The sequence below is a fragment of the Adelges cooleyi genome, unplaced genomic scaffold (genome assembly GCF_023614345.1).
Source record: "Adelges cooleyi isolate 19-005CV unplaced genomic scaffold, UGA_ACOO_1.1 ACOO_flye_CR_arks_rails_tigmint_CR_PRNA_2, whole genome shotgun sequence".
NCBI classification, from domain to species: Eukaryota; Metazoa; Arthropoda; class Insecta; order Hemiptera; family Adelgidae; genus Adelges; species Adelges cooleyi.
In genome coordinates this window covers 1,515,014-1,587,102 of record NW_026095860.1, presented here as the reverse complement: position 1 = coordinate 1,587,102, position 72,089 = coordinate 1,515,014, and the positions used below count along the sequence as shown (strand labels likewise).

General features: G+C 32.3%; 6 protein-coding genes across 10 annotated transcripts; 2 read left to right on the top strand and 4 right to left on the bottom strand.

Annotated features, from left to right (window-relative positions):
• The first annotated feature begins 5,051 nt into the window (after window positions 1–5,051).
• On the top strand, window positions 5,052–9,538 carry LOC126833903 (kelch-like protein 2). Its single transcript, XM_050565484.1, has 11 exons — window positions 5,052–5,345; window positions 5,720–5,852; window positions 6,930–7,161; window positions 7,237–7,412; window positions 7,496–7,604; window positions 7,693–7,846; window positions 7,991–8,085; window positions 8,186–8,503; window positions 8,569–8,718; window positions 8,883–9,120; window positions 9,185–9,538. Exons 2-11 carry the CDS (start codon window positions 5,803–5,805, stop codon window positions 9,367–9,369), a joined length of 1,707 nt encoding a protein of 568 aa, XP_050421441.1. The 5' UTR covers window positions 5,052–5,345; window positions 5,720–5,802; the 3' UTR covers window positions 9,370–9,538.
• Window positions 9,539–13,018: 3,480 nt separating this feature from the next.
• Window positions 13,019–20,676, top strand: LOC126833309 (uncharacterized). Its single transcript, XM_050564566.1, has 4 exons — window positions 13,019–13,249; window positions 15,232–15,770; window positions 17,917–18,050; window positions 19,831–20,676. The coding sequence occupies exons 1-4, from the start codon at window positions 13,144–13,146 to the stop codon at window positions 20,264–20,266; spliced, it is 1,215 nt and encodes a 404-aa protein (XP_050420523.1). The 5' UTR covers window positions 13,019–13,143; the 3' UTR covers window positions 20,267–20,676.
• LOC126833310 (aldo-keto reductase family 1 member B1-like) lies at window positions 19,741–23,990 on the bottom strand. 4 transcript variants are annotated; one of them, XR_007684932.1, is made up of 8 exons: window positions 23,674–23,960; window positions 23,423–23,611; window positions 23,062–23,178; window positions 22,550–22,723; window positions 22,196–22,402; window positions 21,981–22,129; window positions 21,701–21,837; window positions 19,741–20,759 (listed from the first exon to the last, which is right to left on the bottom strand). XR_007684932.1 is itself a non-coding variant. In XM_050564568.1 (8 exons), the coding sequence occupies exons 2-8, from the start codon at window positions 23,752–23,754 to the stop codon at window positions 21,795–21,797; spliced, it is 960 nt and encodes a 319-aa protein (XP_050420525.1). In that variant the 5' UTR covers window positions 23,755–23,765; window positions 23,870–23,990; the 3' UTR covers window positions 21,562–21,794. The 4 variants fall into 4 exon arrangements, 3 of the variants coding, with proteins under 3 accessions (XP_050420525.1, XP_050420526.1, XP_050420524.1); XM_050564568.1 differs by lacking the exon at window positions 19,741–20,759 and having other exon boundaries at window positions 21,562–21,837; window positions 23,674–23,765; window positions 23,870–23,990; XM_050564569.1 differs by lacking the exon at window positions 19,741–20,759 and having other exon boundaries at window positions 21,562–21,837; window positions 23,674–23,765; window positions 23,866–23,968.
• Window positions 23,991–25,413: 1,423 nt separating this feature from the next.
• LOC126833603 (aldo-keto reductase family 1 member B10-like) lies at window positions 25,414–28,225 on the bottom strand. Its single transcript, XM_050565031.1, has 6 exons — window positions 27,883–28,225; window positions 26,864–27,031; window positions 26,599–26,715; window positions 26,316–26,519; window positions 25,850–26,205; window positions 25,414–25,730 (listed from the first exon to the last, which is right to left on the bottom strand). Exons 1-6 carry the CDS (start codon window positions 27,955–27,957, stop codon window positions 25,688–25,690), a joined length of 963 nt encoding a protein of 320 aa, XP_050420988.1. The 5' UTR covers window positions 27,958–28,225; the 3' UTR covers window positions 25,414–25,687.
• Window positions 28,226–30,476: 2,251 nt separating this feature from the next.
• Window positions 30,477–34,664, bottom strand: LOC126833324 (aldo-keto reductase family 1 member B10-like). Its single transcript, XM_050564587.1, has 6 exons — window positions 34,566–34,664; window positions 33,210–33,377; window positions 33,016–33,132; window positions 32,510–32,713; window positions 31,464–31,819; window positions 30,477–30,620 (listed from the first exon to the last, which is right to left on the bottom strand). The coding sequence occupies exons 1-6, from the start codon at window positions 34,638–34,640 to the stop codon at window positions 30,578–30,580; spliced, it is 963 nt and encodes a 320-aa protein (XP_050420544.1). The 5' UTR covers window positions 34,641–34,664; the 3' UTR covers window positions 30,477–30,577.
• Window positions 34,665–36,055: 1,391 nt separating this feature from the next.
• LOC126833824 (proclotting enzyme-like) lies at window positions 36,056–71,562 on the bottom strand. 2 transcript variants are annotated; one of them, XM_050565381.1, is made up of 9 exons: window positions 71,364–71,562; window positions 57,163–57,252; window positions 44,652–45,035; window positions 43,313–43,604; window positions 40,368–40,573; window positions 39,069–39,261; window positions 38,131–38,408; window positions 37,833–37,972; window positions 36,056–36,422 (listed from the first exon to the last, which is right to left on the bottom strand). In XM_050565381.1, the coding sequence occupies exons 1-9, from the start codon at window positions 71,404–71,406 to the stop codon at window positions 36,267–36,269; spliced, it is 1,782 nt and encodes a 593-aa protein (XP_050421338.1). In that variant the 5' UTR covers window positions 71,407–71,562; the 3' UTR covers window positions 36,056–36,266. The 2 variants fall into 2 exon arrangements, with proteins under 2 accessions (XP_050421338.1, XP_050421339.1); XM_050565382.1 differs by having other exon boundaries at window positions 43,313–43,596; window positions 44,656–45,035.
• Window positions 71,563–72,089: the final 527 nt, after the last annotated feature.

Sequence of the window (72,089 nt, the reverse complement as noted above, 5' to 3'; positions counted from 1 at the left end):
AATACTTCATATTCAACGCTCCATGACGGTTTTTTAGATACGAGCACACTTGAGTCAATAATGTGTACATAAGTTTCCAATAACATGTTTTTTGGGGTCACAAAAAATCCACTTTACACTTACAGGTGGAGTCAATAATTTTTCTTGCAACTAAACGGCGTAACGCCATTTTAAGATGTACAGAGTGATCAAATCAACGTAGAACACTCAAAATTTTGTTAGGAAAATTACGATTTTGTAGTCTTCTCTTTTCAAAAAAAAGATGTTGTTTGTGTAATTTTACAACACTACGGAATTACTAAATATTTAATATTTATGGGATTATCCCAAGGTCTATCTACTTTTGACACTTGAACCCTAATGAGAATCAACTATGTCACCAGAAAGATTAAATAGTTTAGCCATATTAATATTAGTATAGAGTAATCCATAACCAAAACAATTGTTAATTACGATTATTTTTTGTATCTGGCCACACATACGTCCACAGGGTGGCCGCCGAGTGGCCGGCATGTGCCTAAAACCAACATATGGCATGCGACACATAATTTTATGTAAAATATTTTTAACGACTCTAAATTGAGAATAAAATTCTAACTGATAATTATATGTCCCTTACCATATTATGTTGGTTTCGGTCACATGCCGGCCACCAAGTGGCCACTCGGTGGACGAAAAAATGGCCAGATACCAAAATATCATGTTACATATCAATTCAGCAAGATTTTTTTCTCCCATTTTTAAATCTGGCATTATTTTTTTCGAAAGACAGTTTTTTAATGAGATACCAGTTCTATTTTATATAATTTTAAAATTAAAAAAAAAATGATTACCATTTATTGTACCCATAGAGCATCCTGAATGTTTTTTTAAAATGTTCATTTTTTTATTTTTAATGAACTTCTCCAAAAAACTGCTGTAAACCGCTTTTCCGAATTAAATACTAGCTACGCCTGTTACATTTTATAAAATGTCTTCATCAAACCCTTTAGGCCTATCAGTTACTATTTAAGAAAACTAAAATAATGCTTCTTTAATCAACCACTTAATATACTGTGCTGGTTACTGAAATAACTAAAAAATATTATTTTTATCGGCCAAATTTGAAATTAAATGTTTACTGCTTGTAAGCAAGCGATAGAAACATCTCCATTTCCATCGGCGGCCCATTAAAAACTTAACTAAATCTAATTAACTAAAAAACTAAAACTAAACAGATTTTTTTTAAATTAATACATTTTTTATTTTTGATAAAATATTTACAATAAGTAAATTAGTTAGCTATTTAGAGAGAAAATAGAATGCAAAACAGTCAGTGAATAACACGAATAAGGAATCTCAAAGTTGAGACACCAAATTATAAGATTTGGTTTTGCTGGTCACCAGATAATAACACCATAAGTTCATATTGGGTTCAAAAGGGTAGTGTTAAAAGGGAGCTTGTTTTTTATTGGTATTTTTTACTGTAGAAGAGGTCGAAGCTTATCTAGTCGACAGTTGAGTGCTTTAAATGTGGTGGCCAGGTTAGGAGCTTGTTCAAAATTAAGCCTAAATATTTGATTTGAGAGCATCAAATGGGTATGGGAGTTTCATTTAAAGACACAGTGTGACGCGAGCTGATATTGTTTCGTTTAATTGTATTTTACAATTTTTTAACCAGGTTTCTAGTGAGTCCAGGTATGTATGTATATTAATTGTATATGTAGTGAGAGAGCGAGAGTTGTGGAAAAACATATTCTGGCTGGCCACAACCACATTGGTATTGGGTTGGCTTAAATAAGATTTATGTAAGAACAATTCAAGAGTGCGAAAATTAATCCTACACATTATTTCACTTTGAATAGTACTTTGATTTCATATTATTCTTCAACAAGCGCTATCGTGTGCAGGGCCGGTGCTAAGAAATATGCAAGGGGGGTGTCAAAATGAAGATGCCGACTTTAAAATTTTAATTGCCGACTAAAATATTTGGGTACTTTCGTAAATATTTTATGACATTTTACAACACAAGTCACAATTTTTTGCTATAATTAATGGGAATTAATAATTGTTGAAAATTATTTTTTTTTTTAACTTTGAATTATTATTTTTTTAAGTATTAATAATACAAACAAATTTAGATAGTAAAAAAACCATCAAAAGTTAAACTTAAATATGGCGTTTTTTTGATGCGGACTATTTCCTTGTTATTTCTTCCAAATCAATTATATCGAGAATATCTCTGATGGAGTTTAAAATCGTGAGGGTCATTTTTTATTATTTTTAAAAGAATAAGAAGAAGAAAAATGATAATGATGTGATATTTTTATAAATTGTGACTAGATTTTTTGATTTTTAAAATGTTTTTCGGAGCATAGAAATATTTTAGGCAGCCAACAAATGTATTTATTACTAAATGTTCAGATCTCAGTCACCAATACTAAAACAATTTGAGCGCTACATTAAAAGTATTATTTTAAAAATGTTTGAATTCATTTAACATAATTATAACGTATTGCAGTTGAAACTGCAATTCAACCGAGATATAATCCAAATAGCCATATTTTAAATAATTTTATAAAACATAATAACATTGTTTTCAAAATTATTATTAACATCTTTGAAATAAAAACAAAAATTTATTTTTTTATGAGTTATTATCTAAATACAATTTTATTTTTATTTTAGTTAGGTACACTATTAAAAATAATGCTCATGTCTGCTCCCTGCTCGCTATATATATAGTATAGTAGGATATTATAGTAGGTAATATCCCACCGCAACGATAGTAATAAAGAAGAAACAAGACATAGTGAAGTAGTACCAAGGAGCTCTCATAGGCCTTAAAAATACGTATCCATCTCATTTGTTCAAAATTTACTCGGGCAGGCTCAAAAGGATTGTTAGCAGCTCCTTGGTGTTACATATTCATTCTCTAACCATATATATATATATATATATACATATTAGATTACACACATTTATAACCAATACTTATTATTTTACACGCGCACACGGGTCAAGCAAAAATAAACCCGCTAACTCTTTGCCTGCAGACTTAATACTATGGGTTATGTGATATGTCTAAAACAGAAGAGTAGGTTTTTTTTTATAGTAGGGAATCTTTTAGAGTTTTAAAACTAAAATAAAATAATATACTTATACAGGGATAGAATGTTTGTTTACAATAGACCAATAGGTCCCATGACTGAACATCGTTTGATATAATATACACCACAGTTATTATAAACAAATAATAATACTTCTGCAAAATCGGGAATAATCGAAAGTACATTATTTTTTTTTTACTAAAAACTAAAATTATATTTTCGTATGGTCGTCCGTATGCCGACTATTCACTATTCAGTCGCCAGATTCCAATAAAAATTATGTACCTACCTACTTTTATAAAATAAAAATAACAAACATGTTATTTGTATAATTTTATGGGGGTTATAATATTTACCGACTTTTTGTTCCGAATGTGTCGACTAGGTATACTTGAGTTTTCCGAGTGGGGGGGTGTCAAACCCCCCCACGCCCCCTCTAAGTCCGGCCCTGATCGTGTGCTAGTTTGCAAGTTTGTAAAATTGTTTTTGTGGTTGTGTATTGATTTAGAAATGTGTTTTTGTGTGAGCTATTATTCATATGTTATTCACTTCGGTACGAAACCGAGAAAAATAAAACGCCAAAAACAAATAATTGTGTTTTTACACCCAATATTTCAATTGGAAACCTAAATTTGGGCCTCTGCGGTGAAGGGTTCTGCACACGTTGGAAAAAAATCGTTGTAGACAGAATTCAAAAAAATATTATAGGTATATTCTATTTAGTGCAAACGGTGTATGACTATCATGTAACTGTTTGAACAAGCCTACAAAACATCACAACAAAATAATATGTTTTCTTCTTATTTCAATGAATAACACTTATACTGTGTTTTCGTGTAAGAAACTAAATATACACTTATAACTTAAAAAATAATTATTCAATACTACTTGTCGACCGGTCAACATGTTTAGTAAATTTTTCCCAATTTAAAATGTTAAGGAATTAATGTATACGTTACCATTCAATTTTCAAAAAAGTCGATAGTACTCTACCAAAACGATGCGAATTTCAATATTGTTCAATTTTGTATAATAACATCAACTATTAATACAATATTGTAGTTATTTTTAAAGAAAACCAGTGTCATGCGTTAAATGAATCACCCTGCACTAAAATATTATTTATTTGATTAATTTTAATGATAATACTCTTAAGTCTGAAGTCATAAGATATTTACTTAAATTTTTTTGTTTTTGATTGTCACAATCATTTTATAGACAGACTATCGTCTATCAACCCTAATCGTATCCATCCTAACACTAAAATGTAATTTATAAGCACATAATTGTCATTAGTTACCAGGCTTTTATCGGTATTTATATTTTTATATGTGAACATTGGACCTCCCATATTTTTTTACTTACTACTAAGTTTTATTATTATATTCGTTGAAATTTATAAATTTTTAATAATATCCGATGATTTATTTGAACATTTTTTTTTCTGTATACCTACCTAATTTTAAAATTAGGATATTTTTAGTAATTTTTAATAAGTTATTAAATAATAGTGCATTGAGTTATCAACAATTTTAAAAATCTTTAGCACAGAAAAAATTGCTGGTATCAACTATGAAAGTTTGATTATTTTACAACAATTCTGAGACACTTGGGTTTTGATTCGCGCGAAATTTGTTTGATGTGAACAAAATTAAATTTTTCTATAAAAACGACCATTGTATTCTGTAAAAAAAATACAGAATCCTCATCGTTGTACCTATTAATATAGTTATACACTATAGTTTGAACACATTGCGAACAATTTCCTACCTGAGTTGGAAATTTCATCTGATTGCCTCCAAAAAAGGCGCGACAGTTTACTTCCACCTGTGGCAACCACTCGTTATCACACAAACACACACACTATCACAAATCTGTTATCTGTCTAAAACATTTTAGCGTTGTCGTGCAATTTGCATTAAAATCAAAATTATTATTAAATACCATTTGTGTTGTTGGTAATACCTAGTTGTGATTTATTTATGCACTCTCTTCAATCTGTAAATTATAAATAGTTCAAGTTCAATTAGATATTCAGGGCCATAGGAACAATTTGTTTTAATTATTGTACCTACGGGTCCGATTCGTAAAAATCAGATTTTAATCATAATAACTTGGCCGAATTCTGTGATAAATACCTAACGTATTGCGTCGTGTTTAGTTATTGAGTTACAATTGAGTATTGTCTTGTCTGTAACTTATTTACTATACATTTTAAGTAGCAGCCCTGGACAGCGGTTTACGGCTCTACGTTGTGTGAGTACCTACCGTTTTGTATTTCTAATTTATTTACACTATTGCCGTGTTTTCTGTCTTTCATTGACTTGGAATACTGCTTGGGAATAAACAGAATCATAATCTATATGTATTTGTTTATTACTTATTATTTACTCGGAGTTAAGTCGAGTAGTACAAGATCAACGCTACTTTAAATTAATCTGGTCGGCAAAATGGTCTATTGTCTAGCTTTAATCTTTATCGTGTTAGCTTCTAACCTACAAGTCATACTTGTAGTTTTGTGTTATTCATCTACTTTAAATAAATTAAATGTGTTTGATTATAAACTTTTTATTTTCCCTTGTCTTTTTAATAAAAAATAAATTGTATTTCGCATCTTATGTGTGTTTTAGATAAGCTAATTTTGCAATTAGTTAACAATCAAACACAGAAAAGCTACATTTATAATCTATAGTGTAATACACCCAAAACAATTATGGAAGTTATTATGCAAGAGCACTTCGAAAAAATTTACCAATTCTATGAGTAAGTATGAGTGTAATTGTACAAGTAGGTATTATTTATTACCGAATAATGTTTGTATTTTTATTTTGCCCTTTCAAATAATATAGCGATTCCTGGGGTGTAGGTATGCAACTTTTACTTCAATATATACAAATGACCATTTTATCGTGATCCACTCAATATCAAAATTTTTTGCAAAAACCATAAACTGATATCACAAACCGATACCCGATAAAACCAATATTACATGTTACTGGCCATTGATTATTATGGTCCAAACATCGGTTTCCAAAAAAAACCGATATCACTTGTATTGTCAGATATCAAGTATTGATTCCAGTTCAATTTTTTACAATTTTTTTTGTATGTATCTCTACCAAATTAGTTTTTTTGATACCTATTTTTGAAATGCAAATAGTATCGCATTAATTTCGTTAACTTTTTAAAATAAGAATAATGTAATTAAGATTTTGACTGGTTGATAACCAATTTTGGATAACTATTTTTGAAGTTATCAGAGTTTCAAGACAACAAAATATTGTTTTTGAAAAATTGCTATCACATTTTATAAAAACATAATAAAACAAATTTCTTATGAATTTAATAAATCTTAAGTATATATATATATATAATACCTTAATTAATATTATATTAGATGAAACAATAATTGAAAATGTACTTTTTTTTGTAAATAAAAAACAAATTATGCTAATTGAATCGTTTAATTCAAATCATTCATTTAAAAATGTTGTATCATTTTATTACATAATCTAAATATCAGAACCGATACTTTGGCTATTTCAAAAGCTTTGTCTAATTTAATTTTTTTGGTTTACACTATAAAAAAGCGAGAAAAAAAGGGGTTTTTAAACATTATTATCAATATTTATTTAATTCTTATAATTATAAGTAAAATATTTTTTTTTAAAAACAGTATTTTAAGATACTAAGAAAACAAAGGTTTTCATTCCACATTTATGTATACTTATTGTATATTTTAGTATTGCTTTTCAGAAATTTTTTTTAAAAATATGAATCTTATAGTCATTTATAACTACTAATGCAAGTAAATAAATTAATACGAATACTTTTTTTTAGGGAAAAAGAATTTTGTGATGTAACCTTGGTTACCGATGAAGGCTTAAAAATAGAAGCTCACAGAAATATATTGGCTTCTGCGAGTCATGTATTTTATACGATGTTCAGCGGGCAGTTTAAAGAAAGAAACGAAAATGAGATTTTTATAAAAGAAATAGATTCTGAAATTTTAGAATTGGTGGTGAAATTTGCATACACTTGTAAACTGGATATTAAAGAAAATAATTGTGAAGTAGGAAATATGCAATAGGATATACAATTTATAAAATATTACTCCATTTTAATTACTTGTTATTAATTTTTTTAGAAACTGTTGATGGCTGCTAATATGTATGGTCTAAATCATATAAAAGAGTTATGTTTTAAACATATTAAAGAAAACATAAATCCTACAATTTGTGTGAGTTTTATGAAAACTTCCAAATTAATATCAAACGAAAAGATTTACAATTTTTGTTGGTCATATTTTTTAAACCATTTCACGTGAGTAATCAGGTGCGACAAATGTGTTCGCAACAATTTTTTAAATATTCAACTATTCAATAAAACAAAGATTTTTTTTTTAGTACAATTGTGAATTCGGATCAAGCATTAGAAACACTTTATGGCTATGAGTTTGATGATGTTGTCGAGTTTATTGCACGTGATGATTTAGTAATCGACTCTGAGGAAAAGGTAAAATTATTGTGACTTAAGAAAAGATAAAAAATTACTTGATTTTAATTTTGGTTCTATTACAGTTATTTATTAATTTTTATTTTAGATATTTGATTTTATCATTGGTTGGATACACTATAACACAGATGAACGTAATGACTTGCTACCGGTTCTTATGAAATATTTACGTTTGGCTTTAATTTCAAAAGAAGGACTACAAAGGATTTATAATGAACCATTAGTGAGAAATAATAATGATGGTAAGTATATATTATTGAAATTCCAATCGGGGCTGCATTTGATCTAACATGTTGCCCCTTATTTGTACATAAAATAGTGTCTATAGGTGGAATATATTATTGATGTGTCTTTAAATAAATATTATTATTGTTATGCTTTATTAGTTATGACAGGCATAGTAGAATATATGATAAATACTTACAACAATTCAAAACCATCATATACTTTAGGAAGATGTACTCAAATTGAATCGCCAAATGTATGTAGACATTTTTAAACTAGACTGTTATAGGTACACATCAATTTTACTAGTTATGTGATTGTATCACCTGACATTTGTATATAATATGTGTATTCAGATTGTTTTTGCAATTACTGGTCAATCAAACAATGTCAGTTCCTGTGTGAAGTATATGGATATTAGAAATGACAATGACTTAAGATGGAAATCGAGCGATCATTCATTTTTTTTGCCTTCCCGTAAAGGCTCAAAGATGGTAGTCTCTGAAAATGGGATAATACTTTCCATTGGTGGTTTAAATGAGACTGGTCGACGGGCAACTCTTGTAGACGAGCTTGATCTTAAGTCAGAATCAAAACAATGGGTCTCTACAAGGCCATTAAATCGACCTCGAATAGGCTTTGCTGTTTGTACATACAAGCAGTACATATATGTCGTATGTATTAATTTCATTGTAGTTAACATAACACATTATTAAAAAGGAAATTTTTTTTTATTCAGGTTGGAGGCTGTGATAGTTTATGTATTGGTTTTTTGAATTCTGTAGAATACTATAATACAAATTCAAAAGTATGGACGGAAATCACTGAACCAATGCCCACTGCACGATCCGGCTGCGGTGCTGTAGTATTTAATAATAAATTATATGTTGTAAGTAAACACAACTTAACCATAAATACCATGCCTTACTACTAAGCAAGTTTCTGCGTATACTTTATTAATTTGTATTACAAAAAAATAAAAAAATATATTAATGTAGTAACAAGCTATTATGGTTTGTAAGCATTTTAATCAAGTTTTATTGTTTTGTGTAGTTTGGTGGAAGAAATGATAATTATCTTGCAACCGTAGAGTACTATGATTTTGAAAAAAAACACTGGAGACAACTCGATCCTATGCCGATTTGTATTGTAAACATGGATGTGTCAAGAATAGAGAACGTCGTTTATCTCATTGGTGGTTTTCATACACCTCGTCGAGTTTTTAAATTCGATTTACATCATTTCAAATGGGACGAAGTGCCTGAAATGAACGGGGATTGTGATGGCTCAAGTCTGTACATATTCAATCAAGTATATAATACATTTTTTTTACTCATAAATGTTAACAAATGCAGGTGTTGGTATCATGAGAAACGACTTATTCGTGATTGGGAATAATAGTGGACAACTTCATTGTGAAAGATATGACAGAGGAAAAAATCAATGGCAATTGGTTGACAGAGTAAATGTATCAACCCACACTAGTCGTATCATTACTTTTAATGATATTACTCTTAAATCCTATGGTATTCAATTGTGATACTTTTTTTTTTTTTTTTTTAATAATACCTTTTTGTGAATTCAATTTAGTCTTAAAATTATTTACACATTTTGTTGTTGATTTTTATTTGTATTTCTTAATACCTTAGAAGAACTTGAAACGTTTTGTTATAATACTGTTTTAGTATAATGGCATTCACTTATAATATTACTTTTTAATAATTAAATCCAATTTGTTATTATATCTTAAATACATTCATTAGAACTATATATTTATATAAATGATAAAAGTAACGTTTTTTTTTGTGTGTTTATTGTCTAATTGGTGTTAATCTGTGATGGCAGAAATAATTCTAGAATAAAATACTATGAGACAAAATTATAAATAAATGTATAATTTATATTTGAGGACTTATCGTGATAGATCTATATGGAAAGCTGAAAATGTGGCTTTTTGGAGGGTCGGTTCGCTCAAGTAGTAGTTTTATCATTAAAATTTGTATTTATGTATATTGATTTAATAACTGTAAGGTACACGCCCTGTTATTGATTTTTACCTTATTATTTTACCATCTACCATATCAAAACAGTCTGTACACGTTTGTAGACTGTTAAACTGACGGTAAAACGTTTTTTTTTTCACAATATCTTAAAGGTATGTAAATGTGTAACAGTACATAAATATAATGACTAAAAATATATAAAGTTAATCAAACAGTATCAGTATCAACTGTTGCGTTACACATTTAGGTATACCTTCAAAAATAATTATAAAATTTATATATACTAGGGTGTCCCTTAGTTTGGACTTTTCGAATAGTTATTCTCCCAAGATCTCGAGCTGTTCTAATGGGTGAAAAAAAGGCCCTAAAAGTTTCACTGATCCAACTCAATATTTACCCGTATCCTTATGACCCTTTGGGCTTAAGTCTCAAGTAAAACCTACAATCGTTGAAAATTATAGTAATATATATTTATAGTTTGCCAACTATACATAGAAAAAAGCTTATGATGAGTTTGTAAACACTTACTACTATAACATAATACCAATAATAATGGCGTTAATAATAATTTAAATAGATTATAAATATGTATAGAATGACAAAAAAAAAAAAAGGCAGTACTGTGGAACAAGCATAATGTTATACTTAATGTTGAGCAATTATTTGTAGAATTCACGTTGGGTTCAAAAAAAAATCCATAATTGGTGCTGTATATATTCCTCCTAACTCCGCCTCTTGTACTTTTGATGCCCACGCTGAATCTGTTGAGTATGTTATTCGGAATTATCCTAGTCATACTTTTATTTGTTGTGGAGATTATAATTTGCCTGAAATAACCTGGAGTAATGAGATTTTCAGTGCTTTCAGCCAAAAATCTCAGGTAGATGTATTATATACTGATTTTAAAAAGGCCTTCGACTTAGTAAATCATGGTATACTAATTAAAGTACTTAGAAAATCTGGATTCGGTGAACCACTCTTAACCTGGTTCACTATTCTTATCTCAGCAATAGACATAATATATGGGTCAAACTATTTGGAGTTGAGTCAAATTTATCCTTGACTTCGTCTGGGATTCCTCAAGGTGGATATTTATCTCCCATTTTGTTCTCTTTACTTGTCAACGGTATTATTCATAATTTAGCTAACTGTAAATTACTATGTTATGCTGACGATATGAAGCTATATTTATACGCATCGGTTCCCCGAATGACTGTGTTAAGTTACAAAGTGATTTTGATCGCTTTATTTACTTGGTTTCAATCCTTAGGAATGACCCTTAATCTTGATAAGTGCCATGTAATGACCTATAGCAGATCTTAAACTCCGATTATGTATACTTGCAAATAATAAATATACACTAGGTACATATTTTCGTTTGGTCTTAAATTTTAGACGCTTATAACTTCAATAATAATTATTCAATACCACTTGTCGACCGGTCAACATGTTTAGTAAATTTTTCTCAATTTAAAATGTTAATAAATTAATGCGTATACGTTACCATTCAATTTTTTAAAAGTCGATAGTACTCTATCAAAACGATACGAATTTCAATATTGTTGTTATTTTTAAAGAAAACCAGTGTCATGCGTTGAATGGATCACCCTGCACTATGAAATAATTGAAAGTGTATAATTTCATGGCTATCATTTTAAATTATATAAATTATTTGTACATTTTTAGCTTCGATACGGAGCTGAGAAGGTATTGTTTTTACAATGATGTGTTTTAATTTTTTTTTTTTTTTGTGTCTGGACCCACGATATCCCGTGAACCGCTGAACCGATTTCTTAGTGTAGCAACTCTATGGATCAGAAATCATACCTGAAATATACTACATCAGGCCAAAAATTAAAAAAAGTCAACCCTTCCCTATCAAAATCGAGAAAAACTCCTAAAAAATTTACAAACTTTTCAATTTAAAATTACGATGCACTATAACTTTTTAAAAAATAGTAAAAAATGTTCAAAATTTATATGAATTGTTCTTCAAACATAGTACTATCGATAAACATTAACAAGCCAAAAAAATATCATAAACCCATTTCCCTTAGAAGGGATAGAAATTTTTTCTTTATTTCACCTTTTCAAGCAAAGTTTTATAGATTTAGATCTGAAAATTAGACCAAAGGTAGATCTAAAACGGATCTATAACATATACAATTTTCTCAAAAATGTGTAATCAAATTTTTTTTTTATTAAGGAAAAAACCCCAAAAATAGGGTAAATTTGGCCGTAGTCAGTTTCTAGGTTGCTATGTGTGTGTGAATCAACAAGCAATGAAAATATTTTCATTATATTGTTTATTACGATACACGGATAACTATGACAGTACATTTTTATAGACAGACGATCAACCCTTATCGTGTCCACCCTGCACAAGACTAAATATTACATTTTAAGTACATTATTGCTGGTCCCACGATGTCTTCTAAACCACTATAACTATGAATGTGTTGAAACTTTCGCGGATTGAAATATCACATAACAATAACTAGTTTGAACATACTATCCACAGATTCGCATCGAAGCGTTTATTGAAAAGTGATTTTATCACTTTCAGTTGTAATAAAATCTGTAGACTTGTGACCTCTCCGTCCCCACTATGCCCCGACCCCACTGTACTGGCTTTTTTTGAATTTTGAGTTGTAAAAATATTTTTTTTACAATGCCACGGTAGTATGTAGGACGTACCTAGGTAATTCAACCTAATAACAATAAGCCTAGACGTACTTGTATTCCGAGTGGATGATAAAAAAAAGTTTTACAAATAAAAAAGTGTCTGCATTTAACCGATTTTAGGTGTTGAAATATACTTTTTTTTTTTTTTCATTTTGGATTGTTACAAATACTTTTTTTTTTTTTACAGCACAAAGAAAACATGTAGCAGTTAAGTAATTATAATCCAACAACAATAAGTCTAGAAGATACGTATGATCCACGTGGTCGATAAAAGAATTTCAATCGTTTCACAACATATCGAGTGTCTCCATATTAGAACCGATTTGCTGACTGCTGGCATAACTGTTTTATTTCCTACTCAATGGCACATGCATAATAATATCTACGTCATTTTTTTTTTGTTCATTGTAGTGGTTTGTAATCATTAAATCGTTATAAGTACCACTTGGTTGTTAAGTCGGAGATTAGATGTAGTTCAGGTGTGTAACAACGACCTCTTAATATATAACCGTTAAATTTGTTTCTTATTAAGAGACCGAACAACTGATGTACAAAACAGTTATACGTTACATATACCTAGTGCTCAACGCAGGTCTCACACTATAGCTGTATACCCTCCAAACGAAATGTTTGATTTTTACAATAAAATGTCCATTCGTTTAATTTCATTACTGTGTTTGATATTTAGTTTTACCGAAGCAGCTGTCCAGGACAACAGAGACAAAATAAAAGGTTAGTGGTGGTTATACTTACTCCAATATTTTAATGTACACGGTTTGTGCACAGTTAAGTAAGTTTGTGATGTGATGTTTTCTAGAAAACGGTTAAAAAACAAATTAAATAGTTATTTATAAAGAAAAAAAAGAAGTGTAATTTTCATGTTTTTTACACAAACGTTTACAACATAACATTGTGTACATTTAAACAAGTCAAACCGTTTAATTGTTTCACTGGGTATTTCTATTTACTAGCATCGTTGGACGTTGTAAATAATTATTTTTTTAAACATTTTTTGAATTAAATGAATGCAAATAAAAAACATGATACTAAATATTTAGGTATATTTACAAAAAAAAAAAGACAATATTAAGTAGTGTATGTACACTTACAGGCAGACAGTTTAATCCCACGTAGGATATCGAAATAACGGTTATTAAATTTCTCACGGTTGTTTCATACACCAGCTAATGCCCGGACACTGAACCATTCTTTCCCCCTTCTTTAAAAATATATAATAAAACTGTATTACATATTATTATATCCACAGGCGACACGTTTTCTCTCTCTATATATATATATGGCAGTTTACTTCTGGTTTCAACAATTTTGCAAGCCGACTATGGCTGAATAAATTTGGCATATTATTATTATTTCAATAAAATTCAAAATATTTAGTAAAATCTTTTCAAAAATCCGTTTTTTTTTAATATTCCAGCAACCGGTTTGAAGTAGACTAACTCTAATAACGTTAAAAGAAATTATTCAAAATCGTTTGACATATTTTATTCCATAAACAGAACATAAGCACGGGATAAACCAAAATAAATAAATTCTGTGATGTAATCGTATCAATTGTAATGATATTTTTTGCAAAACTGGTAGTATTATTAGAGATAGCCTTCTATCCATGTAGTTTTTTTTTTTATTAAGATTTGTACTTAAAAAAAAAAAAATCAAGTGTTCCCAATAAGTAGTTTATGTGTTGGTAGTTTTATTTTAATATTGTTTACACCAGCTTACAGCAAACTGTACCTTCGGGTGTTCCTTAAAAAATTAAAAACAAATGATGCATTTATTATTTTTAAACTGAAAAATTACTATTTACGGTTTACTTTGGGCAGGTGCCTATACATTATTAATACAACTTGTAATTTACAGGTAATGTAGGTAATATTGTACCTATGTTTCTATCAAAGTCATAAAATAATCAAATTTTCTTGTATTGTTAGGTGTACAATAGTCAATAAGGACAACTGCAACTTGAATGTCTTGAATGATATTTTATTAGAAGATTTGTGGTGGCTGAGAGTTGAGACGTTTTAAGTTACATAAAGTCGTTGAGTTGTATTATTATTTTTATTGCGTATACTTATTTTAAAAATGTATGTATTTCTGGGATTATAGGGGACTAGGTCCAAATAACAAATCCGGCCCTGAACCAACAAAACATCATATTATAATGGTTATGTATTATTGTTATTAATGAGTAATGACTTTCGACAAATAATCTTATACATTTTATTTATATCGCCTTTATTAAGATTTAATAAAGGCGATTTATACTTTTGACTCGGAGAATTTAACTTCATTCTATTACATATAAATAAATAGTAAATACATATTTAAATATATTTTATTAATAACAATGTCGTGAAAAATAAATGTGAGAATCAACAGTACTATAAATTTAAAACAATTAGATGTTTGTCACTCTAATTAAATCATAAATGTACATCTTTGATTAAGCTGAATAATTGATAATATTTAAAATAATAATAACGAAGTATAAATAAGTACCTATTTATTCAATTTTTCATGGACTTTACACTATATTATTAGGACATAACTGTTGTTGGACGTAGGACAAATCATACATACTATGTAGGATACAAGGTAGGGTTGCCAACCGTCCTGCCCAATGAAGAAGGACGGTTGGCAACCCTGCGTCTTGTAGGTTGGTTTTGTATTATTCTTTTTTTACCTTTCGTGCGCAGATTGTTCACTGTCGGTACCGGACAAAGATGTCAAGCTCATGCCTATCGCGTTTGTGCCGAATGGCCGAAAATACCACATCATTTACCCGGACGACAAGGGTGCGCTGAACGTTCGGTACGGCCACAATTTCAAGTTGGCGTGCGTGGGCAACAATACGTTCGCCGCGGTTGCGCCGACCTACACGGAAATCTTGGTGACTTGCGCCGGAGGCAATAATGTGACTTACCGAGGTCAAAGGTACAGGTACGGCCAGTTCAAATGCCAGCAGACCCCCAAGTCCGTGTTGAAGCTGACCGGCGACAAGTGCCAGACCAACCATTCGCTGGTCACGGTGGGCTTCCAGACCAAGTGGAGACATTTGACCATGCTGAAGATATGCTTCGACACGACCGCCAAGAACAGTTTGTACACTTGGTACGCGGCCAGGTCGCCGTACCACGACTATCATCAGTACATGAAATCCAAGCCTTCGTTCGTCAACTCCAGGGAACTCTACGGCACCATGAACGTGAACAAATTTTACACATTAAAAGAACAAGTACGTGATCAGCGGAGTATATTATTATTATTACTAACGTTGCGCAGGGTAATATTTGTCTTAAAGCGATCCACTCAATATATCTCATAGAGGGTTTAATTGGTAATTCAGTTTTAACGTGTATACGTTATTGGGCTGGATACAATAATTTCAAAATGTCGCCATTTTCTCGTTACAATATTCAAACATATTTTAAAAATATTTAGAGATAAGAGATTAGAATATGTGATAAGAGATAAGAGACAAATGATAAGTGATAAGAGATAACATATCCATGATTCAATGTTTTCCCGTGGAACGGAGAAAATGGCTAGATTTTTTTCTCTCAACTTTTCACAGACTTTTATATTTTTAACCCTCTCCCGAATTAATTATTTTTATGTATTTCACTAACTTTTTTAATTAAAAATAATTTACTAACAATTTTGACCTATAACCAGTTCTGGATAATTGTTTTTGAACGTATTGAAGCTTATTGAATTGTGAGATTTGCGGTTGAGTAATGACCGCGGATAAAAATAATACTGCACTCCAACATTAAGAGTTTTGAAGAAAAAATGAGATTACTTGTATTAACTACTAGAACTACTTAAATACTTGAAAAAATTAAATTACTAATTAAACCCTAAAAATCACTCTGTATAAAACTAGCTGAAGTTATAAATGTATTTTTATGTCAAATGTGTTGAGTGTATTATATTGAGTGAGAATACCGGATTTACCTAAGTCTCGGCTCTAAAAAATATCGTTGGGAGTGTGATATTTTTATCTATCCATCGGTATTACTATACATCAGTTTTACAATTAGGTACAAAAATTATAACCATAGAACACAAAATGTCGTTTTTATAATATATTTGTTGTTCAATGAACTTTATATACATTCTATTTATTTCAGTTCCGACGTTGAGCTGAGAAGGTATGTGTATAGTTAATATTATTAGTTTGTCTGTTTCTTTTATAATGATGATCAAATATTCGGATTTTTTTTTTTTTGGGTTGCCGTATACTGAAAACATGAACTCAATATTTTGGCTAAAATAAATGTTGAATTTGAAATTATTGATCTATATGTAAACAGAAAAATTATTTTTTTTACATTTCTAAATTAATAATATACAAACCATTAGTTTGTGCAATTTTTTTCTCTTTCATAAATAGTTTCCTTTAGGGGGTTTCCTTAAAAAACTCTTAATTTTAGAATCGGTTTATATTATAGTAATTAAATAAGTACAAAAAAAAAACATACTAAAAGTGAATAACACATACTTAACTTGAAATAGTACTAATGCAATAGTATAATAATTGTGATGAAGAAAACAAACCTTGTTTAAATATAATATTTTATACTTATATTATTTAATCAGACAAATACAATCCAATAAATATGGTTTATTTGATTAGGAACAAGTAGAACAGAACAATGTACGAAATAAATAAATACTCAATTTTGGGAAGGTAAATATATTCTAAATACACATATAACAATCCATATTTCAGAAATCATTGATAAAAAGTGCATTAACAGGGTGTTTACAATTTTACATTGCAATAATTTGTATGAAATAATTGTTATAGCTAAATATTTTTTTATTATATTGATATTTATGATCAAAATGATTTATTATTGTTCAATTTTGAAACACTAATTAAAAAAAAAAAAATTTAAAAACTAAATACCTAGCAACATTTATATATATATATATATTAATTTTTTTTTACCTACTAAAAGCGAAATTATTTAATCAGTGTTTGGTCGATAACAGTTTTCAATAAATACTTATCGAGATAAAATATAAATCCTTATTGAGTTTAAGTAGGCTAAGTGTGTGCACTATAGTAGGAATTATTATTATTATCTCCACGTACTTCAATCTTCGCCTATAACTTTCAACACTTATGTCTCAACAGGTATAAGTGTATTATCAAATGCAATTTTTATAATTACACTAGTTTGGCTATTATGGCGTCTTCAGGTTAGAGTATTAATAAAATGTTATAAATAAAACTCATGTACAAAATATTAGTTTTTTTTTTTTAACAGGCGTTTAATTTATACAAGTAATTTAATTTATGTATGTAATCCGTAGATGCCTGATGGCGAATTTTTTTATTAAACACTTTTTTTTTTATACATTTTCTATAGAAAAAAACCGTTGCCAAAATTTTGGGATCAGAAGAACAGATGGAGAAATATTATACCGATAGCGAACACTCATTGTCACGAGGTCATTTCGCAGCCAGGGCTGATTTCGCTTTGTACGTCGAACAATATGCCACGTGAGTACTTTATACAACGTGTAGACTATTATTTAAAATTAATACTTTACTCGGACATTTGATATTTGCTTAAAGAACAATCTTAAACTGGGGTACACACACCGTCTTTTCTAGCTTCTTCAATTCCAGTCAAGTTTTCTGGGCTTACCTACTCTTCTTTAACATATTTCATTTTTGGGTGAACATTAAAGTGTACCAAAAAAATGTTTTTGTTCTTCTCTTAACATTATGTTCCTTGGGGGTAAAATAATATTTCCCTATTTCTTCAGATTTTTAAAATTATTTTTAGAGGTTGCGAGCATCAGTTTTCCAAAAAAATTTTTTTTTTAGTTTTTAATTTTTTTAAGGTACAAATATCAATTTTAAACAAATGTAGCTTGTATACAAAATCATCATTAGAAAAAGAGGAATGAACCAGTAATTTTTTTTTTTTTACAAAAAAAACTACTATCCAATTAATTTAGGCACTGGAATGTAAAATTTGCGAAAACATTGATATATATAACCTTAATAGTACCTTAAAATTTTATTTTTAGGAAAATAAAATATCTTTAACTTATTCCTCATTTAGTTGCGAAGAATTCCGAAAAATAATAAATTAAAAAAAAAAAAACAAGTTTTGAATATTATATAATTTTTTTTATTATTATTATTATTACCCTCGGCAGCAAAGGTCATTATAAATATAATATATATTATCACATTATATTATAATATTTAATAGCTGACCGCTATGCAATCATAATGCCAAAATAGTGTATTATGAAATCTTATTTTTTTTCCTGATCTATTGTTAGAATAATGTGTTATGTTTTGTGCATACAGTTTATGTATTTCTATATAAAGATTTTTTTTTATTTTATAAAATAATATTGTTTTTTTGTTAATTACTTGTAAAAACTATGAACTAAAAAAAAAAATAATTGTTAAGTAACAGTATTCAAAACTTGTTGTTTGTTTTTTAGCTTCGATGCAAAGCGAAAAGGTATTTTTAAATTTATTTTTTCTGATCTATTGTTAGAATAATGTGTTATGTAAGTATATCGGAATTCTTCGCAACTAAATGAGGAATAAGTAAAAAATATTTTGTACCCCTAAAAATAATATTTTAGGGTACTATTAAGGGTATATATATCAATGTTTTCGCAAATTTTACATTCTAAGGCCTAAATTATTTGGATAGTAGTTTTTTTTGTAAAAAAAAAAAATACTGGTTTTTTTCCTCTTTTACTAATGATGATTTTGTAAACAAGCAACATTTGTTTAAAATTGATATTTATACCTTAAAAAAATTATAAACTAAAAAAAAAATGTTTTTTGGAAAACTGATGCTCGCAACCTCTAAAAATAATTTTAAAAATCTGAAAAAATAGGGAAATATTATTTTACTCCAAGGAACATAATGTCAAGAGAAGAACAAAAAAAACAAAAAAATTGTTAGTTTGGTACACCCTAGGAACATGTTTAGATGAAAAAAAAAGTATGGAAAGTGATCTCCTAGAAAATGTCCTGGGACCCAAAAAAACTGATCTGTTTTGTCAGGGATAAAAAACATCCCCATCCCTTTACAACAGCTTGCGCACGCGTCCGCAACCACGGGAGACATTTTATCTCTTATCTCTTATCACTCTAATCTCTTATCTTATCATATAAATAATCAGAAATGTTCGTTGGGTAAAAAACCGTCGACTTTTCCTTGTTGTGTGCCAAAGTAAAGACACGAAAATGTCACGAAACCTTATGGCCAATCATTTGTGACGTATTACGGACGATTTTGCAGTTATTACTACGCGAACGTGGCCCCACAATGGCAGGTATTCAACGGCAAACTGTGGTCCCAGCTGGAGAACCATACCAGACTGAAGTTGTCCAACGACAGTTCCCGGTACGTGATTGTCACGGGCACTTATGGCGTTTGCACGCTGGAAGACGTCGACGGCGAGCAGCAGCCCATTCACCTGGATCCACCCTACAGGTTACCAGTGCCTCTGTACTACTGGAAGCTGGTCTACAACGTGGACGACGACGATGGCACAGTGTACTTGGGGCTGAACAACCCTTTCATGAACATCACTGACGACGTGTACATTTGCCCCAACACGTGTCCCGATGGCTACGAGGGCAACGACGCTAACGACGGGCTGGTGTATTGTTGCAGCAAAGAAGAATTTGAAAAAGTGTACGGAGAATTGGATAAGACGTTGTTCGAAAAGTAGTTTTGATTTTAACAACTACGTGATTTGAAACCACCACCGCCACTGTCAATTGAGTGCCATCGTATGTAGTGCACAGTATAACACATAATATAGTAATCACTAAATCACTTGCGACCCGATGCATTGTTTGAATGTCGATAAAAAATATGGCATTAAGCTCAAATATCCCTCGGGTATCAAAAGAAACACATTGTAAGTTTTGTGGTACTAACCGCTATATAAAAAAAAAAGTCCCTATTCACACCACTCTAATTTTTCTAGCGAATCAAATTACCAAACCTTTTACAATATAATTCCTCTTGTTGCAAGTACCATTATTTTACCTTTGTATATTTAATATAATTTATGTATATTTATAAATGTTTAAGTACCGTAGGCTAATAAAGGCTGTGTGCTTTTAAAAATAGAAATCTCGAGTTCTTTTTTGACAAATCCTTTTTTTCCGAGTCCAAATGGGCATTTTTGGCAGCAACGTTACAAGTTTCTTTAAACACTGCGAACATAATAGGATAGCTTATAATAATAATCTAATATAAACATGTAAAATGTCTTAAATATGCGATAAAATAATCATATTATAATAAACTCATTTTTTTTTCTGCTGGTCAAAATTCTATAAAATAAGTAAATTGGTAATCCTGAAAAAAGAAATGTAAGGATTGCTAATTTTGCGTATCTTATCAAAATGGTTTGCACTAATATAAATAGTATAATATATTTGTTATAGCAAACCGAGAAATAAGAAAGCATTTAATAATCTAAATTACTTTGGGTTTATTCGCTGTGAATCGAGGAACTGTCGAGTTAAAAAATGGAGTTAATAATATTATTACCTATAATTAACCAATTAGTAAATTGTGGCTAATAAGTGTAATAACTTTCTAAGAAAATGTTTTTCTAATTTATTTAGAACGTATTGTGTATAAGTCTTTCTAAATCTCAATTTGTACATCTCTCAAGTCTTTAGCAGTTACAGCAGTAACAAATTTGTTAACCAAATTTTTTGAAAAAGAAAAAAAAATAGAATTATTCTTTTGATACACATACTATTGATAATAATTACTAAAATGTAACACTAATAAGCCACCGATGACACAATATGTATTAAATTGTAAAATAGGAAACTACTGGAATTGAAATAGTAATATTTAAATTTGCATTAATATAAAATAAACTAGTCGGTACCTCAATACAAGACGTCAATTTTGGTCGGCTTGTTTAAACTACGGTAATTTTTTTTACTGCGGTAGTCTTTTGATATTTTATGTTAAACTACGATGATTAGGTATTAACTATTATTTGTGGTTTTTTTTTTTTTACCCATTTAATTTAATAATTAATTCAAAAACTTTTTCTTATATCTATATACCTTGTGTTTATACTAATTTTAGCAAATTATGCCGAACATTAAAAAATCAGCTAACAAAACTTTACTTTTTTTAAAATTGTATAAATTCAACATTGATATTAAAATAAACATTTTTTTTTTTATTATGTCAACTTGTTTGATAAATCGTCGTTTAACACATTAAGCCTCTTCGTGGAACGGATACTCTTTTAAATCTTTCGCCCTGAAAGAAAAAAAAGAAAAGTAATCAAATTACAACTCATTGTACCTTCTTTGTGTGTTTAATGTCCATACCGGTGCCCAATCTCGGGGTATAGCGTTAGGTTGGAATTGGGCAAATACATATAAAATACAAAAATAACTCACGAGATGAAAGGAAAATAACGAATATTCTTGTCCAAAAATTCTAGTTCTTTGATTTCGTCTTCACTCAACTCGAAATCCCATACGTCCATGTTAAGTTTCTGCCTTTCCGGATTTGCCGACTTTGGAATGACTAAAAGGCCTCTTTGAAGCTGTAATGTGGGTACAATTTACACATTAAACAATGGTTCAAAAATATTACCACCATCATTGCTCACTTGGAATTTAATTAATATCTGAGCCGCCGTTTTCTTGTGGTTTTCTGCGATTTTTTTCACAACAGGTTCTTCGAGCACAGCCAGTTCGTCCTGATCTGCCCAAGACCTTTTAGGCGATCCCAACGGCCCGTAAGCGGTCAGGCGTATGTCGTTCTTGTCACAAAATTCTTTGAGTTTTTTTTGCGTTAAATAAGGGTGGCTTTCAACCTAGCGTCAACGTGTTGTATCTTGTTAAATAATTGTCGAAAATACACAAATTACGTCTTCAATACATATTTCGATATCTATGTTCGACTAGATTCGTCTTCTCTCGTCAAACAGAGTATACAGGATTGTGTGTAAAAGTATATTTACCTGGTTCACCACAGGCTTGATGGTCGCTACTTCTAAAATTGCTTTTACTTGTCTAATATTGAAGTTTGACAATCCAATGGATTTTGTAAGTCCAGCTTTAACACACCCTTCCATTGCTTTCCACGTTTCCGTAATGGGAATATCAATTCCTACAAGATTATCATCACTGTCTTTCTGTAACACGGAAATAAAAAAATTACAATAGTTACTACCTGATGTTTCTTTAAACACCTTACACTAGTAATCTTTTAAAACCATTGTAATTTTGTGTATTGTTATTTTTGAAAACATTTTTGTCTATGCTATATTACAATACAATATGTTTTCTAGAGCTCTATCAACATATATTATATTTAATTGAATTTTTAAATTAAAAACAATATACTGAAAAAGTTGACTGGTCGATAACGAGTTTTGAATAATCGGTTTGCAAGTTATTAATGTTTAAAATTTAGAACGGGATAGGAGAATAAGAATCACTCTAATGGTTATACATAAATGTACATACTTACAATTTGGGAAAATGGCCAATGAATAAGATACAAATCGACGTGGTCTAAGCCCAAATCTTTTAAAGTATCTTTCAAAGTAGTTTGAACTAATTCGGGTTCGTGTTTGTCGTTCCACAGCTAAACATACAAGGTAAGAAATATTACTATTAAAAAGATTATACATTTTAAACAATCCAAGTTATGGTGAAAAAACTTATCAAGACGGATTAAGACAAGTTTCAGTGTAATAGAATAAAACTGGTGCAGTGTTTTTGTAAATACAATTGATTACGACAATATTAGATAGTGTTTTAGTGTTGCGGCAAATATTTTAATTCAGATAATATATATATATATATATTATTTCAAATTCTTGACCAACCTTACTAGTTATATACATATCGTCTCTCGTAATGGCTCCTTCTTTGATTTTATCTTTAATAGCTCTTCCGACTGCCTTTTCATTGTTGTAGATATAAGCACCGTCGATGTGACGATACCCTATGTCTATTGCACTTTTAACAGCTTCGTAAACCGCTTGTTGGCCCGACTCGTCAACAGTGGCAGTGGCCTAAACGACACGGCAGAGTTAATAAATAACACACTCTCTCTCGAAGATGCTAAGCGCAATACCTGCCACGTTCCCAGGCCCAACGAAGGGTACACATGACCGTTATTGAATTTCACCATTTTTACCAATTTAGACACAGACATGGTGGACGCGGCTGCGGTGAATGAAAAAAAACGTGCAATATAAATAATACGGACGGTTACAGAGCACAACCGATACTGAAAATACAGACAAATATAATATTTGGATAATACCTACGATGGGTTATGTAATAACATATTCTTAAATAACAACAAAAACTCCAGAATTTAATCGCACTATTAAAATAATAACACTTGATGCCGGGTTATCTAATGCGTTGACAGTCAAGTGTCAACTGATAACACATAACTGATAAGCGTAGACCTTATAAAAGGTATAGCGGGTATAAGGTAATGCCGAAAGGGCTGATAAGTGATAACGAATTCGTGCAGGTAAATTATTATATGTTTTGGAATCTTTAGACAATAGTACTTTGGTAATAATGGAAATATGAAGGATTAAATAAAATAATATGTTATACTGTTCTTGGTACTTCTTGTACAAGTCCTACAAAAAAAAAAAATCACTAATGTTTAATTCATTCAAATCGAATAGACCAACCGTTAAAGTAAAATATAATTGTCAAATTCACACTTGTTTTTCGATACTTTATTGTACTTTTGTTGTTAATTTCAGACGAATTAAAAAAACGGTAAATATATCTATACTCTAATTCCTCGTGGCATTGAAAATCGAATGAAATTTGTTTAAAAAGGATTTCCGAGTTGCAATTTATTGTCATAGGCGTTCTGTGAATATATTTGTTTTAATGTGTCTACAGTCACACAGTTCGACAACATCAGTGGTATTTATCATTAGTAAGAAATAACTAAAAGTGTAATTGGATCAATTTTATACATAACGATAATAAATAAGTTATCCGTATAACACCATAATAATACTCGTTATAATAATTATTCTTGAAATAATAATAGAAATATCTGGTATGTCGATAAGTTAAAACATTTGCTTCCAACATTTAAAACTTAAAACATTTTAAAATTTAACTTTTATTCATTTTTATATTTTTTCCACCACTTAATAAGTAAAAAAAGTAATCTTTTATTTTTATTTATATCTCCTATTAGAGGTGCCCGTTATAGTAAGCTATTTAATTCAACTGAATATTTAAAATGTTATTAAAAGGATAAAAAATCTACCATTTTCTCAAGACTTGCGGCTGCCTTAACGTTCATAGTGAGAATACACATCCAAATATTGTTGTCATTGTGTTCAGTAGTCAGTCGATGAAGCAGTTTTATTTTAGCAGCAACTTTACATATTTTGAATCGACCAGAAACCAACAAAATTGAGACTAATCGAAATTTGTCCAATTATTTTTGCTTTATTATTTCAAGAGGTTTATTATAAGAGGTTCAGTTAGTTGTCGTTATAATATTATCATTGGGCTGAAGAGAATAAATAACATCGATAAAGATAATAAGCTCGTAGTGAATCATTTTAAAATGACACACATGCCAAAACTATTATTTCTAATTGAATTTTGTAATTATAAATTAAATACTTAGTGATGGATCATTAAACATTATTTTCAATAACAACACATCACGTTTTTCTTTGAACAATAATTATTTGCGTCATAACCCCGTTATTATCTAACGAGGCTCATGCGGATTACACCTAGTCATATTATCATGATACGTTCATCGCGATTGGCAAAGTTTAACGTCGGACAAAAAATAAAAATAAAATCAATAAAATTGACACGACGATAGTATTAGTTTATTAATACTCAAACATTTTTTTTTAGATTACCTAATCATAATCGTACGAATAGGTCACCACACAAAAGGGTCATTATTTCTGATACGTGTAATCAAATAGTAGATAAAAAAATATTTTATAAATTAAATGATGTATTTAAAAAATAACTATTAATTAGATTACAATATAAACTTTGTAAAGCACCTTAAAATTAATGAATGTGAATTGATTGACACTGGTATGCGTTTGTTGCTTGCGTGGAGAAGTTTCTTAAAATTCATCGTTAAACGGATAATCCTTAAAATGTTTGTTCCTAAAAAAAAAAAAAAAAATCATCATTGCTCAATACTTTTAAATGTGTTATCAAGGTGGTCCCAATGCATCTAAGCTAAAATAAAATCGAATGACAGTTTTTTTTAAAAATATTCATACCAGTTCAGATGACAAACACGACCGTTGCAATCAAACGAATCAATCAAGTCTATGTCGGCTTGGGCCAATTCAAAATCCCAAATGTCAAAGTTGGATTCAATACGACTCTTGGTCACAGATTTTGGAATGACGATAATGCCTCTTTGTATTTGATATTTGATCAAAACTTGAGCGGGAGTCTTCTTATATTTGTCGGCGATGGCTGCGATTTTGGGGTCTTCCAGTAATAAAGGATCGTCGGGTTTTGCCCAAGGTCTGTCTGGCGATCCAAGAGGACTATATGCAGTCAGAACAATGCCGTGTTGTTCACAAAATTCCTTTAATTTCTTTTGATTCAAATACGGATGACATTCGACCTACGAATAAAATAAAACGGTATTATCGTTTTGTAATCATTTCAACCGAGTTTTTTCCCACACAATTAAAGCTATATCATATTTATTAAAAAGGTATAACGTAATATTACTTGATTTGTCACTGGCTTTATTTTGGCCACTTTCAATATGTCTTCTATTTGCTTTTTATTGAAATTTGATACACCAATAGACTTGACCAGACCTTTCTCTACAAGCTTTTCCAATCCTTTCCATGTTTCAACGTAAGAACCTTCTCCTTCGATCGTCACATCTTTTTCATCTTTGGGAAACAGATCTCCTTGTAATGTTCCTTCCTTAACAATAAAACGGACACAAATTTAATGAAAACCTACAAAACAAATCACTTTAGAAACATATATTTATAAAACATACTTTAAATGCCATCGGCCAATGGATTAAATACAAGTCCAAATAACTGATTTGCAAGTCGGAAAGGGTTTGTTTCAAAACTGCTTCGACATAGTCTGGTTGATGAAAAGTATTCCATAACTAAACAAATGAAAAGTTTAATTAAGGTCAGGTTATAAATTCATAGAACAGAGCCAGAGTATTGCGGCGACGTGGCATGGTCGAGAAGGAGAGATATAGAAGTATTTAGGTATTATTACACATAAAAATAGTGAGGTTATATGTTTACTTTGCTAGTGATGTAAAGATCTTCACGTTTCACAACTCCTTCGGCGAATTTCTGCTGTAAGGCATTTCCAATTTCTTTTTCATTGCCATATACTAAAGCACAATCGATATGCCTGTATCCTGCGTCTATTGCGGCCATGACACCATTTTCAACTTCGCCCGGTTTGGACTAAATAAAACATTAATACAACAGAATTTAAAAGTATATTCTCTATATTATACACATTTTTTAAAATAATTTAAATATTAGTCTTAATAAACATTTAATAATCGAAAACGCCAAAGTATATTTGTATAATGTACATATTAAGTAGTTATCAGTAAAATCTATACATGTATATGTGTTTCTTTTTTTTTTGACGACAAATAGAATTTGTTTTATATGAAATTATTTTTCGTGAGAATTCAATTCTTTAAAATATATTACACTACGTCAAACCGTAGCCAATATATTTTGTCCAACTAATTATTTCAATTGCCTATAAAACCGAAATAGCTAAAATGTAAAAAAAAAAAAACAACCCAAACCAATAAGATTACATAACATTATAACCATAAAACCTAAACCCAATTCGAGTTCAAAGCGCCTATTGTTAAATTAACATCATTTGCAAACTGTCTTCATAAATTATAGTTACCATCTCAATTATAGCTATGGGGAGGTGGCGTAAACCCAAACCTCGGATAATCCGAACGGGCTTGAGAATTATCGCATCGCTATGTTTAGACATATTTTTCCGTAGACCCGCACAATAATTTGACAGAGCTTTTGATCAGCATAATATAGGGAGAAAAAAAAACTCAATATTTCAAATGAATATGTGTGTTGTCATAGGTAATGCGAACAAATCGGTAATCCAATCACCCCCGTTCGGATTAACGAGACCCTTCTGAATGTACATTTTGTATGAGAGAAAAATAATCAATTAACATGAAAAAATACAGTTTACTTTAATCAAACGGACACGTCATACTTTTTATTTCACAGGTAGTTGTATTGAAATAATGTGCAATAATTACCTTCCACGTTCCGTACCCCAAGATTGGGTATTTAACGCCATTGTTTAACGTGACGAATTGATTTTTCGATGCCATTTCTACTAGCAGTTTGATTGATTTTAGTTTTGATCAAAGACAGATCCAGCAAGTGAAGTTTATTAAGCAGCAGCAGAAAACCAGCTTTGTGAACTGCACAAACGCAATACTGTGAACGAGGTGAAGACCGGGTAAATAATATTATAATTGTTCACTAGATTATTCGTTTTGTGTAGAGAAAACCATGAAAATATTCAGATAAAAATATAATATGATATTTAATCGCATACACGCCGGCCGGTCGGTAATTTTTTTAGAAAAATATAATAATATAATATATGATAGGCGTTACCTAACATAACCGTATGTGGTGGGAAACCAAGGTCCTTTGGGTTATTATCAATACATCTTGGTGGGGAACAAGACAAGCATATTATACTATATTAATATTTAGGTTATAAGTTGTTACTTGTTTCTTATAATTTGTTACAACAGCTGCCGTAAAACACTATATACGAAACACCTATACATATAATATTATTCGTAAACAACCAAAAAAATATTCCTTATCAAAAGACGGCTGCGGTTTTTTTTTGGTAAGATTATTAAAAATATAGACTAAAGTATTTGTATGATATTATTGTATTATTTGTTGTATCTCTATACGATGTATTGTTATCGTTTATGTTGTATAAAAAAACAATAACTGTACTTAAAAACCCGAGTCCAGGTTAATTAGATAAATCATATTGACCTTGAACTCTACCGAGCGTTTAGTAGACTAACAGCGAATGGATGTAAACCATTTTTTTTTTTTTTAAAACCGACTTGAAAAAAAAACACAAAGAGTACCATAAAAGTAAAATAAAAAGCGAAAAATAACTGTGTTAACAATTTAATATTAATTGTTTTATAATTTATTTTGAAATCGGTACCAAGTAAAACATAAAGAGTCGGTTAAAAAAACGATATACCTTGCTATGTGTAAGGTTTATCTGTGTTAATTTTTTTCCAAATTAGTTCATAACAAAAAAAAAAGTGTTCTAATTTGTTATTATAGTAAGGTATATAATTTTTATGTTTTACTTGGCGCGCCGACTTCAAAATTATAAAACAATTAATAATTACATAATAACCAATCATTTCTTAGTATTACATTAAGCGGAATAACAAGTACCTAAGTATTAAATCGTTGTATAAATCATTTATTTTTTGCTTTTTATTTTACTCGTGTTACTTATGTGTTTTTTTTAGCAGGTTTTTGTTAAAAAAAGGCAACATAATACTAACTGTTAATGTGAGTCACTTTCAATGTAAACAAAAAAGTGACGACTATTTTGTAAAAACTATTTAGTATTATGAAGGGTACAGGGAAAAACCAGGAAAGCCCCCTTTTTTTGCAAATCTAAAAAAAACATGTTAAAGTGATGCTAAAAAATGTTAATAAAATATTAAAAACTTTTTTAAAGAAGTGTTTAATTTTTGTTTATAATCGTGCTTAAAAATAAAGAACAGATTCATTTTGTATCAAAACGAATTTAATAACAACACAATTGTCATTTTTAAAAAGTGACTTTCCCGGTTTTTTTACTGTGTGATAACTGATAAGTGTCTTCCCCGTGTTAATTTTTATCAGTGTCCGGTCCGTCCTGATTGTACTTAATCCGCAAAACAAAATGCCGGACACTTATCAGTTCCAGCCTAGGTTTCCCTTCTGGTTATTCTGTGGTCATTACTTGGTTCGGTTATCAGTCTTATCACTTATCAACATTTTGCTGGCAGGGCTCGTTTTGTAGTTAACTTCATATTCATGAATATTATAATTTTGGTCTACGGGTAATTGGTAGACTTGTTTGACTTTGTTACATAACAAATGTCACATACTTAAATTGTGACACACACTTTAAGTTAAAAATAGCTCAGGGTATTTGTCTGTAAAACCTCGGGAACTAGCAAGGTCTGGTGTTCACATAAACATAATATTTCAGTTGACATTTGCAAATGCATATATTTGTACAAACGTTAAACAATTTATTTAATACTTTGTAAAAAATGGATGATTATTTGAAATATTGACGACAACTATGAATATTTAAATCAACCAATACAACAAGACGAAGCGCAAAAAGCATAGGTATAAGAAGGAATAGAATAGATCATATTATCAGTTTTCATTAAGATGATGCGTTTTGTAGAAAGTTAGATTTACCAAATTTTAATTTTTTTAATGCTCATAGTATTTATAAGAAAAAGAGTTTCGACCCCAAACAGAGATAACAGTAATAAATAATATTAGAAAATTATAGTCATAGGTGGTACTTATAAAAGCCATAAAAGGGGCTAAACATAATAAAAACAATTATTTTCTTATTTATACATTTGTTTAATTGTTAGAATAAAAACTATTGTACTACAAAAATTAAAAATTAAAGAGCTATAAGGAGCTTGAAAATATCCAGGCCATTTTGTATACATCTCAGATTTAGTTAAATTTAAATACATTATTTGTTTTAACTTAAATCAATAAACTACAATAAAAATAAAGTAGGTTAGGTTGAACTAATAGGTAAGTGATATGTTATAAAGATACACATATTATGTACTTTTTTCTATATAGTAACGATATAAGTATTTCCATTGTTACATTGTGTAGTGATTGATATTTGAATGGCTATGTTAATTAATACTCGTCAATGAAGGGGTAATCCTTGAAATGTTCAATCCTGTAATAAATAAAATAGCATTGTATAAAAAAAACCCTACGAATAGACATGAACATAAATTATTAGCAGGAAAAAAACTAGTGGGGGGAGGCGAAGGATTAATTGCAACTCCAATAAATTTGTTAGATGTCCTTCATGACCAGTGTGAAAATGTTAAAACCGTGTTAATTGATCATTATTTTTAATTCAAATGTCCATTGATTATTTCTAATGAAATGAGTAATGTTCTACCGCTGGCTAATTTATTTTGTCGATTCATTTGTACAGCTCCTGTGACTGTCTCTGGAAATGAAAGGTCTTTCAGCAAATTAGAACTTTTAAAAAAATTACTTAACGAGCAACTCAATGGGATTCAAGATTGAATAATTTAATGCTGAAAAGGATCTAGTAGATGAAATTAATTTAGAAGATTTTAACAAAACACTGGGCTATTTTGGACCCACGATATCTGTTATGAGAAGATAAGAAGCAAGGCAGTGATAGTTGTTATGAAGATGAACATATAGGGTAAGACAGGAAGAGGAAAACCGAAGAAAAGATGGATAACCGGAATGGAGAGTGATGCTAGGATAGCTGGGGTGATTGAACGATCAGATGTAGAAGATCTAGAGGCTCTATGGAGGCGTAGGACTTGGGTGGCCGACCCAATGTAGTTGGGAGTGTAAGGCGAAGAAGAACAGACCCACGATATCTTCCAAATCACTGACCCGATTTCTTCGTGTAGCAACTCTACAGGTCAGAAATCGTCCTTGAAATGTACTTTATTGAGTCGAAAGTTTAAAAAGTTCACCACTTCACCTTCAAAATCTAGAAAATCTACGCATATTAGGTATTGTCACTTACTCTTTCATTTGTATGTACCGACAGTTGCAGTCGAGTCCGTCGATTTGGTCCATGTCTTCTTGGTCGAGCTCGAAGTCCCACACGTAGAAGTTAGACTCTATGCGGTGTTTGTTCACCGACTTTGGGATGACCATTACTCCCCTTTGGATCTGGTATCTTATTAAAACGTGCGCTGCGCTTTTGCCATGTTTGCCGGCAATGTCTAAAATTGTCGGATTCTCCAACAGCGACGGGTCTTCGGGTTTTCTGCAGGGGTTGTCCGGTGATCCCAACGGGCTGTACGCAGTCAGGACGATGTCGTTTTCGTCGCAGAACTCTTTTAACTTGCTTTGGTTCAAGTACGGATGACACTCCACCTTGGTATCGAAAAAGCATTTAATAATGTCAATTGGGAGGTCGTGACATTAACATGACGCGTGTAACCTAGACAATAACAATGGAAGAACGAAGAAGACTTGAGGCGTTTGAAATGTGGTGTTATAGGAGAATGTTAAGGATGCAAGTTGGATGGACAGAGTAACCAATGGAGAAGTACTGGAAAGAATATCAGAAGGAAAATTACTATGGAAAAATATAGAAGACGAAACGAATGGATAGGCCATACAATGCGACACGAAGGATTGTTAAAACTGATTATAGAAGGAAAGAACCATAGGGGAAGACCAAGATTAGAATACATTCAACAAATAATAAACGACCAAGGATGTGACTGATATGTAGAAATGAAAAGGAAAGCAGATAAGAGAGAAGAATGGAATTGTATAAGCAAGGGCAACGAATTATTAAGATAGACGATTCTTTCAGTATGATAAAGATTTTGAACGATTTCTGATCCATAGGTTTTCTATGTGGTAAATCTGCTCAACGAAGATATTGTGGGTCCAAACACAAAAATTAAAACAAATCATTGTAAAATCAATTGCTTTGCAGCTACGCATCGAAGCTAAAAGCGTAACTAACTGGATTTTTGTTGGACTACAGTCTATAGTTACTGTTTTTATTTCAGCTCCTTTTTCTTAGACAAGACTTATCACCCAGTTGCTTACTTGAACATTGACCGGTTTCACCGTAGCTATGTTCAATATGTCTTCGATTTGTCTCTTGTTAAAGTTGGACACGCCGATCGACTTGACCAAACCGTTTTCAACTAGCTGCTCCATCGCTTGCCACGTTTCTATGTACGAACCCTCGCCCTCAATCGTAACCCCATCGTCGTCTTTCGGAATGAAGTCATCGTCCAATCCTCCTTCCTGAGTGAGTATGTAAAAAAAAAAAAAAATTTAGGAGTTTTTCCAGCAAAACCACGACATATAAGACCGTGCAAAGGACACTAGGAGCTCCAGTGAACAACAACGCAAGTTCTGCTTCCATTGAAAATTTACTATTTGTAATTAAATACTTTACAACCTATAGCCGTTTGAAGCCCCGCCATTCTTTTTGATACACCCTGTATGTTATAATAAGAGAACTTATGGAGTTGTCCACTAGGTCGCGCCGTTTTGCGCCGTTTGCCTCTGGTTTTATGTAATCTGTGCCCAATGATACACTGAACTTTAAACGCCATCGGCCAATGGACCAAGTACAAGTCCAAGTAGCTAATCTGTAAGTCGGTCAGAGTTTTGTTCAACACGGTTTCCACGATGTCGGGCTGATGAAAGATATTCCATAGCTGTAAAACGCAAGCAACCGATTGAAGCATTCTCGCGGTTTTCGGTGAAATAGTAACGTGGGTAAACTCGCTATTACTTTACTAGTGATGTACAGGTCTTGGCGGCTCACAACGCCTTCGTCGATTTTCTGATTTATAGCGTCTCCAATTTCCTTTTCGTTACCGTAGAACATGGCACAGTCCAAGTGTCTGTAACCCGTGTCTATGGCCACCTTAACCGCTTCCTCCACTTCTCCGGGTTTCGACTTAAGTAACATCTCATAATTAATCGTTTGCAATTTATTACTTTATTTAAAAAATATATAAAAGGGATTGAAAGCGGTTTGTTTTTTGACACGGTGGAAATTTATTAAAACCACTTCTTTATTAAATATTGTCTTATAAAACTCCTTAGGAACCGCCCGCTTTCAATGGCCTTAAATTAGACACTTGTCCTGCAAGAATTTGAGCCAAACAATTATTTTGGAACAATATATAATATTTTTACTAAAAACTAAAACAGCTGATGTATAAAGAAAAATTGAAGATTATTTTACTCATTTTTATCAGCATAAAATGTACTGTTCATTACACTATAATGTGCCTACCTAATTTACATTTTTATCATTTTAAAGCTACTTATTTATAAAAAAAAAAAAATCATTTTTTTTAACATGAGATTTGTTATTCAACCTTTTCCAGAGATGTTAAGTTTTTATCTTTTCTGAACAATTTTAAATTCTTGACGTGTACGTTTTTCCGTCTCCCACTTAGGGATAAAGTTCAAAATGTGTGAAAATATCAAAAACAATTGGAAAAATACTCTGTAAAATGACTCAGATTGTACTGTACATTTATCATTAATAATTAATAATAAATGATAAGATGGCAAACACTACATTTGTCGTTAACTGTCAGTTTTTGTTATGTTTGATTCTAATTTATATAGAAAAAGAAGATTGAATAGTTATAAATAAAATACCAATTACCAAATAACAGCCACATTGAGTTAGTTAGAAAAATGTATCTGCGATTTAACTGTATTGTAAAAAAATGGATGTAAGGAAATAGTACAAGACTTCTCTTGAACTAATATGCTTGTGAATTGTAATATATGAAACTGTATTGGGCTCAATGTTATTATGGCAGGTAATGGATAACATAAAATATATCCTGTAGTATTAGTATGATGTTTGTAACATTACATTTTAAGTACACAATAGAAAAATCTGAAAAAACTATCTATATTGATTGTGATATTTGTACAATGCACATTGTTAGGTCTGTTGTAGGACACCTACGACTCACAAGTAAAGTTATAACCACATCAAATGTAAATTTATAATTAGCAGGTCTATTACATTTGTAGTGTTAAAATATATCTGTATTTTATTAGACAAATAATATGTACACGAGTCAATAATAATTACTCTTATGGCATTTCAAACGTTTACCTTCCAAGTGCCAAATCCAAGGATTGGATATTGTTCTCCGTTGTTGAATGTTACAAATTGATTGTTTGATGCCATTCTTTAATTAATTTTTTTTTTTTTTTTAATAATGTAGCTTGAGTACAAGACGCTTCTTTCGACTTGCTTGTTTAGAAAGCGAATGAAAACAAAATGTGCGGAAACGCCTAAAGAATATCTCAAACGATATTCGTAATGAATCATAACTCTAAATTCAATGTCATATTTCAAACCAGAAATGTCGACAGTAAGGTTTTTTATTGTGTTCTTTGCTACACCAACAACATGTAGGCACATTAATCATTCTTATTGAAAATGGTTTACCTATTCAATAGGTTACTAGTGGAACATTAACAAAATACATCTATCAGAATAAAAGGTCGAAAACGTTAAAGTTTGTAAATCATGTTAAACAAACATCATACAGCCGAATGAACTAAAAATTAAAGTTATTTATTTATTTATTTTTTTTTAGAATATAAAATACCTATTCACCACGTTTAGTCTACTTATTAACGATGCTCGACAAAATTAATTTTGTATTGACAAAAACTAGACTTTCTCTGAACAAAAAAAAAAACAGTTAAGCTTTACAAAAAATTATGTGTACTTTCATTTAAAATTTAAATTTATGATTTCAAGGCACACTTATGTGTTTTTGTATTATTGTTATTATTATTATTATTATAATGAACTGGTCTATATCGAAATAAAGGTAGACAAAATGTAGTAAGTAGGTTTATTTTAGTTAAGTAGTAAAGGTATATATATTATATAGATTTTAGTTTTTAAATTGGGTTTTTTTTGTGTGTATGTAATATGTGCACCATGAAATGCATGTTTTTACATTCTCTTGTACTAAAGACTATATTGTGTAAATAATACAACTTGTAAATAAAATGGTTTTTTATTTGAGAATTAGTACTATTACACTTTGGCAATCGACATAAATTATAAAATTATTAATGTGGGTGTATAATTTAAACATTTTTTTACAGTTCATATTTTGTACAGAAAATAAACAATCCAACATTAAGCGTTGCATACAAAAGGCAAACGTTTAAGAAGTTTTAAGTTATACAAATAAAATAAGACGTATAGTGTTCTAAATTTGAATAGTTTGCTTGTTAAAATGGTAAGTCAACTTCTATTTATAATTATTACTATACCTATATAATAGCTACAAAAAAACGCAAACGACTGTTTGTAGTTATGTTATACAAAAAATTACTCTAATCCAATATGATAATGTACAAAATATATTAAATTATTATTAAATTATGACCGTTTACATGTACAATATGATAATAATTTACAGGCGACAATACAATTATTATAACATAATATTATTATTATGTATAATAGCATACTTACACGTCTAATAGTCTTGGTTACCATTCGTAAACATGATAAATAAATTATTATTACATATAAAATTACCGTACTAGCTTATTGTAAAATAAAAATTAAAAAAAATTAGGTAAATTTGGCTCGAGATAAAACGCCTACTTGTATTTACACCGTAATCAATTTACAAAGCTCACAAAAGGTTTAAATGGTGTCATTTCATATAACAATATTAAATACTACAATTAAATACACTATATGACCGTCATCATAATTTTAGTAATATCACTGATATCAATAATTGGCCCTGACACGTTGTTGGTGCCGTTTGTTTTATGCTCAGTGAATGTTGTCGTTGATCCAGTCTAAGTACCGGGTAACTCTTGTATAAACCCCCGGATAGCCCGGTTCACCGCATTTGTTACCAAAAGACACGATACCGATTTGAATCCATCTGCCGTCTTTTTTCAACATTAACGGACCACCGGAATCTCCCTAAAAAAAAAAAAAATTCAACATATTAACGCCTGTAAATCTAGTAAAAAATTCGCTCATTTTTAAACAAATTTTAAGACGTTAGATGGGAGTTAGAAGAAAGTCATATTTCCGATAGTGATAAGAAACAGCTGATTACGGTAAGGTTAGGTTGCTGATATCATACGGATGATTAGCGATGAGTGATAAGAGATTAGTGAAAAGATATATATGTGTTTATATAATTAACTGTAAACTAGATTGCTGATAGAGATAATTGAAGTTACCATTTTACGCCATCTTTGTGGGAACTAGAACCTTATCACATAAAATTATGTCCATAACAATTATAAGTTATGTTGATAACACTGATGTATATATATATATATATATATATACACACGAGTAACAAATAACCATCTCTAACTCCAACTACATCCCCATCCTTTTTCAACAGCTTGCGTACGGGTCCTCGACCACGGGAGACATTTTATTTCTAATCTTCTCTTATCTCTCTTATCTATAATCTTTTATCTCTTATCTTATCAGATAAATCATCAAAAATGTTCGTTAGGTAAATAACTGTCGATTTTTCCGGTTGTATGCCAAAGTAAAGACATAAAATGTCAAAATGGCCGACGTCGACTTCAATTATTATTATCACTAGTTAACACTCTAGTTTATTATATATATATATATATTTCTGTGGTGAAAATGGTCATTTGATAACAACTCTTGATAAGAGATTAATGATAAGGGACAGCTGATGATGGTCCCTGATAAGAGAAAGTTAATAAGAGATCAGTTAGGTTTAGGTTAGATTTGGATTAAATAGTTAAACTCTTTTTTTATAGATTTGATAAATGGCCGCCTACCTTTTCTTACCCTCGCTTACTCTTCTTCTCCTTCTCCTCTCTACCTTTAATCTATCATTAATAGGCAGCCGATAATGCTGATAATTAGAGATTAGCGATAAGACGGATTAAATCTGATTAAAGGGAACTGGCTCAAAAAAAAAAACCGGCAGTATTTTATTAATCTGTATTCAATTATCAGCGTCGATTGATATATGATAAAAATATTTATGAGGTCGGAAACAATTTATAGAATGTCTTGAAATCGATGTGAGGGGCATGTTTAGATTTTTTCAGAAAGATGCGTATCCTGTAAGAACGAAGTTTTGCAAAAAGGTACATTTATTCTAAATCTAAAAAAGATATTTGGCTGCTTTTGCTTTTGACGTCTTACTGTATCTTAGAGAGAGGTCCCTTCATGCCTATTTAAAAAAAAACATGGATGGTGGGGAGTGGGAATATCATGGAAAATGTCCTCATCTCCTTACATCAATTACATATCACATATCCATGTTAATAGGTTGACCACAGCGTAGCGGTTTGCTAAAATTGCAATCAAATCTTATTGGTCATTTACCTGGCAAGCGTCTTTCCCTCCTTCCTTTAATCCGGCACAAATGAAGTCCTCGTTGATAGGTTGGAAGTAGGTCCTGTCGCAGTCGTTGTTATTCCATACCGGCAAGTCGGCTTGTCTCTGCACAGTGCTCTCTTTGCCACCTTTGAACATAATATTTAAGTAAACGATTAAAAAACTATGATTTTAACACAGCCAAGGTGTATTTCTTATGGATTTTTGCCAACAACGCATTGCAGTTTAACAACCTCTATCTAGGTTTGGTTTTTTTTATCATTACTAGTAAGGGTTTGGACTTTACCATAATATGTTGTGCCCCAACCGACGACAGTGGGACTTTGACCGACGAACAAGTCCGACTTGGCGCTCTTCGGGGGCAAGCACAGCGGTATGATGTACTTGCTGCGTTTCACCGGCCTGTCCAACACGAGCACGGCAATGTCGTTGTAAAAACCTACTCTGGAGAACTTCTTGTGTCCCTTGACCTCGACCACATAGTAAGTTTCTGGAGACGAGGGTTCGTCGTCCCTGCGCAGGTCGACGTCACCTAGCCTGACGGTAAACTGTCTTGCGTTGAACCTGGCAAAAAAAAAAAGATATTATTGACATTTTATGTCTTTACTTTGACACACAACAGGAAAAATCGACAGCGTTAGCAAAAAACCTAACGAAAATGTATCCTTCTATCCTTCTATATCCTTAAACATCTTTAAACATCTTTATATCCTTATATATTTTTATATCCCTTATATCTGTAACAACTGTGAATAAGTGTGTAAGTCGATTTCAGTGATTTTACAGGAGAGCGATTATAAACTTTAAAGAAACCACTTGAGTACCTCTAAAGTATTTATCAATATAAAAGGATCATAAAAAAACAAATGTTTTAAATTGAATCCTCGTTATCCTGATCCTAACAGCTTAGGATTTAGCCAGATTTGGCAGCTGGTCAAAGTTTAAAATCGTTCGCCTGTAAAATCACTGAAATCGACGACTTGCACACTTATTCACAGTTGTTACATATTTATCCTTATAGATCCTTATACATCCTAATATATAATTAAAAAACATAAAATGTCTCCCAATTGAAGTAGAAAATTGAAAATTGGCTCGCGCACCGCTGGCGCCATCTAGCTGTCGCAGACGCAGTCAGCCTTATTTGTTTTTATTATTAACCTAACCGTGTTTGTGTGCCAAGTATTGATATAATAATAGTGTGAATGTTATTGCACTACTCACGGCTGTTGTCGATTGTCTCTGGTGCAATGAGCCGCGGTCAGGATATGCCTGGGGCCGATTAAGGAACCCCCACACCAAAATTCCGTTCTTCGGGGACCGTGCAAAAAAATAGCCGCCATCCAAGGCCATCGGCCGGGTAGAGCTTCGTCTCCACCGACCACTCTGAATTTTGGCACTTCCGGACGTCCGCAATCTAAAATAACAAATAGAGTATTATTATTTAAAAAAAATTGGAGTTATTATTTAGAACAAAAGCGACACGTTGTTTCATACAGTGATTCAGTCACAGTTCAGTCCATCATATTAAAACAGTTAAAGTCGGTTAAAATCACATTCAAACGTTTACTCCGATGCCAATCCCGTAGATGGTACAAGTACAAAAATCGATAAAAGCATTGTGATTATGTCCTCGTAATTGCATTTTTAGTAATTGGGTGGATCGTCTATGTGTAATAATATGTTGCTGTTGTTACTAATAGGCAGATAGAAAATATGTTTCGGATACCTGTCGACTATTGATTCACTCATACATAGCAATCTAGAAATTCACCACTGCTAGAGAGTAAATTTACCTTTTTTTTTCTTTTTCTAAAGATTCTTGAACCTGAATAATTGTCTACGTTAAAGGCCCACTCTAAATCCACCTTTGGTACCTAATATTCAGACCTTAACCCCTAAAACGGCATCTAGGTGCGATTTCTGATTTATAATGCTTGCCACACAAAGAAACCGGTTCAGCGCTTAAAAAAAGTATCATAGGAGCAGACATACAAAACTAAAATTTAAAAAAAAAACACATTACTGTAAAAAACAATTTTTGCTAGTAGATACAAGCCGAATAGTTAAATGCACCGAAATGGGAAAACGTGATCTGCAGTACCGCATCAAATTCAAAATGGGTTAACGGTGATCATAATAATAATAGATATAACAATATAGTGTGGTTTCCGGAAACGTTTTTTTTTTTTGTTGTTGTCTTCTGTGGGATGAGCGGACAATTAAGGTGCAAATTTAACCTTTTGCAATTGCCCAACGCACGCGAGAATTCAAAATTGAAATAATCTTAAACCAGACTACATTACAATGTAGTCATAAAGATAAGGGGAGGACGAGACACGGTTGAACGTAGGGTAGACAGTTAAGCTGCTTTTGTGAGGCTCGAGAGAAATTCAGAAAGTCGCTCACGGTGTGTGCACCTAACCTTTTTTTATATTTTGTCTTCTGCGGTTCAGTTAAATCCTAGTAAAATCAGCGCAATTCTACAAAAGACATTAGATCTATAGTGATAAACCGAATTACCTCCTTCGTCGATAACGTTAGTGGATACAGCAGAGCTTATGGTAGGCTTGGTTGCCAACTGGACGGGAGCTTTGGTGGACAGAGTGACGATGGTCGGAGGTGGTCGGGTGACTGTGACCGGCCGGTTGTTCACAGGTGGTCTGGTGACGGTCGTCACTTGTGTGTTGACTATGTGCTGTTGACTGGTCGGCTTTTCTGGTACAGATCTAGAATGGAAAAACAAAAAAAAACTTGTCAAAAATTTAAAAAAACAACATAAGATGCGGCTTTTTTGAAATAATGCTCCATTCAAGTTTGTACATTTTCTTTTAACATGTACATACACATCGGGTTGAATAAGAGAAATTTCACGACACCATTTTGCGTTATACTTTCAGTTAAAGATAAGAAATCATAGATAAATGATAAGAGATAGCTGATAACAGATAAGAGATAAATGATAAGAGATAAAATATCTATTATTAAATGTTTTTCCCCGGAGCAGAGAAAATAAATAGGTTTTTTAGTAAATTTTCGATTATGTTATTTAGAGGACTACTCTTGTGTTTAGAAAGTTATTAGTGTTCACTGTTTAATCACCCAACAGTTTAAAATGTATATTATTGTGGGACACTTTAAAGGTGATCAAAGGATTTAAAAGACAACAGGAAGCCTATAGAGTAGGGATAGGATCGATGATGTCAGCAACAAAAGTTTATGAACGTGGGTGACATAGTGTGACCTACAAAGACAAAGAAATAATACTTATTAAGTTGGGGGTATTCCAGCATTATAATTGGCATGTTTTACATTTTTTTTTTTAAATTTGAAGTGTGTTTAAGATAAACAAAACGTGTCAATCAGAATCATTTAATGTGCGGCAAAAACAAAAAAAAAAAGGCAATAAACAGGCATTTCCTCACACCATTGGCTTGTCCTAGGGCCTGCGGTTATAAGAAATTTGGTAACAATAATATTATTATTTAAACGTGTTGGATTTTTTACGTTTTTTTATTTTAATTTGGAAACTAGCACTACTTAATTTAATTCGGTTTTCGGTGTCGAAAGATGACGGTTTGACCACAACATTTGCGCTTTCGTGGAAATCTTGTCCTCTATTTTTTATTGTAGGTGTTTTATCTCTATATCATTTTAAATGGTACCTTTTTCTGTTTTCTGTTTAGATAAAAAAAAGTTAAATCACTCTAATAAATTAACTATAAAAAAAGAGCCCTAATTATACTAAACTAATAATTACACCCCACAGTTGAACAACAGGTTAAATAAAACCAGATAGGTAGTCTACTTTATAGTGAAACACAAGAAATTTAAATAACGATTTTTTTATTGGTTTAATTTTAATGCAATAGGGCCAACTTGTAGTGCCAATATTTATTGTAGACAATTTTTACAATGATAACTTAAACGTTTGTTTGCTGTACAACAGAAGGATTTTTTTTTCATTGTTCGGTCACACTGATCCGAGATTAATAAAGTTTGTTTACATTTTTCGTTATCTTCCACTATCTGGTTTTATCCAATCTGTGGTTTCACATTTAAAATTAATTTTTTTTATAAAATTGCCTACACACCTGACTCCTAATAAATAGGAGGTAAGACGTGACGTCTTAACGAAGCGTCTAAAATATCTAAAATGGTTGATCGACAGCTGCTCAATAATAATAATTTTACCTCGACGGCCGTCCAACGATTTGACGGCCTATTATTATGTCACAGCTGTTACGGTAGTGCTACTGGGGGTTTTATTTTTTTGGCGATTTTCGTAATTTTAATTTTCACTTTGGAACGGATTAAGAAGACCTGCAGAGCAAATGTATGCATGTTAGAACGGACAAAGCCATAACCACCGCGGAAGTACATTGTAATTTCGCCGTTTTACTTATTATAATGATTACCGAGAGCGCATACACACATGTGTAAAAATCGAGAGTTTCACCGGCGATCCATACAAAAGCCTATTGTTGTGTATCAAGTATAATATGTGTGCGACAAGTGCTTATTATTATGTTTTTTTTTAGTTTCCTCTAGAAAACCGTCGTTCTCAATGACGGTAATGTATGCGACGATCGGCGTCTTTGTGAAAATGAAAAGTGAAAATCACCGTTTGATTAGTCCTGACCGCACAAAACAGCCGTGTTAATGATTAGCAGATGAAATTCTAACGTGAACGCCACTTGCGTTAAATAGAGCGCAATGGCGGTTGCAAACCGAATGGCATTGTGTTTGATACTATATAATTATTTTTTTCCTCTGCCCTGTCATTGCCGTCTCGGCCAAAAGGTTAGGTCTGCGCGTGCAGGGTGATTGGTTAGGTACTATTAACCGGCGAACGTCTTGGGAGATATTTGACAGTTTTCAATATTATTCTCTTTCATACTTTTATAGAATTGACAAAGTCAACGTTATGGTTCGCTTTTGACATTTTCATGTCTTAGCTCTGGCACATAACCCAAAATAGTGTTAAAAAAAAAAGCGTTACGCTGTTATCTGATAAGAGATTAGAGATAAGAGATGAGGGATGGTGATAAGAATGGGGATGTTCATTTTTTTAAATTATGTGTTGTATTCACAACAATTCATCATATTCGCTATGAATTGTTTTGGGCCAGATATTATTATGAAAGCACTAAAATTATTAGCCAGAAACTTGATATGTTTACAAGCCACCTCAGATACTAGCTTGTTATTGCTTGTTATTATACTATTTCATTATCTATAATTCCACCACTACCTAAATTTATTCGGTACTTCAACGAGACATAAAAATGCCCTTTCGCGGTTGCGGACTCGTCTGAAAAATGTTTTATTTTTTTTTGAGAAAATATTCCCAAACCATCCCTATTCTATTGGGACATTTTGTTGATCTGAATACACCCCGAATATGGACAATTTTTGAGTCATGCCAAAAACAACGGAGTTGTAATATTTTAAAAGAAGCTACTCACTGCTCTGTCGATTTTCTAGGACAACACACACCGGGCACGAACAGGTTCTTGAAGCATATGGACTGCCGGAGTTGGCCTAGGTTAAGCAGCAGTTGAGGGCAGTTGCTTAGGTCTTCGCAGTTGCCCTGAGCACCGTCTGGAGTAGTGCACGGCCTGTTGTCTTGAGCCACAACTTTGCCCGATCCAAAACTCACAAGTGGCTTCACAACCATGTCGGTCACGTTTCGGCCGAGCACGTTTTTGCTGATTGTAAAAATGGCGGTCGGCAGATCACCACTTGGTTTCTGCAAACCTTCTCCCAGATTAATATAACTAGACACCTCATGCCACGACCCCACAAGTATTTTATAAATGCATTAACATTGGACAATAAACCATAATAATATACCAAAATCTGGGAAGACACAAATGAACAGCAGAAAAAAAGGTGTATGGATAAAAAAAAAACAGGAAAAATTGTGGAGAAAGATGATGACAACTGTCAGAAGATTTTACAGAATGTATAATTGTCCAGATACCGAAGAAAGCAACCGCAAAAACCCGAAAATAGTACAAAACCCTGAGCCTGACATCACATTCAAAACCCTTACAAGAATCTTATTAAAACAAAATAGAAGGACTACTAGCCGTAGGTCAATTTGGATTTAGAAAATGAACCGGCACGAGGAAAGTCACGATAGGTTGGTAAGGTTAGGTTCATGGTATGTGATTGGAAAGAAAAAGCAACTGTGATTTACTTTGTTGCTTTAGAAAAATATTTTGACAATGTTAAGTGGAATAAGTAATATTCGTAATATTGCAAAAAGTCATAGTAGCAACCAAATGTTTTATCTTTATAAAACATCTATTTAAATGCTTGTATGATTATAAAACAGAATTTATACAATATGGAAACAGTCTTGTTGAAGCAAAGGTAAAAAAAGAGTAAATCAAGGGTGCTCGCTATCATCTTATTTGTTTAATCTATATGCACAGAAGCCATCAACAGAGTGAGGGATCTCTTCGACAAGTCTATAGCCAAATAAAAACACCTTGGAAGTGATGGACGACGGTGAAGACGAAGCTTTCAAAAAGCTAAAGAAACAGTGCGTTAAGCAGGATACATGTGGACCAGTGCCATGGAAAACCGGTAGAGGAATACCTGCCTTAGCTACATTAAAAGGACATGAATTGCACATCATATTGCAAGCTAAAAAGGGAAATATGAGTGGTGGATGAGGTGGAGAGTTGTTGCTTGACAATGCTGGGTGCATTGTCTGGTTTTATCTGATCCGTGGCCCGATCATTAGGTGTGGTATTTGTTTGTAATAAAAATTCTTCTCTATAAATATGTACTTACTTACTGGATAAGACTGCATCGGGCTGTCGACGCGGTCGTCCGTCGTGCCCCTGGTGTAGTTGACTAAGTATCTACCGACCGTGTTGATGGCGCCCAGGGTTTCCGAAATCTTGGCTATGGCCTGCGGCGACAAGTACCGTGCTTCTTCGGACCCGGCGACAGGGTACTCGGGCTTTTCTTCTTGAGCTAATAAAGGCTGCTCTTGGAATTCGGAAGGAAGTTTGGCGCGCCTTCCAGACTTGGCGTGTCTACTCTCTGGGTAACTGAAGTTGCCACGGGCTTCGCCGATGTCGCCCGTGGGAAACCGGAACGTTTCCGGTAAGTCTGCCTGCCTCGGTGGTCGGCTAAAATAGTATTGCTGTTTGCTGGCGCCAAAATTGTACCCTGTGAAAAAAAAAACAATCATCCAGTTACAGAATAATCCATACAGAATGATATTTGTACAATAAGTAAATCTGATGACAATGACAAAGTTACAATAAATGGTAGAATAGGAAGACTCTCCTCCTGGCAGTGCCACCTGACAAAAATAATTAAGAATTTATATTGTGTTAAGCGGATCCCTGGGCCATTGCCCAATTAACACATATGTGTTAGGTAAATTCTATGCTCTATTTTCTTGACATTTTCAACTAAACAATAATGGTATGAAAAATTAATTTCGGACGAAAACGGTTTATTTCTCACGGGCCGTACGATGGGGTTACACAATCGTTACAAAATAATTCAAAACACATAATAGATATTGTATTATTTATGTTTACGACTCGAGAATACTGTTGTTGTTGTTGTAGTAAAAGTAATTTCAAAAATGTGTCACGTACTTAGTGTTGCATCAGTCGGTCACACGTAGATCCGCCTTTGAGCAAAAATCGTACATCTCAGTCTTATGTAACCTTATGCAAAACACAAGTGATGCAATTTATTTTTTATCTATGCACATTTTTAGCTTAAACAAGCCACAGTCGTGCACGTGTAATTTACCTAACTACCGAAAATTGTCAACAATAAGGTTGGGGGGATTTTTAAAAAAATCTGTTTTGAGTTTACACGGATTGAACCTTTTGAAGTATAGAAACGAGTGCCTATATAAAATAATGATTAAAAATATACATCTGTTTCTCCCACAGGTCGTTGCCGTGGAATATTACCCAGCTTAAGCGTGGTCGGGTCATTTAGGACGTTTCAAGTGCGTTTGTATGTATACATAAGTACACTTTAATTTATATATCTGTACAGAGATAGAGAGAGAGAGAGTTGCTACCGCAAAACCGACAAAGAATGGCACAAATTATTACACCAGGTATCCAGGTATAGGTGTATAGGCTGTTTGCCGGTGCAAAAGAGAATTCAATCGATGCGATAAAGCGCTCTATTCGCCGGCCTACTTTGATTATGAACAGAGATCAGAGTAGAAAAACATACAATCAATGGAATTAGCTTGGATGATATACTTAGATGGGCCAGACTTAAAATAAAATCTGGCTATGCTGAGAAGGTGTTGCCTAGTTTCCAATGTAATGTGTTTTTAAAATTTTAATCCAAACCCGAGGCTCTGCAAAACAATCCGACTTAAATAAATTACAAGTATCTCCATTTCTTTTAACAAACGGTGCGCCTTACTTATCAAACCTGACATTACACTCAGACCTCTAAATTAAAACTGTTTTCCGAATTGCACTAGCTGTACACTAGCTTAACAGCTGTACACCTAGCCATCACAATTCCCTAAAAAATCATCCTAATACTCTTGTACAAAATCTATCACCACCAATAATGCCTGACAACCCTCTCAAAAGGATAACATAGAAGTATGCTTCAAATAAAAGACAAATAAAAAATGTATTTATTTAAATCAATGAGAAGGTTTTTATGGAGAGAACTGTTTGAAACGTAGAAAGGAGCTTTAGAAGGCATTAAGATTGGAAAGTTTGTATTTTATGTTGGATTGTTTGGCTGTGTCCCATAGCTGGATTCCATAAGACCGTGTAGGTTTTAAGATTAATCCTATAGAGAAGGATTTTATTATTAAGGTTAACGCGTTTAGATAGTGTTTTTATAAGTAGGAGATACAACTAAGACAATAAAGTGAAATAATCAAAGACTTGTCATTCTCTGTTAGAGCTTACATGGAAATAGTGTAAAAAGTAAGTATCCAAGACACCCTTTTATATAAGCCCAAAGAATGATATAGATTTGGTGTCAATTAACGAGCGATTTACTTCAAACAATTTTGATCGGTTAATATATACATCATGTCATAATGATCATTCGTCTTGTCTGATTGTGAATCTGATAAAAGTCAATTCCGGAGTACACATACTATTGTAGTTCAAGCCCAAATGTTTTGTTCTCAAAGATCTCGAGAGCGTTTTTCTATTATGGTTATTGACATACTGTTATATAGGGACTTAATTGAGAGTGTGTAGGCACGTTGTACAGTAGGTCGGATCGATAAGGAGTCGGTTGTGCTAAGAAACCAACGAAGACGTTTGCACGCCATAATCCTTATTCGTGGATTATTTTTCTAAATTAATCTGCTTGCTAAACTGATAATATACAAAAGCTTTATCGAACCAGTGTGGTCAATCTTCGCCGAATTCTTAAATGCCCGCCATACATAATATCAAACGAAACGATTCATAACGACCTTCGCCTACTCGCTGTAAAACAAACTGTTGTCTTTAGATGTAAACACTTTTACAACCGTCTCTTGAATCATCTTGAAACACTCTTATTATCTGTCCTCCCACATGATCCCTGATAATCTCCCTCGTTGCTTAAAAAGACTTCTTGGAATTTCAACACTTGATCCCCCACGAAAAGCGTACACAGAGCCAAGGACATTCGATGCTATTTTTTTTACTCATGTTCTTATCGGATCGATTTCACTTTAGCAGCGTTTATATTATAATATATTGTACACATAATAATAGCGTGTGTGTGTGTGTGTGATAATCATATTATGTAGGTACTTGCTGTGCCGGGCACACACTCAGCGTTCTAAGGAACACCGCGATTGTAGCTGTTTTGCAGTAAACAATGCTAACCCAGACAACTTGAAAAATGTACTGTAATACTAGTATGCCGTTAAGGATTAAAATCCTTGAAAGTAAAGTCAATATAAAGTACCAGGAATTACTGGGTTCTAGTACAGTGTTTCAGGAAATTAGCTAAGACTCATAGAGTAGTATTTTGTGTAGTAGATTTGTTTATTGTATTGTATTATAAATATAGATTTATTTATTTAATATATATATATATTAAAACTATTTTAGCATAGCAGTTGTTATTAAAGAGATGGATTTAATCTATGAACTAGTTGTATACAACAATCATATCAATATTATAACCCATAACGTGTATATTTTAAATTATAAATTGTTTTATTATTTAGTGGCGTTATTTTTATGTTGTAATTATTATTTTTTTTTTCTTTTCACTAATCATTGATTAATAATTTGTAGAAACATTTACATTTATTTACTATTAATTTGCTGCTTATAATTGAGATTATTATTATTATTTTTAGAGGCTCTCGTCCATCAAAACGAGGATTTTATGCTTAGTAATGGACGAAGCAGTGCAATATCAATATAATATGTAATAATTTTTTGTAAATGTCATTACTGCTAAATACAATTATCTATCAATCTATTTAGGCAACACTGTTATTCCTCGTGATTAAAATCCGGAAACATACGCTTTAAAAAGTGTATTAAGATAGAAAATTTAACAAAAGTGTAACTGTTTTGTAGACTTGATTTTAAAACTTGACAGTATAATTTTAAATAGTAAAAATCATGTAGTTTTTAACGGTCTCGATGGTTTTTTCATAGAAATGTTTTGTGGAGCTCCCTAACGTGCAAAATTAAATGTGGTCTTTCAACGGCTAACATGCAAATTCACATTACAATTCCTGACTCTCTTTAAAAGATCATACCATAATAAGGTATGTTTATAACCTACCGCTATTATGATAATAGTTAATTTAGAGATGGTCACCGACAAAATGGAAAACTGTTAGTTTCATTAGTGAATTCATAGCCAATCATTTATTTGTATGTGGTTACATGCCATACCTAAACCACAGACGGCACTTGTACGCATTTTCTCCTTTCTACACCTCATCGGTACAACTTAAAAATAACGAAGGTGTCGAATTATCAAAGCGAAATTACCAAAAACATAAATGACATTATGGTTGAAATCCATTAATAATATTTGAACCGCTCGACGGATAAGGAATTTTCGTTGAACGTGAAAAAAATATATACTCTGGAAATTCAACAACACATTAAATACAGATAAAACGGAAAAGTTGATTAGCGCCCGTTAGTAGAAGGAAATATACTTTTAAACCACAATGTGAAAATAATGGCGCCATGTACAATCTGTTGACATCCGCGTGTGGGAGCAGGCGAAAGCAATCGCACTCTCAAATCGACGTTTATTTACTTTTCACACTTCCTCGCCGACATTGGGACCTACAAAAAATATATTGCCAATACACAACTACTGCACTTCGACTTGTAAATATTAACCTTAGTGGCGAAGCAATACCTAAAAAACGATACAGGCGAGGTACCCCGCTTTCAATAAAATACAAATACTGCTAATTGTGCAAGTCGGAAACTGTATGCGAGGCTTATGTAACGTTTCATATATTATCATCTGCACAGCAAAATTCACATCCAGTGTTGGAGTTTATTTCGTAACAATTCTGACTGTAAAACATTAAGTTTTTTTTAAATTTTTTATTCCATACAGCGTCACTTGTCAGCCAGAAGGTTACCGAGTATTCCGTTTGTTTGTTTGTTGTACACGGTACGGCTGTGAGACCCGCGTAAAGAACCATTGCTCTGAAATAAACGGTGTTTACACCTGAAAGACTTTCACTTGTCAGGTCGCGTCTGAGGCGTGGCTATGGGATAGGTAAGTTTGCCTTCTAAAAAAAAACAACAACAACAACAACTACTACACAAAGACGATGCGACCCACACTAATTAACGCATAGAGTAACAATAACATATAATATATACATATATATATATATTATACTTAAATGTACCTATACTTTTTTTTAAATGATTGTTTTTTCGCACTTTAATAGTTATTAGTTACCTAACCCGAATTTTGTTTATTTTTCATAGTGATAACTGATAACTGATAAGACAATTTCTGGAAAACGTGTAAGAGATTACTGATAACATATTCAGCTGATAACAGATAGAAAATCCCAACTGAACTCCACCTCGCGTTCTAAATTTTAAACTATAACAACTTAAAAACTGTTTATTCAAAACGGGTTGTCGACCGGCCAACATTTTCAGCAAGTTATTCTCAAGTTTAAAAGTTCATAAAACATGTAAACAATATCATTATAGTTTCATAAATCGATAAAGCCACAGACTTTATGAAAACTCAATTCACTCGGTCGAAAACAAAGGAAATTTTTAAGAAGACTGTTTAAGGACTCGCAAAGAAATCAGTGTAGCCGCATGAGTAAGTATAAATTATTGGGCAGACATTTTACAATAATAACTGACTTAATTATCACAAATTAGATGGTTTTTTTTGTTTACCTAATCCTTGATAAAATTATGAAATATCCGGTTTCATAAAGTCTCTAATAAAGCTACTGAAAATACTAAAAAAATAATAATTCCAATATTTTTTTATATTGTAATAAAGCGTAGACACAAATGTTGTCAAAAAAAAAAACTATAAATGTTCAATCATTTTAAGAGGAAACTGGCGTGGGGCGTTAAGGAACTTAGCAAGAGCTAATTTTTAAGTATCAGAAATATAATAGTACTTATTAAGTTGGTCGTTGAAAGTATGTGTACAAACCTATGTGTCTTTGAAGATACAATGCCAAACTAAACGACCACAAGCATTGCCTGTGAATAACTCTAATTAAGCCGTTGACGCGATTCTTTGATCATAGATAGCATCACACATTTTGCACAGAAAATGATTTGTTAGTAAACGCTTTGTGGTGAATATTAAATTACAACAATTATTATTATAGAAAACAATAAGAGCGGTAGTCGACCAATCATCCTGTATTAACGATACAAGGTATCCATCTGATGTAAGGCACTAATTTTCTCAGAAAATATAAATATTTTGAAAATAATTGTTTTTCTTTTGCTTGTAGGTATATATTTTATTATACAATGTCATGGCGATTAAAATTTGTTGCCTACATGTTTATGGAATTGAAGACGTATTATGTTCCCATTTGGAGAAAAAAACAAATTCCTTACTAGTAAAACATGTACGTGAAAGGTTAGGTCCCATAATGAGAAGAGGAGAAAACGAACCATTTTGAGTAGCATTGGAATAGAAATCAGAAGAGGGAAGACCCAGGAAACGATGGATTGACGTGGAATAAGGAGATCTAAAAACCCTGGGAGCTGAAGACTGGAGAGAGGCAGCTCAAGATAGAGATGGCAAGGTGGCAAGACATCTTGGAGAGTAGTTATGCCAACAGAAAATCAAGAATAAGTGGATGCGCTTAAAAGTATAGGAAAACATTGTACGCAGACGTTGTCTTAAATCGGATATCACGAAATAATATTATTATATTTGCAATTGAAACGTGGAAAAACGATAGAAGGATACGGTGAACGTCACGAAGTGGTCGTGTCATATTGTTTTTAGACACAACAGAATTGGGACCACGGTTAGGTGTGCGGGTATTTTTATTTAAATTAATCTCGGGTTAACGATACAATGGAAAATAATAAAAATCACTTTTACTCGTATAAACATAATAAAAATAATCGTTGTCGGGTTTAGAAATTGTGTTTCGGATCTTAATGGTGTCCACCCATAAACGTTAACGCGGTGTTGCGCTGGCTCTTGTAGATCATCGTCGGCGGCGGCGCGTATAATCGATTAATCATTATATTATCTTATTCATGTAAGACGTTATTATTCGGTCGTTCGGGGTTTCACGGTTGTCGCTACTGGTCATTCCCCACGTTAACCGGTTGACTTCGGATCAGCATCGCTCTTAGAGAGCACACCATACGCCTACACTACTCTCTTAACATTTTTTTATAGTAGGTTTTAGTGTAACGGCTTCGACGAGGAGCTGAGTATGTACTGTTTTCACAGTTTCATGTCTTAGCTCTGGTACATAACCAAAAAAAGGGTCACAAAAAAGCGTTACGCTGTTATCTGATAAGAGATAAGAGATAAGAGATTAAAGATAAGAGATGGGGATGGAATTAAGCGTAATGATAATTCTTGACACTAAAAATCAAAAGGAGATAGGAGATAGGGGGTAAGAGATAGAAGTTAGGATATAGGGGATAAGAGATTAGAGATTAGAGATGATGGATGGGATGAGATGGGGATGAAGATAAGAGTGAGGGTGGGAATGGGGTTGGGGATGGGGATGGATGTGTTGTGTTCACAACGATCAAACTATAACTGAAATATAAATTCAATAATTAAAGACGTCATATTCCTATGAATTGTTTTAGGCCAGATGTTATCATGAAAGCACTAAAATATTAGCCAGAAACTCTATATGTTTACTAGCCACCTCAGATACTAGCTTGTTACTGCTTGTCAATATACTATTTCATTATCTATAACTACTCTAAATTTATTCGGTTCTTCAACGAGACATAACAATGCTCTTTCGTGGTTGCAGACTCGGCTGAAAAATGTTTACATATTGTGTTTTATGTATTTCTGTAATGGCTGCCTCACAGGTGGGGACGTTTTTTAATCTGAATACGAATAAATGGGGTGGAATATTTATCTATTTTTTATGGGCTTATAGTCCAGTATTATGCCTGAGGTAGATCTAGACAATGAGCCTATGACTTACAATAATACTTCACTCCTGGATTTTAAACTTTAGTAACTTCAAAAACGGATCGTAAAATAGTACTACAATGGAATCTGGGAGTTTTTTATCATAAATATTACATAGTATATTGTGCCTATTGTTCTACACATTGTAACAGATTGCATAAATGAAATATAATAATAGTAGTGAGCTTACTGCATAGGTTAGTAGGTAAATTAGTAGCTTGGGTTAATTATTATGATCACATAACCTACCCGAAATTAGTTTTTTTTTAAATTTTGATTGCACATTTGCAGTGAACCATTTTTTTTTTCATGGAAATTATTGTTTCTTTTATAAAAGTACCTAGCAATTTCAAGAGGTTCGTTGAAGTTCCCGGATACTATTCAGGCTGTTGTTGCTTACCGTTTGGCACGCACAACGGTGGTCTGTATGGACAATCATCAGCAATATCCATTTAGTATCCACTTCCCACGTTGACCAGAGATTTTGATTTTATTTGCACACGTGGACTGTCATAACACGTGTAGGTGTTTATAATGACGAGTTGATATTATTCTAACCTACACCAGTGTCCGTCCAGTCATAGTATAACGATATTACAGTCAAACGAGTTTTCCTTTTAAGTTTTTTCGTCGATTCTTCAAACGCGCTAATGACACGTTAGAAAGTGTTGTTAGAAATTCGAAACAAATTTTGGCATAATCACGCCAAACGCAAAACACAAAAAAATCGTAGGTTCCTGGTTGTGTTGTTTTACTAATTTTTTAACTCATAAAAAGAACCTACGACGTAACGTTATGTTTTATCAGAAACCTCGATCGGTTTTTTGCTTTTCACCAGAATAATGTATACAGAAATGGGCGTCTACTCCTAGATTTAAATAGCAGTTGCTAACGTATCACATTAAACATTGAAGCCGAGTTAATTGACTACATTGTAAGAACTGCATTCAAAAAATGGTCATAGTTAACCACAAGACACTCATTTTCTACTAAATTAAATTTGAAATTTTTTAGTTTTAATTTTGGAAAACATTTTTGTTTCTGTTATTCTAAAATCAACGTTTGAAACTTAAACAGTAAAGTATATGTTCAATCAACTTAAAAAATATAAATTATAATTTGCTGAAAATGTCGACTGGTCGTTAACCGATTTTGAATTGTTGCTTTGGAGAAATGTTGAACTTAAATAACTTTAAAAGAATTAAACCAAAACTGGTTAGCGACCAGTCAAAATTTTCAGCAAATTTTTCCCAAATAAAATAGTTATGTATGTATGTCCGGTCCCATTTAAGTTTCAACAATATTGATAAAGCTCTGGAAAATATTAAAAAACATGAAAATTTAAATATTTTCTAGCATCGTTTAGCGTCGTACACTAAAGCGTCTCCAAAAAAGAAATTGCAATTGCTCTAAAAGACAACCAGTGTCTTATCCGCAATGAATCGCTCTTTATTGAGTACATTTGCTGTGGAGTTGATAATTTGCCAGCTCGGTATGTATGAACTTCTTTAATAATATTTAAATATATAGGTTTTTTTTTTTTTGGACCTTTTCGTTTTAACTAAATGGAGATCATTATCATGATAAAAAAAAACACTGCCGCCCACGCCTAGCGTTTACTTTCCATTTTGCTCGGTCGGATCACGATATCCGGTTGTGCGTTTGCCTTGTGTGTATGTGTGTGCTTTACCGTCCACGACAGATCTATTTATAATATCGCATAAATTTATCCCGCACACGGTGATCGTATATTATTATGCGCACACGGCCAAATGATTTATTATAATATCGTTATTACAATATTATTTACTCTTGGATTGGGTGCTGCTTGTAAAATATGTATTATATTATACCGGGTGTGCACTGAACTCATGCTGCTTGTGGAAAATGTCCACTAGTTGGGGAGGCTGCCATTTTGTGAACAGATATTGTTTTTTGTCCATGATATTTATTGTTTTCTCTATGATTTATCAAACATAAGAAGGCGTGTTATCATCGTCTAACCTAACATATAACCCCACCTATAACAGTTAAAATTAAAGTCGATGGCACAAAATCACAGGTATATATTATATATACATATAATATAGATTATTTTATACACATATAAATCTCACAAAAATGGCGGACGTCGACTTCAGTTCATATCACTAGTTAGCTAGTTTATTATGTATATCTGTGGTTTTGTCAAATAAATAAAGGTGTGTTATCATCGCTTAACCGAACATTTTAATGTGTAATATGGAAAAGCATTTTTACTTTCCATGAAATTAGTACATAAAATGGTCGGGACATTTTTCAATCTAAACACGTTGTTTTTTGTTTGTTCATTTTAAGTTATGTTTTCAATATTTTTCATTTCGAGTTATGATATAAACTCTAGTATGAAAGTTATCATAAATCAGGTTATTTTAGTATTATCCACGGCGTTATCTTTTGAAATTTAAATGATGAATCAGTCCACATTTTGTGCAGGGTAATTTTAAATCTAAAAAGATCTAAATAAGAGAATTTATAAAAATGTCATCATTTAAGTTTTTAAAGTTCATAGAGCTCTTAAAAAATTAAAAAGATAAAATCTTGAATCTCCTCTAATATTGTAAAATAACATAAACCAAAGTGTTTTTAAAAAGTAAAACTACAAAACTGCAACCATTGTAAGAGTGTAATTGGTGTTTTTATTTAAAAATTAATCAGAGATTACATCATAAAGAGATGTCTAGAGGAGGGAGATATAGTAATAAGGGGAAATCTAGTATTATTGATAACACATTCAGCTGATGCATATGGTACAGTTTCATGTGTGGTAACCATGGTATGTGTGGTAACAATAGTTTTTGTGACACAGAAAAGAGGATAACGTTAATGGTAATGATAATGTTTTTGTCTTTGTCTTTAACATTATCATTAGTATTACCATTACATTATCATTATGTTAATCGTTAACGTTATCCTCTTTTCTGTGTATCACAAAGACAAAAACCATGGTTACCACACATACCATGGTTACCACAAAAACCAAGGTTACCATACGCATCGAAATGAAATTTCAAAAGTAAAAATAAAGACTTAATTTGCAAATTATGGGTTTTACCGAACAATTTTCCCTACAAAAGTTAGTTTTGATAAGAACACTTGTTTGGTTAACAAAAAATACATGGTTTCCATTTAAAAAAAAAAACATGTTTTTGACCGTAAGTCGGCCATTTTGAATTTTGGACCATATTTATATATATTTTTTTTAACGTCCCCCTTTGTACTCTAAAAGTCTCTAATAAACAACGTTTTCTATTGGATTGTATCTTTTTGGAGAAAAATATATTAGTATTTAAAAATATGACACCCCGTATAATACATATATATGTATATAACTATACACACATTACTCGTGTGCTCGGAACGAAATACAAAAACAAATAACTTGCAAATGCAATTTAGAAATACGAGTAGTATATAATACAAAAAATTATTGCATCTCGCCAAGGTGGTAGCCCAGAGAAAGCTGAGCGACGACAACACCGTAAAAAATTGAAAACTCGACGTTGTCTGCAAAACTCAAAGGTATGATAATTATTGTGTTTTTTTTTTACCTCTCACGCGTTTTGTCGGTTTAACTCTTTTCTCCCCACTGGTCGACCGTTCGGACAACACCCTATATAGGTATATTATATAGCTGTTATATAACGTCACACGTGCTGTGTGCACAATATACACTCATCGGTTGTTGTGCAACTTGGAAAAAACCGTCCCGACGTCCGTGGTGCACACACTATTCTTATTATTATTAAAAAAGGTAAATATTGTAATAAAAAAAAATGTAAAAAAAAAAAAATAGCCGTCAAGTGTGTTTTTGTCTATCGTGTAAACAAATTTTGCCAACCGGAGAAAGTTTTGGAGGTCGCGTTGCGCAACCCACCGGATTAGCCGTTATTTGTTCATTTTCTTAAACAATTCCGTCGGTTATTTCTTCTAATAATACCTATACTCCATTACAGGGGACAGGACGTATTATATTAAAACAAAACAATGGCGTAGAGTGTGCAATAGTCATTCCGAGTGCAGTTTTGAACGCACAATATAGAGTAATGACTGGACTAGACTACCAATACCGAATCTATAACCAAATTCTAGTAGTGATTTCCAAATGTTTAACAATACTTTTTGGGACATAATAATATTCAATTGCCCCGGAGCATTAAATACCTCATACTTTGGGTACTTAAAAGTTGAAAATGTAAAATTTTAAAAAACATTTCGAGGGGGTTTCAGCCTCCAAACCACTCCCCCCCCCAGTGGGAGAGTTTTTAAATTAAGAATAATTAGAAATTGAAGAAATTCACAAAAGGTTTGCAACCCTTTTAGAGGAAAGAGCTTATGGTATATTTTGTTTGGTAGGTCAACTTTGCTGTGGCATCTATGTACTGTGTCTAAAATATAATCCATACATCACATAGCCCAACCATCTCAGTCTCTTTGCTCTCATTTTGTTCGCTATCTAAGTCAAGCCTAAGCTACCTCTTTTCTATTCATCGCTTATCCTATCTTCTCTCGAATAACTTGACTTGAATACCTTTAAAAGTTTCCTAACCAGGATGTAAATGGGTTTTCGGTAGCATTGCGACACGAGCAAAGTGATTCATGGCGAAACATTAAGAATGCGTTGACGATTTACCTTGTGAGTAACTTCCGCCTCGGTCGCCGACATAGTATTGATGTTGACGAAAGCCTTCGACCACGTTCGCGGTTAGGTAATACAATATCCCTGTGGAAAAAAAAACAGTTAATTATATTGCGATTTAGTTTTATCATAAATAAAAGTAAAACCACTGTCTTAGATTTCGACGCTGAGCCGAGGAGGTATTGCTTTTAACAGTGATATGTTTTTAATATATATATTTTTTTTTGTGTCCGCTGAACCGATTTTTCATGTGGTAAGTCTATAAATGAGAAATCGTACCTAAATAATACCAGGCCAAAAATTTAAAAATGTCAACCCTTCACCCCATTTTAACGTCGAGAAAAATACCCAAAAAATGTACTTATTATTAAACTAAAAAGAATCTGGTTATTTTCTCCGCTCCACGGAAAAACGTTGAATTATATATTATGATATGTTGAATTATATATAACATATCGATATGTTATCTCTTATCACTCCTTTCTTATCATTTACCTATTATTACTTATATCTTGTTTATTTATCTTATCTTTAATCTCTTATCATTTATTACTCATTTCTAATTTCTTTGTTAGCATAGGTCAGGTTAACGGCTAGGCTGCTTAAGTATGAGCGGCGAATCGATAGTCAACAGAAAAACCGACAAATATTTTCATTGTGTTTTTGATTTGCTAATTGGTAACAACGACATCATATTATTATTATAATATAATACAGACGATTAACTCATATCGTATCACCACCCTAATACTGAAAAATGCAATTGTTTAGCACATTTTGTCATTACAATGCTTTTATCGTTATTTGCATTTCTACCGTCGTCTATACGGATTTGCATCAAAGTCTTATGTTTGAAAGTGTTTTTTTTTTGACAATGAATAATTAAATCAATGTGAATTGTTTTGTCATTGTCGGCGGATGTATTGATATCATTAGCGCCGCACGGACGACACTGGTAAAAACCAAATTTGCAATGATAATCCGCCCATACTGTTTTGTAACGTGTCAAGGAGATGTTTTGTTTGTAAGATTGTAATTATGTGAAAAGCAAAAGTACTTTTTTCCTCGACCAAGACCGTACGTTTTCGTTAACGAGACAATATACTGAGTTTCCGGCCTAACGTCACACGGTTTTCGGTGTACACGATTAAATTGCATTGTATGCTATTTAATTGACGTGATACGCATCGTTTAAACACACTCTATACTCGTATACACCATACAAGTACATTATTATTGTTCACCAATAACGATATCCGTTATGAAGTACATACCTATACATATCGTAATGTAACATGAATCGCATAACACCGATTGCGCGACAAAAGAGAAATTGTAGAATATATTTAAAGTGTTATTATTGTTTAGTTACTGCACAATGTCGATATACCTACTATGTAATACCAAAAATAATAGCAGAGAATAATAATTAACCCCATTAACTAACTGCACGTGATGAGTATTATTGATTACTTCCAATTATAGGTATATCAATTTTCAGTATTTTTCACAGATATATACATAATAAACTAGATTGCTAACTAATTGATAAGAAGTGTGATAAGAATCGAATTCGGCCATTTTTGTGGGATTTATGTGCGTATCAAATAATATATATCTGTGATTCTGTGCGATCAACTTTACTTGTAACTGTTGTAAACAGCAAATATGATAAATGATTTATAGTATTAATATTTATATTTATAGTGATTATATATTTTATAGTATACTGTTTGTGAACAGTGATAACAGTTATAAACACGTGATAAGGTTCTAATTTCCACAAGGATGGTGGAAAATGGTAACTTAAATTATCACAATTGCTGGCATTTACACTTAGCAATCTAGCTTTCTATCTATAAATCTGCGGTGTCCTTAAACTTTAGCCACAGATTAGAAAAAACCGGACGATGCAGTTCGCCATTTACTGATTACTGAAACTTTTGGGACTTTTTGGTACAAGAACCAACAAAACATAACATGAACTGGTCTCAGAGGTATTGTAGAATTTGTAATTTTTTGTACTGTCGATTAGTAAACTAGCACATTGCACAATCTCATCTGGGTATAATAAAAATATACTATCCACAAATTCAAAATGAATACACTCGTATCACACACTAACATTGTTGAAATGGACGATAAAACGACAATAACCAGAAATAATTCTAAATTAGTTATATTGTTAGAGAGACGTTGGTGTGTGTATATTGATAATATTATATCTAGTAAAAATAGAACGACAGTCGTTACCATTTTTTTTCTTATTGTACGAGATGAAGTTGTTTTTTTTTTTAAAGAACATTTTGATTAATCATTACAGGTTACTACAAATATATTGTAGTTATAATAACGATCCAAGAACATAATATTGTAGTATGTACCTACGGTGCCAATTGTAGACTGTAGAGTTTAATATAATGTAATATTATATAGTTATTTAAGGTAAATAATTTAATTCTCGTTATAAGAAAAACATATGTTATTTACAACGTTAGTGCTTCGATGAGAACAATGTGCAATAATTAATCTGAACTATCATATTATATTTTAATTTATTAACCATGTACTTCAACAATGCTACAAAAGCGAACCTATACAGGATTGATGAATCATTAAGGTTGAAAAACTCATCACTTAACCTAACTAGACAAAATGTTCAACAAATTACTTTTAATTTAAAGAGTTAATGAAATATAATAAATATGTCGCCATTTAAGTTGTAAAAGTCCACAGAGCTCTGGAAAATACTAAAGAAGATAAATATTTGGTAATTTTATAATATTTTATGTTACCCTGACAGTATTACCATGGATATACCACTGACTCATATTTTTTTTTCTCAATGAAACTTATGGGTAATACCTATCTTTTGAACGCCTTGAAACGTTAATTTTATGCAGAAGCCGTTGGAAAGTTATAACTCCTAAATAAATGACAAGGTTGTTCTACATTGAATTATTTATCATAGTAGTGTGAGACAATGTGGGCAATAATTATACAAACAATTTAGTAGTGTTTATAATAATAATATCTTACACCGTCAAATTGATGTACCGTTTTTTTCGATATAAACGCTGATAAAACGTTCTGCGATTTTACTCGGTATTATTCGGTTTATAAAAAAAGATTAAGAAATACATTTTACTATTCGGTATTAAAAATCAGGTTAAGGTGTACAAAATCGGATTCCTGTACGAGACATTTGGCAAACATAACTATTTTGACATTAGTTGGACCGTTAAATGTACCGAGTAATTGCGATTTAGCACCCGAAGGAATACGAATGATTTGCATAATAATTTCGATTTTGTTTTCTCTAGATTGCTCCGGAAAAACAATTAATCAATTAATATAGCACACGGATTTAAGAACAACAGTGATAACATTCGACACGGATACCTACGCATAGTAAACTAGATTTGAAAGCCAAGAAGGTATTTGTTTTTGTTATAGTCTTAGTTGATCTCGTCGTTAAAAAAAAAATACTATTCTGTTGTAATCTCAAGATTTTGGGCTGATTTTTCACGTGGAAAGTTCTTAGACTCAAAACTTGTACATCATGTTATTATCAACTAACCTGACCTACCGCCATCTTTGTGGAAATTATAACCTTATCACATGTTTATAGCTGTTATCACTGCTTATAACAATTTATAGTTTACCTGATAACACAGAATCACAGATATATATATATATATAATTTTATACACACATAAATCCCACAAAAATGGTCGACGTCGACTTCCATTCTTATCGCAGGTTAGCAATCTAGTTTTTTATGTGGTTGATAACAGATTATTGATAAGACAAATTAACTGATAAGTGAAGAGTGGAGCAGTGATGACATATGCATGTTTTAATGTTTTTTTTTTCTTTGAGTTGGCGCCAAAAATCCTAGTGGTGTTTAAAAAACTATGAATGTTGTATCCGATGATAAATGACGGCTGGTTTATTTTTTTTTTTTTTGATGGATCGTCTGAAAGTAAAGTGTGGTCCTAAGCGGTTCGGTGAAAACGCGAGTACAACCGGGGTAAACAATATCCGGTACAACCGTCGTGTCGCCTAGTTTTGAACGTTCATCAATATAGTATTTACTCGGTGTATAGTATTGTCGTGTAGGTAACGATGGTCGGGGTCTCGTCTTCGTTCAAGATAAGGTCGGATCGCGAAAAAGAAAACCATACGTTACATGATTATTAGGAGAAGAAGACGAAGAAGAAAAAATTATAGTTGCCACAGTCTTGGCCGCTGCGGTCCGTCGACCCGACCGATCAAGGCCGTTCACGGATATCCGAAGGTCGTGACCAAGATAATAACAATAATAATATTAATATTATTATTATTATTATTATATACACATGCAAACACACACAGGTATCTCCAGATCTATGCAGAAAGCGCACCCAGCAACATCCGCCGGAGATAACTCGGTCAACATAATAAGAATATTTTCATACACATCTAGATACGAGTTTAATTGGCGGTTCTAAACAGTAACGACAAACTATACAATTATATTCTTATTATTAGGTATATATATTATTTTTTGCTTCTCCGCGTTATCTCCGTTTCCTTCTTTGCACACACACACACACAAGTTGTGTTCATTTTGCTTTGTACACAAACAAAAAAACACGGTGAAAATATCCCTCGGGTCAACTCGAGTCAAACGATAACATGTCCTCTCAAAAAGTAGAAGTTTTTTTTAATTTGTAATCTAGCACTTAAGTCGTTCACCAGCGGCCGAGGCGCCAACCGTTCGTTTTTTACCCATTTTCTAACCGCTTTGGGCGACAACGTTAATATTATTATTATTATTATAACCAATCTCGTGCCTATCGTAAAACGATCCAAAACGCCTATACATAAATATTATTATTTTGTTATTGTAAAAAAAAAAAATAAAAAACTCACTTCTTTTCGAATATTTACAACAACATAATAATAAAAAAAAATCCAGTACAGGTAAAAACATTGTACGCAATGACAAAATAACGTTCTTTAAAATTTTAATTTTAGAGTGCATAAGGTTAGGGTTATACCATATATTTATTTATTACTTATTCTTTTATTTAACTTTATTACACTGCATAATTAAAAGTATTAATTTTTAGTATAATAGTCACACTATTTTACAATACTTGCCATAACCTTAAAATATACACCTTTACAAACATCTCTTATCATTATCATTGTTATCTGTTATCATTAAACGTTTAACCTCACACCGTGTATGGTAGTTAACAATTAATGAAAATATTTTAGACTAAATTTACATCTAAAATGGGCCAACAACGTATGCAGTTTTCTCAAAAACAATATTACACTGGTCGTAGGAAATTTCTAGGTGCTGTGTGCGATAGAATCAACAGCCAACAGGTATTTGAAAATTATTTCATTAATAATATAAAATGAAATATGGTTAACTATGGGAAAGAGTTCATGATAGTTTTTAGTTTGTCAATACAAATTTAAACCAACTAGACTAAATCTAAGTTTAAAAATATGTTGGGTGTTTTTCTCTATTTAGAAGTGGAAAGATGAACTTTTTAAATGTTTGGCTTATTAAATAAACTTTTCAGGTACGATTTTTGATCTATAGATTTACATTTCCATAATCACTTTGGGTTCTATCACTGGATGGCCTCCTCCTCATATTATATCACAGTTTAGATTTTTTCTGTATATATATATATATATATTTATATTAATGTTACTATTTGCTTATTAAGCCTTGTAGCGTAGATTATAAATATTATTTTAGTAATAAAATACCTATAATTCTAAGCCATAGTCTAACTAGAGTGTCCAGACACAAAATTTAAACAAAAATGTATTTATAGACCCCGGTTCTATGTGGGCACCGGTTTGAAGTGTGTAAAAATTTGGACTTGGCGAGGGGGTGGCTGTTTTTATTTTTCCAGACCGTGGCTGTTATTATAGAGAAAGAAACGGCCATTGCCTTACCGCTTGGCTATGCGTCGCCCATCTATCTGGAAACCTTAGATATGTAAAAAAAACAAAATACATATATATATATATAAATGTTGTGCATGTGTTCAAAATATAGTTTAAACACGCGGTCGTGCGTTTCGCTTTCTCCGGAGATTATTAAAAAATTATTATTATTATTAATATATATTTTAAGTCCCGCTTTGGACGACCATACGACTGATGAAATCGACCGGGAAACCGCACGTCCTATTGTCTACAAACATTGTACCTACTAACAAGGAGTAGGTACGATACCTATTAGTGTACGGTGTTGTTTTCCATATCGCTTTCTCGGTATAGTTTTGACGGAGAAAACCGTGGAAACGTACTTAACTCGAGCTTAACAGGTGGCCCGATTTGCGGTTACACAGGGAACGACATTGAAAGCTGTCAATATCGTCGATCAAACGCATCAGCACACGTGCTGAGTGGGCAATCGTAGCTATAACAATAATAATATTAGCGCCCAGGATCTAGGTATATAGTAAAGTGATAAATTACTCCCGTCGAGAGGACGTCATATCCCATATTTATTAACGAGTTGGGTATAGGCAATTTTTTTGAAGAAAAAAAAAATAGAGCACAAGATGCCCTATTGAACCGTATAGGCGTTTTGCATTATCCACAATGTTTATTTTAAATCTTAGTGATATTTTTTTCTGATTGACATTTTGAAAACAACTTATATCCGTTTTGTGTAAACATGTTTACAAACAAAGGATTTAAAATGCTTTTGTACGATTAGTTTCAGAGTAGGTTTACATCATAATATAGAAAGCTGATTGTTTAAAAAAATCAATTCTATTCAACGTAAATTATGTCAAGTCAAAAAACAAAAAAGATAAATTCGGAGGTTAAACGTAGTTGATTAGCGAAAAATTAATTTTGTTAACAATTAAATTTTCAAGGAAGAAAAACCGTTTCGATGCGGAGCGAAGAAGGCATTGTTTTTATTATTTTTTTAAAAACATTTTATTTTTGTGATATTCTTGTTGATACTTTTAAATAGCAAGTTTATAGATCAAAAATCGTACCTATTACTTATTGGACCAATCATTTCAAGAGTTGGAATTAGTTTGAAATGTATGGAATATTCTTTAGGCATATTATTATCAATATTCGTTGACAAACCAAAAAGTTATCAAAACCGTTTCAGTTATGAAAATCAATGGAAACTATGCCACGAATCAGCAGTCGACATTTATCTGAAAAATAGCGTCCTTATGTTTTTTTTTAATGTAAGGACTTTGCGAAGCGATGTTAAATTAAAACCGCTGATAAACTTATGAACACAAAACTTTCAGTTGCATGCGGCACATCAGTTTAGTGTGCTAATCAGGTATTGGCTTGCGAAAGGTTTCATCTGATTCCAGGACACTCACGCATTAGGTGTACCATGTAACTCCAATGGTTAATTGTGACACTGGTTAACCGAGAAATATGATATGCCGTGTTGCTAACGGACCACATAGATGGAGAACGGCCATATGGGTTTCTAGTACGGATGCTAGTGTGTAAATATGAATGAATTCACCACAATTTTTTTGGTAATTAACGCCAGTGTTGGATTTGGATGAAATCGTTTGTAATCATTCACTCAAACTAGTTATGAGCAAAGGAACCGATCAACAAGAGAATCGCTCTTTAGGATTACACCAGGCGCCTATGCCAGATGACGAATAGTGTAAAGGCGTTACACGTATCTCGTCGATAACGATAATGATTATTATTGTTTTTCAATACCGACATCACTTTCTTGTTACGAACACATCCATAGGTGTTACGATTCGACAGTAAAAACCCGGAGGTCACTCATGTGTTGTATGCATCATGTACTGCAAGCATAGGACACGTCATGTCAATTTGCTCGAACGGATTTTAAAATTCAACTAGCGTTTGCTCTTGCTTCCCTTCCATATCATCAGGTCGTCTTGTCGTTGGCGCGTACCTTCACATTCGTTATTATGTAGATTCGAGTATTGCACAACGAATGGCGACAGTAAAAAAAACAACAATGCCATTATTACGGTTTCACCCATGACACAACTACGACTCCGTCAGAAATCGGGTCAAGTCGCTTTAAGATTCGATTACCAATCAAACTTACATCAGTTATAGGATCGTTGATCATAATTTGTGGAATACACCAAGTACGGGATGAAGAATACCTTGGCTTGAATTTCCAGTGGAGTCATTATTATTGTACAATTTAGCATGTATCCAAAATGTGTCAATCAGAATCACCTAATATGCTTCATTGACAAAGGTAAAACAATAAAGAATTAGCCATTTCCTCTCTGGCTCCTGGCTTGTCTCAAGTTCTATGGTTGACCCTTTTACAGCTATTCCTGACATGGGGAATAGTAAGGCAGCAATTGGAGTGTCTCAAAATTGGTACCATATTACCATGTCAGTGTTTTGAATTAGCAGCCAGGGTATGGATTGTTTGACCTTTGACTACATTCCTGGTTTGTTATCAGTTAAAACGTTTTAAAAGGGTGAATTTGCCAAGTGCCCTGAATTATTGTCAATAGAGTATAAATAATAATAATTTATTTCTTAGATAAATAACACATATCTCATTTGAACTCTGATATTGTCAGAATGAGATACAAGGTGTGTTATATTAGCATAACGTTACACTGTAGATTTTCGGTCGAAACTATGAACAATATATGGCAATGTATTTTCGTTTCAAAAGGATTACACGGAGCAGACGTTGTCGTTTCTATTGTCAGTATAATATGTGCGGCACCCGAAGACGGTCAACCAGAGTAAGTACCATAAAGGCATATATACCTGTAACATCATTAAAATACAGAATTTATTGTCTCGCACCCGGATTTCGCCTCGAAATAAAAACACTGGCGCTGGCCATTAAACGGTAAACGGATAGCATATATACAAGTACAACATGTGGGTCAGTTCATATTGCCCTTGTGTTATTCGGACCTAACAGCGGGGATTGAGAGACATTTAAATCAGATATTCTGCACAACGCTTGTGTGTATTATTACATTCTCCCAAACAAACCCCCTCACGAGCAAAATTAAACAAGCAACATAAATATTTTATAGTTTCCCGACATCGTATTTGGTTTACTTGAAACAAAGAATCGCGATTTGTAGAAACCGTGTTTCGAGTGTCTTAGTCCAAATAGTAATTTCCAACGTTCGCCTGTGTATTATGCTAATGTTGTCGCGCTATTATGACCGCTTTTCCGAGTCAAATTAAACCAAGTAAAACCGATTGTTTCGGCTCGGGTTTTCGCTGTCAACGTCGTGGCGGTGACAAATGTTTGTAAAAGTACTGAAGATTTTCGGAAAGAGGCATTCGTCTTAGAGCTGGTGAAAAAAGTACACCGTTAAGACGGATCGGAAACAATAAAGCACTGACCGGAACAATAGACAAATTATTTTTTCTTTTCTTGTGTTGTCTAAAGGATGGACTTTGGACGAACAAGTGTTGCCAAACCATCTCCGGACGAGATTGACCATTGTTTTAGCCAATTCCGAATAAAAGGACCAGCTACGACGATGATGGTGGCAAATACCGTCGCCCTTGAGCGAGTCCGGATAACAATCGCTATTAGGAGTCGATGGTTTGCAGCCAGACACAAGTACAGTTTTACATAACGGACCCGGAGCGTTCGTGATGCCACCGTGTCTTTTTAAATGGGTTTTTTGTTATTGTTATTAATTTTTTTCCCCTGTACATTAACGGCAAGACACGGCCGGAAGCCGGCCTAATGATCCGAATCGTCGCGTGGACGCACGCATGTCTATGTTTGGGTTTAATGACCAAAATAAACTCTCGGTGATCCCAACCAACCCCGACCAATTTCTGTCTGATCATTGAATTCGGTGTAATTGTTATTGCATAAAGGACAACGGGTTTTCTATTGTTACAGTCTAAAGATCTATAATTTTTTTTAAAACGAAGAAACAACCGGTTTTTTTATGTGGTCACTGAAGAAACTGCATTTGAAACTTATAGACTTGACGCCAACTAGATGGGAAAAACGCACACACAACAAGACACTTTTCGGTTTTCTCGTTTTAACTCACTCATTTATTAATATTATTATTTATTAAGTAACATTAAAAAAGCAATCAGTACAGATAATATACATTATTTTGGTAATATGGGAGCAATATACCAATATGAGTGCTACATAATTTAATTCGTATAGCTAATAAATTAATTATAAAGTTAAAACGACTTGTTCTTCAACATGGTTAAAGTACCACGATGGAAATAAAAAAATTATAAAGAATTACAGGAGAGTGACATACGATTTAACGGTCAGTTATGACTGTAATTTGGCCTTTAAGTGAGTAATTAAAACATAGATGGTGGAACATCACAAGATACTCGTTGAATAAGGAATATTTAACTAATAAGTTAACATATGTAAAAATCTTTTCGGTATGGGTTGTATATTATAGTTTAACCCACTTTGAAATGGAAACCAAACAATGGATGCATACTCCAGGATAGACCTAACTAAAGCAGAGTATAATGCTTTTAAGCCATAGCACGTGTATGATATTATAACATGATAATTGGCAAATACAATTTAAGGTCGTCAGCAAGCAGAAGGTAATTACAATTTGTGAACAGTTACCGCATAATTATATTTTATTCTAAACGTTTATCGTTGTAAAAAAGTTTACCTAAACGTCTTGCTTAGGACGAATAGATGAACGCAGACCAAAAGGGGATAACGACCCAAGCCAAAGACCTGGCGTTTAATCGTGCGGCGACGGTATCAATAGTCTCGCTGGCATTAACGGACTCTACTTGTGAAATATTTTAAGACATTATCCTTCACGGTCGAGTACACCTGGCTTGTAGTATAATTCTGGGTTACCGAAGAAACGACGTGTACCGTTGACCATACGATCTAGAAATTGGCACTTTGCGATTAGCGTTCGGTCGGATTATTATTAGAGACGTTCGTTCTTGTATTCACATTTTTATGTGTGTCATCAGATCAAAGAGACATTCAATATTTAAATAACGACAACAGTAATAATAAACTGGATACCATCGGTTATAACGTGACTATAACTATATCGACAATCCGCAATGGGTTAACTATGATCCAGTAAACGTAATAAAAAATATTGCATTTTTTTAATAATCATTATTTGTTCATGTTTGAACACTTTATACCTAACCTAACATAACCTATCCCTTCTATGCTGAACCCTGTAAACTTGTCATGTTTTAAATAATAATCTACTTACTATCTTAGCATTTTTAATTGAGAATAATTTGCTGAACGTTTCGACTGGTCGATTACCAGTTTAAAATTTAGGACTGGAGTGGAGTGCGGACGGGTGATGTACACAAATAAAAACACTACTCAAACGGATTGCATGCGGTCTGTTTTTAAGGAGTTTCGTGTAGGCAATAATTAAGAAAACAGTGGTTTTAATCAATTTCGACCATGTCAATTAATTTTCCGGTCAATTTTTATAAGCTTCGAGGTATTATTATTAATTTGTACAATTTTTTCTTTGTGTAAAAGTCATTTTGGCTTATTTTTTTTACCAAAAGTCTATCCTAACCTATCCTGACCAAACCTAACCTAACCGACCCTAACCTAACCTAACCTAACCTAACCATTCTAAGTAATCTAAATTTTGTCTGGCTTTTTTAGTGTAAAACATAAAATAAGACAGTCCGCATGAAAACCCTTTAATTCCACACTTTCCCCCGTCAAACATTTAAACTCTAATGACTTCAGGGGTAATTTATCATAATTGGCTATCGACCGGTCGAAATTTGCTTAGCTTAAGTTCATAAAATATAGATATAAGATCACAAAAGAGAAGAGGGTTGTATTTAATATGAACATTGGCAGAACTATAGTAGTATAAAAAATTAATAATTTTAATAATAGCTTCTAAGATGTTGACTGGGTCATAGTTAACCGAACCGCAGGCGATACCGCCTGCATTACCCGATGTTGTCTGTAGAAAACGTTCGGTTGTAAAGTGATTGCTTAATTCGCTTTTGAGATTTTAATTTTTTATCAACACCTACCGAAATTCGGCGGCGGGTTCGAAAATATTATTATACACACACATACATAATTACTTAATTTGTTGTGTTTCGTCAAACCGGTAGAACTCGTTTACAGATAAAACTTTTACGGTTCGATGCTCTATACGAGTGTGTGGATGTTTTTACTTTTAATAATTTCCAATACGGTTTATATAACAACAACAACAATAAAACTGATATCGTAATAAAAATATGTTCGAGTATTGTCCATATTTTTTGATCAAGCAGAATTTAATTTATAACACTTTAACCGTTCACAATTCTATCCGTCTAACGGAAATTAGATATAGTTTTAAACAATTTCGAATGAAAATTGATAACATTTTACAGTGATATTTATTTTATACGGTCTTGGTATTTTCTGAATAATAGAAATGTAATAATTATCTATGAAATATGTCCAACACGCCCAAAAAAAAAAAAAAAATTATAATTATATATAATTTTTTTTTTTGTAAAAAGAAAATATTTGCAATTCTAAATTGCTATGTATGTGATTGCGTGTGATTGGATTTGGAACTAATTTGAATTCTGCCAACAGTGTAGTTGTATACAGAAAAACGTAACAAGTTCATTGCAGACAAAACGATCGCGAGATATTTGCTTTCCCTCTGATTTTTTAAAATTTTCTTATCCTTATTAAAAAAAAAAAAAAATTAAATAATACAATTTCTCACGGACAAAATATTAGAGCGTTTCTGATATTTTCTAAATTGTTTAAAACAACTTTATCAAAAACCGTCAGTAGCTATACATATGCACAACCCAACTTGATTGAAACGGTGGACTTTTCATTATAAAAAATTCATAATAAATGAAAATATTAAAATTAATACACATCATAAGTTGGGTCACGTTTACTGACATAATTTTCAGCGTTAAAATCCCAAAAAGAGAACTAAATAAAAATAAAAAAAGTTCACCCATTTTGGGATGGCAGAGGGATTTTGATACTTTTTAGTTTGTCCATATAAATTTCAACTAACTAACTAACTTTAAAACAATTATAACGTGCTGTAATTTTAAGTTAAAAAATATGTACATAATATCCAGGCATAAAAAATAAAAAACAATAAAAAAATATCATTGTATAAAAACGCAATACCTTTTCAGCTCTGAATAGAAGATAAAAATCGGTTAATTTTTGGATCGGAAAAATAATTGTGCCCTTCAAAGGTGAAATGGTGTATTTGAAATCAATTATACATATTTATATAATAATATTATGTTGAATATAATATTATGAAACCACAAATATCAAAAAAAATTTACATACACCACTTTGCATTTGAAGCCACATGGCTGATTTAGGGCCCTGCAAAGTATTCGGCCACACATTTTGGAGGGGTGGCAAAATCAAATTTAAATTAAAATTTTATTGAATATTTATGTTGTTTTATGTAGTAAAAGTACTTAATTTTTTTTTGTTAAATTTTTCTTTAAGATATATGACATTTACGAATATTGCAATGTTAGGTGTTAAATTTAGATCTTAAATGGTAGTTTTATTAAAAGTTTAATTATATTGACCCGAGTATTCGACACATTATGTGTCGTTCATTGTAAAAGCGAATTATCTCCATGTAATTGATAAAATTTGAGATAACGACCTTTTTGTAAATTTATGTGTTGGAAAACAAGTACAAGTAGTCATTCAATGTTTTTTTTATTTACGTTTTTTGGAGTTGCTTCTCTTTTATAATGAAATGTGATTTCATTAGACGAAAATATGTATATTTTTAAAAAACTGGAGTTACACCGCCTAAAGTATTTATTTTTTTGTACATTTTTACTTAATCAAAATAAAATATGGTAGGTAACATGTATTAAAATCTGAACGTTTTTTGTTTATATTTGTATTTTATAGTTAATATTTTTATACCTATATATAATGTATTTTATTTTATATTTTTATTACATGATTAATATTTGTTTGTATTTAAAATATAATTATGGACATTTTTTTTGAACGGTATATTTCAGGACAGGAGCGGCAAATTTTGTGGGGGCGGCAAATCGGTAAATCCGCCCTCTGTCCCGGGGGGGGGGGGGTTCCAATTTACCATCCCCTCAGAGGGATCGTGTACACACACACAATATGATGCACAGCATCGATCACTAACCTGACAACAACAGTGTGGGGGCGCGTCTCGATGACCACGTCATGTTCCAAAAGCGTGTCCCCGGCTGAGCAGTGCTGGTGGCGCGGACGATTGCGGACAACGCACATAACCAAACGTACGAACCGGGAGAGCGGACCGTGAGTATTTCGGGGCCCGCGGATACTGCGGCACTGCGACTGCGGCGACGGCGGTCGATTGATCCGTGGCGTTCGCGGCCGCGACCGTCGTCGAGTCGTGGGAGTACCGCCGGTGGATGGCGGGGCACGGGAGAGAAAGAAAGAAACAAGAGACGAGGCTCTCCCGTGTATGTGTGTGTGTGTGTGTGTGTTGTTACAATGTCTGCCCAGAAGAAAGTGAATCCGTGCACGACCGTGGGCAAGGACGCCTAAGGTGACGTCACACACACACACACACACACACATACCCACACGGGTAGGTTTATAATATTATAATGTACTCATTGTAATTATATGGGTACAACCTACTCACGTTGTGTTCACGAGGATGCCCGGGTAAGATTTTTAAGAAGGTAAATCAGTTTGTAAGGCCAAACTGAACGGAGAATGAGTGTAGCGAAGACGAGAATGCTAAGGCTAGGTAGGATGGAATGAGAAATGAAAACACAAGAGGGAGTCTGCAAGTCGTGCATCAGTTGTGGGCAGAATAGGTTGGTGAGATAGCTCGGTCATGTTAAGAGAAGAGACGAGGCAGTGAGAGGTGTGTTGA

Bases quoted from the DNA above. Each gene is read 5' to 3' on its own strand.
- LOC126833324 (XM_050564587.1), bottom strand. From the start codon at position 34,640: ATGGCATCAAACAATCAATTTGTAACATTCAACAACGGAGAACAATAT. The intron at 33,133-33,209 runs GTAATAGCGAGT...TGCGTTTTACAG, and splicing joins ACCTGTACATCACTAGTAAA to CTATGGAATATCTTTCATCA. The intron at 30,621-31,463 runs GTAAGTGACAAT...TATTTATTACAG, and splicing joins CGGTACATACAAATGAAAGA to GATTGAACATTTCAAGGATT.
- LOC126833824 (XM_050565381.1), bottom strand. From the start codon at position 71,406: ATGACGTGGTCATCGAGACGCGCCCCCACACTGTTGTTGTCAG. The intron at 40,574-43,312 runs GTGAGTAGCTTC...TTTCCATTCTAG, and splicing joins CCTAGAAAATCGACAGAGCA to ATCTGTACCAGAAAAGCCGA. The intron at 37,973-38,130 runs GTAAAGTCCAAA...TTATGTTCAAAG, and splicing joins TTGGGGCACAACATATTATG to GTGGCAAAGAGAGCACTGTG.
- LOC126833309 (XM_050564566.1), top strand. From the start codon at position 13,144: ATGTTTGATTTTTACAATAAAATGTCCATTCGTTTAATTTCATTACTG. The intron at 13,250-15,231 runs GTTAGTGGTGGT...TTTCGTGCGCAG, and splicing joins CAACAGAGACAAAATAAAAG to ATTGTTCACTGTCGGTACCG. The intron at 18,051-19,830 runs GTGAGTACTTTA...ACGATTTTGCAG, and splicing joins TACGTCGAACAATATGCCAC to TTATTACTACGCGAACGTGG.
- LOC126833310 (XM_050564568.1), bottom strand. From the start codon at position 23,754: ATGTCTGTGTCTAAATTGGTAAAAATGGTGAAATTCAATAACGGTCAT. The intron at 22,724-23,061 runs GTAAGTATGTAC...TCCGTGTTACAG, and splicing joins ATTGGCCATTTTCCCAAATT to AAAGACAGTGATGATAATCT. The intron at 22,130-22,195 runs GTGAGCAATGAT...CCCACATTACAG, and splicing joins AGATATTAATTAAATTCCAA to CTTCAAAGAGGCCTTTTAGT.
- LOC126833603 (XM_050565031.1), bottom strand. From the start codon at position 27,957: ATGGCATCGAAAAATCAATTCGTCACGTTAAACAATGGCGTTAAATAC. The intron at 26,520-26,598 runs GTATGTTTTATA...TTTATTGTTAAG, and splicing joins ATTGGCCGATGGCATTTAAA to GAAGGAACATTACAAGGAGA. The intron at 26,206-26,315 runs GTAATATTACGT...TTTTATTCGTAG, and splicing joins TAAAGCCAGTGACAAATCAA to GTCGAATGTCATCCGTATTT.
- LOC126833903 (XM_050565484.1), top strand. From the start codon at position 5,803: ATGGAAGTTATTATGCAAGAGCACTTCGAAAAAATTTACCAATTCTAT. The intron at 5,853-6,929 runs GTAAGTATGAGT...ACTTTTTTTTAG, and splicing joins AAAATTTACCAATTCTATGA to GGAAAAAGAATTTTGTGATG. The intron at 7,162-7,236 runs GTAGGAAATATG...TAATTTTTTTAG, and splicing joins TTAAAGAAAATAATTGTGAA to AAACTGTTGATGGCTGCTAA.